The sequence below is a fragment of the Thermobia domestica genome, chromosome 5 (genome assembly GCF_964235325.1).
Source record: "Thermobia domestica chromosome 5, izTheDome1.hap1.1, whole genome shotgun sequence".
Lineage (NCBI taxonomy): Eukaryota > Metazoa > Arthropoda > Insecta > Zygentoma > Lepismatidae > Thermobia > Thermobia domestica.
In genome coordinates this window covers 316673531-316745619 of record NC_137458.1, presented here as the reverse complement: position 1 = coordinate 316745619, position 72089 = coordinate 316673531, and the positions used below count along the sequence as shown (strand labels likewise).

The 72089-nt window shown below is 35.6% G+C and overlaps 1 protein-coding gene across 3 annotated transcripts; it reads right to left on the bottom strand.

Annotated features, from left to right (window-relative positions):
- Window positions 1-16562: 16562 nt before the first annotated feature.
- bug (thioredoxin domain-containing protein bug) lies at window positions 16563-63666 on the bottom strand. Of its 3 annotated transcripts, none has more exons than XM_081760458.1 (7): window positions 63395-63666; window positions 57333-57426; window positions 53570-53706; window positions 44285-44527; window positions 38921-39123; window positions 23026-23156; window positions 16563-17063 (listed from the first exon to the last, which is right to left on the bottom strand). In XM_081760458.1, the coding sequence occupies exons 2-7, from the start codon at window positions 57379-57381 to the stop codon at window positions 16840-16842; spliced, it is 987 nt and encodes a 328-aa protein (XP_081616584.1). In that variant the 5' UTR covers window positions 57382-57426; window positions 63395-63666; the 3' UTR covers window positions 16563-16839. The 3 variants fall into 3 exon arrangements, with proteins under 3 accessions (XP_081616584.1, XP_081616583.1, XP_081616585.1); XM_081760457.1 differs by having other exon boundaries at window positions 63447-63666; XM_081760459.1 differs by having other exon boundaries at window positions 63494-63666.
- Between the last annotated feature and the right edge of the window lie 8423 nt (window positions 63667-72089).

Below are 72089 nucleotides of genomic sequence, written 5' to 3'. Positions count from 1 at the left end.
TTCACTTCTCCCCCTCTCTCCCTCTCACACACACCATCACTTCATGTTCCATAGTTAAAACAGAGCAAGAGCCTGATATACCTGGTCTGAAGAATCTAACTAACTGGGAACTTCGGCATTGTGTTTTTCGTGCTCTGGGGATAACACCTCCAGTCCTGGTCATCTCTGACAGAAATGCTGTTTAAACGCAAGGGAATAAGTAAATTCTCATTTTTTATCCTCTGGGTTATCGACTCTCAGTCGAATTACCGGGTCTCTATGGATTTGAATCCTGGACCCAGTGGTGGTCTCTAACCTAACCAACATTATCCGACTGACACGATGATCCATTTGAGCTCTTAGCGTGTTCATTCTACCTGTGCAAATTACGTTATATCCTAAAGAGATTAAATCAATGTTGGATGTTCAGAAGAGATAAATCTTCGAAAAAGACTAGAAAATGGTAATCTCTTTGGTTATTTGAAAAAAAAATTATTTATACTAGTTCGACACAAAATTTGTTTCCATCCTATAATGCAATGTGTTTTATACATGCTACATCTATGAGAGCATAAACTTTTCCTTTCGAACACTTGTAACTTTTCATTACGATATAGTTTGGACTTTTAATATAGGGTTTTTCTGATAGAAATTCAGCAGTAAAATAGCACTCTTCAATTTTGTTTTTCTTTCTTTTTCTAGCACTCTTCAATTTTCTGTTTCTTTCTTTTTCTTTTCTTTTCGTTTTTTGTTCAGTTTGCATTAGTAGTCTGAAATGAAGGATACGGCCAACGCTATCTACTGGGTATATTAAAATGTATTTTGGATCAGTACATCCAATGAACACTACCGAATTTGCAATCGAACCACGCGGAAACAAAGCATGTGTGTTAAACTTTTCACATCCTAGATGTGACTCGGAGATCTACAGTTCTACTTGAAATTGAGTATGCTACCCATTATGAAAGTGACATAATAAATGTTTAAAGTATGAATGTGACTATATATTCGAATAGTTCTGAAAATTTGTGTAAAAACAAACGTTATTACTATATTACTGTTGGATTTTTGGAAACGGAACTTTATAATGTTAGATTCTATTTTACTACGCTTGAATTCCACAGTTTTATCTGTTCTACCTTTTATTTTTTCTTTCTTCTTCTTCTTCTTTCTCTCTCTCTCTCTCTCTCTCTGCCTCATTTCTGAATCTCTGTGTAATAGACATCTATTAGTTACAATTATTCTTTGTGTGTTTCAGTTTCTCCCTACATCAACCTATGAACCTTGTTTCGTCTCGGTTTTGTTATTTCATTTGGGATAATGGATGAGGGGTTACCTATTTTTGGGAACTTGAATAAATTGAAGAAAAATACATCTCGGTATCTCTTACCGTTTTTCCTCTAGGGAAATTATTACTAAAACCGGAAGTATTAGTAAATTTTAGTCACATCCCTTTTTGGTAGAATGTTGCGGGTTGTCATGGTATGTTCTCTTGACATTGTAAACCGTATCCAGAAAAATACTTGTCGCTATATATTACCAGTTTTATTCTATGGTGATAAATCTTAAAACAGCAAATAGTTAATTTGAACTACAGCCGGTTTGAAAAGAGAGTAATGGAAAAGGAGGAACCTATTCTTCGGAACCTGAATAAATTGCAGAAAAACACATCTCCGTATCCCTTATTGTTTTTCCTTTAGGGAAATCAGTACTAAAACCGGAAGTAGTAGTAAATTTCAACCACTTCCTGTTTTGATAAAGTTCTCGGGATAGTCATAGTACGTTACCTTGAGACGCTGAATTGAAAAGAAAAACAGTTTCTCGCTATCTGTTACTATTTTCATTCTATAGCGATGAAAGTCAAAACCGGAAATGGTTAATGTGAATCACTTCCGGTGTGAAAAGAAGGCAATGGAAAAGGTTGAACCTATTCTTGGGAACCTGAATAAATTTCAGAAAAACACATCTCGGTATCTCTGATGGTTTTTACTCTACTGAAATCAGTATTGAAACCAGAAATAGTAGTAAATTTCAACCACTTCCGGTTTTGATATAGTGCTCGGGATAGTCATAGTGCGTACCTTGAGACGCTGAATTGTTTACAAAAACAGTTTCTCGCTATCTGTTACTGTTTTCATTCTATGGTGATGAAAGTCAAAACCGGAAATGGTTAATTTGAACCATTTCTGGTTTGAATAAAATGTTACTGGAGGAGAGAGAACCAATCCTTGGGACGTTGAATGGAGCGCAAAAACCGCATCTCGATATATTTTACTGGTTTTACTCTAATACCTGTCGACAGTCAGACAAACGGACGCACACACAGAGCCACAGACGCGTTAGTTGACAAAAAAAAAAAAAAAAAAAAAATGCATAACTTTTGTGATTTCAGCAAAACGTTTAGATACATAAATTTTAAACATGCAACTAAATGCATAATGAAAACTGTGTTAATTGATGCATTTGTGTGCATAAAGTTCCTTATGCAGGTAAACGTTTTGCTGAAATCACAAAATGTATTGGAATGCATTTTTTTTTCTCCTATTGAAGCATATGCATGCATTAATTGAAACAGTGGTTTGTATCGCTGGTTGCATATTCCTTAATATATACAGGATTTCCAAGGGTATGGAAACGATTAAATAAATTTAGAACACTACTAAAAATATGTAATCGAGGCTTTTTGGTATAATGCAGGACAGAGTGCAAGTATTCCATATTACATGAGAGCCTCTTTGGCTATTTTAGTTGTCATACTGGATTTTAGTTAATTCAGTGAAATTTGGACTTTACTATACGCTACTATTTTTTAAATAAAGTGTGATTTTTTGAAGACATTAATAAGATTGTTTTCTATATTCTTTGTTAACGAAATTTTGATTACATAAGTCTAGAACATATACAAAAACTTGTCATTGTAAATTCATGATCATAATTCCGTTCAAAATGCGAACAAGCAGAGAGAAAACTACCGTACTGTCATTACGAAATCACAGCCTATTTCAAAAATAGTATCGGATCGTAAATTTAAATTTCACTGAATTAATTAAAATCCAGTATGATACCTTCCAAAATGGTCGCAAAGTAAAGTAAAGTAAGGCTCTTATGTAAAGTGGAATATTTTCACCCTATCATGCATCACACCAATAAACCTTGATTTCATAGTTTTAGTAGTGTTCTAAATTTATTCCATCGTTTTCACACCCTTGACAACCCTGTATATCAGATGTCCAATATACAATTTAGGTCACTCAATTTATGACACCCATCTAAACTATGTCCCAACAATTATGAGAAAATATTTAATAGTTACAAACATAAGGCCTTTAAATAGTATATCTTAAAAGTCAAAAGAGGAAAAGGACTCAATTTATTATACATAGCTTTTACAGGTTGCTCTACAAGAGCAGTTTTTCCATTTTCACTAAAGCTAAAACTTCAAATTATCTTTGGTAAAATAAAACAGCTTCTGTCAATGTTAGAAAAATCTTACCGATAGCAAATCTAGCGATGGGAAAGAAAACAACTATACAGAGTAAAAAAAAATGAAGGTACCAACTCAGATTTTATTTTGTATTATAAATCAAAACTTTGTATTTCTATGTTCTCTGAATCTTTCTATCGCGTTTTATATGAATGTATTTTAGTATACTAATTTATGCCCGTTTGGCCTTTCCCATTTCGCCTTATGCCCCCAAAACATTTTGACATACAACCGATAAGGATGTTATCTTAAGGCGGAACGAGAATTTACAAGGGAATTTTCACTCCGTATCTGTAACAAAGAGGGATATATTTTATTCTAAATTGCAACCTCTCTTCTATTTCAGGCAAATTAAACTCAAATATCGTACAAGAACATAAACTTTATTATCACACCCCAAATAGCATATCAAGTTGCTATGTGGATATAATATGAAACAACATCAATATATAAAATTACAATTTCACTGTTCTTAAGTCTATCTTTTAGGCGGTGAATTCTGTCGTCAAACCGTCTCTACTTTAGCTTTCTAAGTGTTCCCTGATAACCCACTTGAAGAATACTCGCAGTCTTTCATTTTCACGTTGCTTGTCTTTCATTAATTCAATGAAAGAATATATGTCTAAGTGATCCCTTGATGTTTTTCTTCGTAATTTGGCGTGCCACTCTCCTGCATTGCTAGTTATTCGTTCTTGATCGTTTTCAAAGTGATTCCAGAAGTTACTGCAAATAGGTAAAAATACATCATTAGCACATTCAAAATTCAAAGGATTGCAGGAGAATCTACGTTGGAAAGTCGATAGCAAACTTTTGGGTGAATCTAATTTATTTATTTATTTATTTTCTGTAAATCAAAACAATGTATTCTTTTGATAATTTACAAATCAGTGAATGCAGAATCTTCAATACATGGACGTCGCAAGAAAATCTATATTTCACTTTACATGAGGTATTAATGGGGAAAAAATGCTTTACTGTAAAGTGTTCGGAATAGCTTAATTAATGATTTAATAATTAAAAATAAAACCTTGCACAAAACGCCAGCTATCTATGTACGTAGGAAAGAAAACATACTTACAGAGAAAATAACGTGTCACCATCATCCAGCCAAGTGTCTACAAGATAATCATGGAACTCCTCCTTACATAGAACATCAGGCGCATCTTCTTGCAAATGTACAAACACTTCATCTAAATGCGAAGTTGGTACCAGAGATAGTGCTGCTGCATGTCGAATCCATCTTTTCACTTCAGTGTTCTCTTTGTACAATTGAAAAAGTCCTAACTGATGAACCTTCCTCCATACAGACTGAGACAAGTGGAAGGAACACCCTCTGATTTTAACCAGGAAATACTTTATTTATAGGATTGATTGCTACTTTCTCAAGATCATTAGAAACTTCTTTCAATTTGAAACGCAGTCCAAATTTCTCAGCTTCTTCCCTGATTACCTCCAGTAATCTTATATATGTGTCTTGCTTTTTACTGGGAAATATGCAGAAGAGGAGAACAAATACCTGGCCGAAATATTTTCCGTGCACAGTGTACATTTGGGAGAAAAGGCGAGGTACAGTCTTAAGTGTCCCATCCATTACAATCCTGTCGCACTGACACAGAATCTCCAAAGTTCCAACAGTGCCGAAAACCTGTTGAAGATAGAAAGACTAGAATAAATAAAACAGACATTCTAAAGAAAATGCTTTAATGTTAATATTCTTACTTCTATTACAATTGTCATATCAGATTTTCACGATTTTAAAAAAACGCAAGAAGAAGGAGAAGGAACTAATAAACTATTTTCTTGACTACTAAAATACAACTTACAAGAATTCTGCTAGAGTCAACACCTTCATCCACCAATAAAAGTTTTTGCCGTCGTGCGTTTCCCCCCACGATCCTTCCACCTTCAATTTACTCATTACGGTAGTGGTGGCCGGTTCATGCTCGTACGTTATATAGTGTTTGACGGCACCAAAAATAGGGACAACAGATGCAGTTACACTACAGTAATTTCCTTTAGCAATCTTCTTCCTGGAGAGAAGAAAATAAATTAATTTTAAACATCAACAGAAAAAAAATGTCATACTTTCCCTCGAGAAAGTAAAGACAGGCGGAATATTGCTTAACCACGACCGGTTAATTGTATTACACTATAAATAAAAAAAATGGACTATGTGTTTGTGTGCTAGCTAGAATGCCATTTGAAAAAGTTCCACATCTGAAGTTCTAAAATAAGTTTTGGAGAAGTTGCAAAAATAAATATTAGCAGCATGCAGAGAAGCTTCAATGTCAAAATTACTTATACCTTATTACAACTATTACTATATACTTACCTATATATCTTAGTAATTGTTGATATTGGTTCTTCCGCCGCTCTCTTCTTCATATTTCAGGCACAAATACAAGACTACAAGAGCAATTTTTTGAACAGTGACGCAAATAACCAGGCAGGGAAGGAAATGTTGCTCTTTCGCAACTTCAAATTTCTCTTCAGTTTCGTTTCGTCCCTTCGTGTTCCATCTCCAAACTTTGTCCTTTTGTTTCGATTTTTTTCGTTTTTCGTTTTTCGAAAAATTTTTCGTTCGTCGTTTTTCGTTTTAGAAAAAGCCATTTTTCGAAAGAATGTGGCTATCCCTAGTCCGAACCCTCAGGATCCATTCCCTGCGTACGCCCCTGTACCACATATTTGTCCGTTTGCAAAATATATCTTTAATAATTAAACACAGAAAAATGTAAGTGAACAATTTTTTCAAATGATTTTAAAATGAAACTGAGTGTCTTCCCGTTTGGCCGTTTCCCGTTTCGTCTTGTGCCTGTTTTCATTACTTCAGACTATAATGCTAAGATAGCGTATGCTAATTTGATTGTAAGGCGAAACAGGAATTCCCGTTTGCCCTTTCCATTTTGCCTTACACCAGCGAAGGGAATTTTCAAATTATGATAGGGAAATTTAGTGTCATTTGGCAAAACATTTGAAAGGGTAGTAGTATTTACGTTTGAACAAATAGAACAGCGTATAATCAAAGTAAGTATTCAGAATACTGTTCAATATTCGTAAATGTAATTTGATTACTGTAATCAGTTTGAAGTTCTTTCTGTGTCAGTGTATCTTTTGCATTGCTATTTTCGCATGATTCTAGATTCTTCTTTCCTCTGTATCTCCTGTTTCTGGGTGTCGGCCCGTAAAACTTTAGATTTCTCACTTTTCTTCGCTCCTCTATTGATTGCACATTGTTTGATTGGGCAACGCCACTATCAATATAAGATGTTCCCTTGTGAGACGGAAAGTTTGAGGGGAAATAAGGCTTCTGGTGAAAAAAAAATTCTTTTTTTCTATTTTGGAACCCTCTGGAACACCCTGTGTTAACACACAGATCTCAAAATCAACTGAAAAATACTAAATGGTGTACGAAACATGTGTACAAAGTTTCAAGCTTCTATCTTGAATAGTAAGGGCGGGAGAAAATATTTACCAATGAGCCAAGAACATCCCAACAGTGGCCCAGATGACTCCAAAAGATTCGGTAATACAAAAATATAAAATTTTCTGAGGCATTCTATAGTCATGTTTTGTATCTCATTCTCTTCTGAATAGAGTAGTCTTTCAAACGGTACCATTCATATCTCCATCATGTATCTGAGGCGGGAAAATCACAAAAATGGGATTTTTGTTAAAGAATTTCCCTTTTTTCTTAGCATCTCTGGACCCCTCCCCTCAGTATTAACACAGATCTCAAAATCAACTGAAAAATATTAAGGGCATAGTGAATAGGTGTACAAAATTGCAAGCTTCTATTTAGAAAAGTAAGGTAAAAAATATTAACCTGTATGCTAAGAAAATCCCCACAATACCCAAAATTCCCACATAAAACGGGAAATTTTCTAAGACATCCCTATTTACCCTAGGATCATGGTTCGTACCTCATTCTCTTGCATGGAAAATACTTTCTAAAGATACATTCACATATCTTAATCATGTATTTGAGGCGGGAAAATCGCGAAAAAGGGATTTATTTTTAAAATCCTTCTTTTACCTTTTACCCCTTTGAACACCCCTTGTGGCAACTAGTGATGGGTAAATTCCCGGAATATATTTTTCGGGAAGATTCCCAAAAATGGTGATTTTCCGGGAATTTATGTACAATCACAAAGAAAATTGCATTCTATTACTATATTATGATTTCAAGTTAAATCCGTTTTTATCACAGTATATTATTACAGTTGTCTCCAGAGGATTCTTTAAAATGTATATTTTGAACGGTACTATGTTACTTTATTATTATTTTATTATATTTAGAGAGTATGCATAAATGTATATTTACTTACAATATGTTTTATGCAAGTAGATTTGTGGGAAAATTGGTATAGTAAGTCCACATACTTTTACACCGCTAAACAGTTTAAATTTATATGTAAGTGGATTTTCTAAACTTGACTCTACTACTGATATTATAAATATATTAAATACAATATGTTTTTCAATATTATAAACAAATTAGGTTGGGCCAACATGTCTCACCATTTTATCAACATTTGCGCATACATATTTATGTTCACAATATTTACAAGATATGGCTTATCTTTATAATTTTGCACGTTAAAATTGCCACACACGACATTTCTCTCTACCTATTTCTCGAAACTTCATGCATTAATGCACATATAAGAGAAGTCCGAGTACCTCTTTAAAAATTCGAGTCAGAGACAGCAGACAGACCGATATCTATTGCTAACGATGGTTCGAGTTGTATTAATAGTACTTCTTCTCTATTTCTACATAATTTCTACATTACTTTACAAACTGGTTCCTTTTCATCATTTGTAAATTGATAATTTCCTACTTTTTAGTGCGAGTGGAAATGAAACTTTAGAAAAAACATATTATTAGTTATATAAAGTACAGTCGACGAATTTTAATTTTTTTTTTAACCTCCAGATTATTTAAAACCTAGAAGTAAATCATAATAAGTGAAAATAAAGTAATTAGTCATATGGTTCTTATGATTTGGAGGATAAAGTAAAGAAATGGAAACAAATTCTTTCCCGGGAATTTATATGCCAGGGGAAAAAAACCGGGAATATTCCCATTTTTATTTTCTTTCCCAAAGGAAATATTCCCACTGCCCATCACTAGTGGCAACGCAGAGATCTGAAACATATCAGCAAAATACTAAGGAGTACACTGAATGTATGTGCAAAATATCAATCTTCTAGGTGCAAAAGTAAGCCCGCCAAAAAATAATATGCCCACAGTACCATAAATTCCCGTTTAAAACAGGATCTTAGGTAAAACTTTCCTGAGACATCCTTATTTATAGTAGGATCATGGTTCGTACCTCATTCTCTTCAGAAAAGAACAGCCTTTGAAACGGTACCATTCGCAAGTCTCCGTCGAGCATCTGAGCAGGAAAATCGAGAAAAAGGGGATTATTATTATTATTTTTATTATTACATTTTGCACCTCTATACTACCCCTGGTTAATGCAGAGATCTGAAAAATACTAAGGGGTGCGCTGAATGTGTGTGCAAATTTTCAATCTTAATAAGTGCAAAAGTAAGCCCCCCAAAAATAATAAAAATAGGCCTAACAAAAAATTCTTTTGTTTTAAGTTATGACGCCATCACACCCTATGTCTCTACCCAGAAAGGCGTGAAACCATACATAACGTGTTCTACAATGCTTTCACGATTGATAAAAAAGGAGGAGGAGGAGGAGGAAAAAAATCAGGATCCTGCCGCCTACAATCGGACAATTTGTCAATGCCGACCAGATGCCGAGGTCGGATTGCCGGCGCCGGACACCGGCGTCCTTCCGCGCGATTTTCGACCGCGACGAGCAAAAACAGATCGTTCACCAAAATAAAACAAAGAGAGTTAGACCGTAATTTGTTGCTTTAAAATACGAATTAGGGCTTATATTTCCCTCGTATAAAGCTTTCTCGAAAGTCGGACGACGACTGAAAAAAAAATCACTGCCTGCAATTTCTTGAAAAACGACGTAGGCGAAAGTATCAATATCGCGTACCAGCGGCAACGAGTGGAATTTTAGACAGTGAATAGAGCCTGTATCTTCTTTAATGATGAAGTAAAAATTGAAACTGTCCAAAGGTTTTTCTAGTGGGTGGACACTAATTCCATTAAGTATGTCTTGTGAAAACGGAGACGGCAGAAAGTCGGCATACAGCAGATGGAATGACCGCGACAAATGATGGCTGTAAAGACGTCGAAACGCTGACGGCGAGCGACAAGTAAAGGAGCTGAAACAAAGTCGGCAAACAGCGGACGGACCGAACTCGGCAAAGATGCTCGGACAGGCGCCGAAACGCTGGCGGTTCGCCGACTAGTAAGATAATATTTTGTACTATAGGATCTGCAAGCAGAACAGTATATGGAAAGTAAGTTTTGCAGCTAATGCAGTAAGCTGATGATCCTTTTAAAACGACTCGGAAAAGGGTAAGCAGACAGTGGACGAAACGACTGTGGCAGTTAATGCTCGTATATGCCTCCCCATTGACAATTTGCCGCCGTCGATAGCGGACCGCCTCCTACTTCAGCGGCCAGGTCGCCAACCCAGGCGGTGCCAAGGCGGGATGTGGGCATTTTGCAGCTCTTTCCCGATGGTGGCCCGCTAACGACGATAACACCTTTGCCGCTGAAGAGCCTGATTGGAGAACCCGTCGTCTGGTTGTGTTGCCTGTATGTTCCGTTCGCGTTCTTCATTTGTCACATGGTGATGCAGTGTGGGTGGACTGCTTCAAACAAAAAATGTTGTTGATTCTACGCCCGAACAAGACAAACAATAAGAAAAGTGGGCAAGACTACGACTCAAGGTACTAAATTTGAGTTAATTGCTGTATCGTCGGACCAATTTTAGGAAATTTACTGGGCCAATTGAAAATTTGTTTAAGTTTGTGAGGAAGAATGAGTGAAAGTCAGGCAATGGGAATAGTAAAAGTTAAGGAAGTGCTTTTTTCGATATAAGCTTCACTGTATGTGGATGCGGATAGACTATTTCGCGGAGATGTACACTTGTTACGATATAGTGGCGCGAAAGGCAGTGTGGAAATGGTGCGTGTATGTCAAGGGAATGACATATCATATGTAAATTATATAGAACTATTAAAAAATAGGAGGGCGCGGTGGCTCAGTGGTAGAGCGTTCACCTCCGGTGCTTGGTGTCCCAGGTTCGTCCCACCTTGCGCAATGTGGATTTTGTGGTGGACAAACACCGTGCTCGTAGGTTTTCTCGGGGTTCTCCCGTTTCCCCAACTTTCTTCATTCCAGCATTTCTCATCATCACCGTCTCCTTTAGCCTAACTGGCATAACCGTCGGACGTAAAACTTAGATTTCATTTATTTTTTTATTAAAAAATAACGAGCAACAGTTAAGAAACTGTAGTACACGATTTTCTTGAAATTGAAAAAGTTTACAAGCCTTAGTTTTGAAGGTAAATGGCTTCTAACTTAACGGCAATGTATTTGTGCACAGTGTACAAAAGCTGTATTTTATGTTTACAACTGAGGCATTACTAGTATGAAACCATAACAAGTGATATTGAAATATGTATGATTACCAAAGCCCATATGTTTTCACTACCCTCACTTACGCGTATACCCACCGTCGCTGACGCACTTGCTCCCTTCGGACACAGCCCCGCACTAACGCGCGGGCCCATCAGCATCGCCCTGTCCTGACTCAGTTATATAGCATTTGTGCTTTTTAGTGGTCAACTAGCACAAGTTGGTTTGTGTTTTGTGCACTGTAGTTTTTATGCCCCTAACTTAATGTAACATAATCGAACATAACTTAATCTAATCCAAACAAATATAACCGATTGGAGTATGTTTTGGTACATTTTTTTTCGATTTTCAAATCGGTTCTGCGACACAGCAGTAATTCCCTAAATTTAGATTAGATTAGTTTGGATAATTTTTAGATTAAGAACTCTGACTTACTGCTAGAGGTGATAACTTGATTTTGTCTTTTTGTGAATAGTTGTTGCATAATAGGAGTGAGAAAGTGACCCGCAACGTTTTATTATGGCAAAAATACTTAATAAAGCGAGGCGGTATACAGGCTGCACCCCTATAATAAAATCAAAAGAACGCTATTTCCAAGCAGAAATCCGTACTCCAGGGGAAAAACGTCAGCACGGTGAGTGGTAGGCCCGGTTGGAATCTCTTCGCCACCACATACCTTTTATTACAATATTTTTATTTATACTTTTTACTTCTTTAATTTTTATTTAAATCTTATTTTCCAGGGCTAGTGGGACCCTTGTACCTTAAAAAATTTAGAAAATGACTTTTCGCCACATTTTTCCTTTCTTCAATTTACATGTTAGAGCGCGCGAACAGTAATGCGTGTTCTCTGGCGAGACTATAAAATTAAAATTACGAAAATATCTTTAAAAAATAACGCTTTTTCCCAACTCTTTTAGTACAATTTTGCAGAAACTCTTTGCATCAAATAACAATAAATGCACAAGTTTGGTCATGTAAAGAATCAAACAGTTTTGTATTTTCTTATTTGGTTATTTAGATAAAGTTAATCAAATTTATTTTATTTCCTTTCCTTTTTTCAACCTAATGTTCAATAAGGTAACTCAGTTATTTTTTTTTTTTTTTTTAATCTTTAAGGCCTCTTGTACTTCGTCAATTGTTGTTGGGATCTTCCTACGGTCTCAGAGCTACAGAGATTGATTTACTTCTTTATATTGTGCCCCTTTACTGGTTTCTTCCCAATGACTATAGTTACCGTAACATATGTGTTGCTGTGTGTTAAGGGGCCTCATAAACCAAATTAAAGTACCACTAATTTTATCATTTTTCTGTAATCAAACTGAAAAATATGCGAAATATTGCTATGTGGGAAAAGCAGTGCGCATGAGACAGTTATCACGAGTCGGCTAACTGCTTTAGTTAATGCGAATTCCACAAATTTCTGCGTAACGAAAGCAGTTAACCGACTCGTGATAACTGTCTCATGCACATTACTATTCCTACAAAGCAATTTTTCGAGTTATTTTTTCAGTTTGATTACGGAAAAGCGGTACTTTAATATCGTTCCTCCGAAACCTGGTCCTTAAGACTCAGGCATTTATTCATCCGGCTGCCTGCGTACGGATTTGTGGTCGTAAAAAACGCAAATCGCTGACCAACCCGAATCCGACATTTTGGCGACAGCAGACACGTTACCGCTAAGCGGACCGACGGCGGAAAATGTGTAAAGTCGTTGGCGGGCCGCTGTCGATATTGGCTCGAGGGTTGCTGTTTGGCCGTTGTAGGTCCGCTTTCGGCCCGCCAGCGGATTGTCAACTTAGGGAACCCAAAAACTATGAATTCGACACTAGTATCGGTCATTTTCAATTACTTTTACGTGCCACCCTCCCCCTTTAGGAGTACTAGGGGAATGAGTTTGGATTTAAACGACCTCGAAAGACACTGTTGACCTCAGTAACCCCGAAAAGTATGGATTCGACACTAATATCGTCCACTTTCGATCATTTTTATATGTCCACCCCTTCTCCCTCCCTCTAGTTGCGGCGCTGAATTTGAATTTAAACGGCATCGGAAGTGTCACTGTTCATCTGAGCGACCCGGAAAACTATGGATTCGACACTAACATCGGTCATTTTCAATATACATCCCCTTAATTCCTTGAAGTCGCACCTTCAAAGTGAAATGATAAAAACCATACCAAGCCCGAATCCCATCTATGTGGAAAATTTTATCAAGATCGGTATGGTGGTTCAAGAGTTGTTAAGTTACAAAAATAGTCACTTTCATTTTTTATATATATAGATGATTTGTCGCACTAGAGAACAGGTATTTGTTTACACATAATATTTTGTACATAAAGTTTATATAGAAGTTTATATTAGAATATTAAGAGTAATTAAATGAAACGAAATCTTTGAGTTTTACGTCCCACGATTATGCCGGCTAGGCTAAAGGAGACGGTGATGATGAGAAATGAATGAAATGGTGGAATAAAGAAAGTGGGAGGAAACGGGAAAACCCCGAGGAAACCCACACACACGGTGTTTATCCACCCCAAAGTTCACATGGCTCGAGCTGGAATCGAACTAGGGATCCCATGCACCAGAGGTGAAGGCTCTACCACTGATCCATAGTAATTAAATGTTTTAGTTCATGAGTATTAGTGAAATTTGCCTACTGCTCTCTTTTTTAAGCAGTAATTTGGTTAAAATTAAGAAGATTTCACCAGATCAAAGAGCACATTAAGAATTCAGTTACATTCAAGAGCTCTACTAATTGCAATAGAAACGCTTCATGATAGTGGATGTGTATGCAACTGTAAAAATTTTGTATTTAATGCACAACCACAAATAAGCGACTAAAAAGCACATAAATGAAAGGAGTACACACTATCAAGTTTCAAGAATAATTACAACAGTTTTATTTTCGAATGTTTCTAATTTAAATATTCGCAATATTGAAATTTCTCAACTTACATTTTTCACACGTTCGAAACAAAACGGTTCCATTACTAGTAAAGTTAAATTAATACAAAGATTTTTGTTTATTTTCCCAATTTTTCCGGAAAGAAACCGAAAAATAAAAAACGGTCTTTTACCAACAGGTTCAAAATTTCCGGAAATTTTACAACACTAGTCTTGATACGTTGAGCAATTTAGACTTGGATATATGTCCAAAAATCATTCAACACGTGGCACAGTGGACGAAATGCACAATCTAGCTGTGCAAAAGTCCAAAATCAAGTTGCTTGGAATTGCACCCATTGTACCCGTAATGAGTCACAAAGAAATCACAGATGACAGGGACAACAGTGGAAAAACATAACGTTCTGCAGGGAAATCGGTTTGGAAGTATAAAAGACGGGTTGTGATACAGTAGCAAATATTACTAATGGTGGTCAGATTTAGAGGGTCAAAGTTAACCCATCGTGCTGAAAGTTTGGTCGACTATTAGAAATCGAGAACTGCTGCATTTGCTGCTGCAGGGATGTACTATGATTGAAATACAAATTGACTGAAAAATTAAATGCGTTTACCACAAGTAAAACGCATACAACATCGGAAGTTGCTGTTTGTACAAAATGGTATGTGATATTGCATTTTAAGGGAAAACGATATAGATATCCACCTATATCCACCTTGAAATTTGTTTATGTGCAATAAATGAATGTTCTCCTGTGCAATAATGGTGACATTAGTTGCAGAAAACTGCAACCTGATGAGTGTTTAATCATTTTAGATACGATACTTATATCCCGGAGAAAGCGGTTTGATATTTGGCGTGAGGAAAAAACCCTAACTCCCAAAAATTCTGCAGTTGCAACGTATGCCTAGAGCAGACAGGGACCGGAGAAGACAAACACAGATGAAAATTAGTACATTCAGCAGCAAGTAAACAATTTTAATAGCAAAGTGTATAAAAAATGGCAGAAATCGAATCGTGCACTGAAGGCATTTTTATCATGAGATGGGAAGTGGCTGGATAACAATATCCAACATTTTAATAAAAGTGGCAAAAAGCTTGGTGCGGAGGTCTGTCAAACAATCAGCAAGCTACATCTCTTCTCTCAGGCAAACATAAACTACCTTGGGCGACAAATGTTAACTCTTTTGTTGAGTGTGTTTTCACTAATGAGGAAATCTTTCTCTTCTTTGCCGGTACGGAAAGTTGTTCAAATTCCTTCGGTGGTTTTCCGAGTGTGCTTCAGGATGTTGCTTCTGGTTTTGGATCATATTGTTAGTGTTGAGGCACCATGCTGACATTATTATCCAGCCACACTATCTCATGATAAAAATGCCTTCAGTGCACGATTCGATTTCTGCCATTTTTTATACACTTTGCTATTAAAATTGTTTACTTGCTGCTGAATGTACTAATTTTCATCTGTGTTTGTCTTCTCCGGTCCCTGTCTGCTCTAGGCATACGTTGCAACTGCAGAATTTTTGGGAGTTAGGGTTTTTTCCTCACGCCAAATATCAAACCGCTTTCTCCGGGATATAAGTATCGTATCTAAAATGATAAAACACTCATCAGGTTGCAGTTTTCTGCAACTAATGTCACCATTATTGCACAGGAGAACATTCATTTATTGCACATAAACAAATTTCAAGGTGGATATAGGTGGATATCTATATCGTTTTCCCTTAAAATGCAATATCACATACCATTTTGTACAAACAGCAACTTCCGATGTTGTATGCGTTTTACTTGTGGTAAACGCATTTAATTTTTCAGTCAATTTGTATTTCAATCATAGTACATCCCTGCAGCAGCAAATGCAGCAGTTCTCGATTTCTAATAGTCGACCAAACTTTCAGCACGATGGGTTAACTTTGACCCTCTAAATCTGACCACCATTAGTAATATTTGCTACTGTATCACAACCCGTCTTTTATACTTCCAAACCGATTTCCCTGCAGAACGTTATGTTTTTCCACTGTTGTCCCTGTCATCTGTGATTTCTTTGTGACTCATTACGGGTACAATGGGTGCAATTCCAAGCAACTTGATTTTGGACTTTTGCACAGCTAGATTGTGCATTTCGTCCACTGTGCGTGGGGCTTACGAGCGAAAGTCCGTTAGAATCTTCAAGTCGATTTATTTTAATAACCACAAGATTCTTCATCCTATCGTCGCTTCAAAGTAAGAATAACACTAATGTTATTGAACAATGCGAATAAATGCTAATTCAAACAGTGGCTTTTATATTCACAATCTTGTACAGAAAGTCGTTTCAGATTTACGATAACGAAGTTTCTTACATTAAATTCAAGATGTAAATAATAATGAAATGAAAATAATAAGTGTCGCCTATATAACCAATTCGAGTTCTCAGTGTACACAAGGAAATAAAACGGCTTTCATGCAGGGTCTACCACGATTATACGCATACGCTATTTTTATTTTGGATATGCACGAACAGAATTCCCTTCATACAAATTGAGAGCTCGAGATTGAAGGCGAGAAATATTCGTACATAGAGTTAACCACTCCAATGGAGCAAACAGAAAAAGGAAGCAATTAAATTGGGCTTAATATTTATCACTGGACACTGGATGGTATGAAATCCTGAAAGGCGTCAATCAACATAAGCAGCATTTCAAGTTTGATTTAATATTTACTTACAAAATTTGAATTACATTTAATAATATTTGGACCAATTCAAAGTGAAATATCTTTATGTACATTTTCTATACATAACTGTTCACACAACAACGTCCAAAAGTGTATTTCTAACAGTCTTTATTTGCCTGAAACATTTAAAATATACCAGTAGACTCTCCAACACAGTTGGATCATTTAATAATGTTTCAGTAATGATTGAAAATGTTCCATCATTTGTGTTAAACAGCAAGCACTTTTATATCTATTCATTTATTCCACATGTTCATGGTGGGCCTCTGCATCTCTCCAGGTATTTTGAATGGTCTCCACAATCCACGTCCACCACGAAGACCTCATGAAATAATAAATACAACACAGCACAATGAACACCCATGACACAACCAACCAAATGTCCGTCTCATTTGATGGAACCGTAGGGATTGGTCCCGAGAAATCAGCAGAAGTAACGTTCAGAAGACCAACGGGTTCCAAACCTTTGAAAATTAAAATATAAAATAAGTTGAATAAATAATAAATGCATCTAAATCATATTTGGAACTGACATGAATTTACATAATAGAAACCATTTCTTTATAAACAACTGAACAAAAAGCCTTACTGAAACAGATACATTCCTATAGATATCAATCATCATACTCTACGGGTAAAAACTAGAGTAATGTTCATGATTTCATTTGAAGGAATTAAGATATATCATCTCAAATTATTATTTTTTTTCTTTCTTTTTTGCGCTAATTCTGTTAAAAGACAGAACGAGACAGAAAAAGAACTTACAATTGTCTTCGATACTCGCCCAAATAAGAACTAAAGCTCTGTCTGACCTTTCCATACCACATTTCCTAACAGTACTGCATTAATAACAATTTGTCCCAAATACAAAATCCAGTAGCTTTTATGTTATTTACACTTACTAAATATTTCGTAGATCTAAAGCTAAACTACTTGGCGTAACAGCCCCTCCACGCCATCTGTTAGCGATTGGTGGAACTACGTCCAGCCTAGCGACGAACGCGTGGTCATCGGGAGCTTTCTAGACTTAGTGGCCATCACGTCTTTTATTCACGTGACTCCCCAGTTTGCCTCACGACGCACAGTGGGGCGAAAACGCAAAAAGCTGGCCAAAATATGATAACTATATTCAAATTGAATGAAATTTAATATTAAGGGGTTATTGACGTTGCTGATTACGATTCTGCAAATAAAGTTGAAAAAAAAAATGGCGGATCCAAAATGGCGGAATAAAATTTGCAAAAGTCAAAAAAGTCGTAGAAATGTTCTCAAAAGTGGCGATAAAAGGGTTATTGAGGTTGCTGACTACGATTCTGCAACTAAAGTTAAAAAAAATAAATGGCGGATCCAGAATGGCGGAATAAAAAGAATGTCAACATACATCGTAATTTTCACAATATATATTTAACAGCATTCACTTTTTTCACATATTTTTATGAACAACTAGCAGCGTTCACCCCGCTTCGCTGCGGTCACCCCGGAACGCAATAAACTTTGTTACTTAGATAATTTTTACTTTTTCGCTTTCAAGTGATATGATAAAAACCATAGTAGATTGCAGTAAATGTTAACATTATATCGCCTGTCATTTATGTTAACCCGCCGAGTGACACGGTCATGCGGGTTGCATATAAATACGTTTATTTTTACCTATGATGAACTAACAAAGGATTTGTACGTTATGGACACTTGAATGGTCAATTATCTCAAGACACTGGTAATTGAAAATTAAAGTGATATGATAAAAACCATCTAGGGTCCAAATCCTAATAACCCCCCAAAAATGAAAGAAATTGGTTCAGCCGTATTAGCGTGATGAGGGAACAAAGGATTTGTGCGTTCTCTTTTATATATAAGATTATTTGTTACTTACGTTCTTATTTGTTAGAAATGTATTATTACTTAAATGACACAAATTATTGGTATTTGATTCCGTTATAATAACTGCAACGGCTTGTCACTGTAACATTAAATGAGCAATAATTAACAACACGCTTCGTGATTGGCACGTTTTGGCAGCTACGTTTTTGTCGACAGCATTAATTAATAATCAGACTACCATTCTACAAAATATGTACGTGGTGCACGAGGGTGCACATAATGTTTTCAACGCTTTAAGTTAATAAAATATATAAACAATGTGAAAATTATGCCTGACTTGCGATTCAAATTACAAATTATTGCATCATTATTATTAATTTTTCACTTCATACACTTATTCTACTTACCAGTAAGATATAGGATAACTTTACAGATTTAAAAACTATGAACGCGTTCGAAAGTTACAACCGTTTCAACGGACGCGTTACAATTCTTCTATTGTTCTCTACGCGTTTGACCTGCTGAAGGGTCTACTTAAGAGTGGCTCAGGTAGTCGGAATAAAGTAAAAACTCTATTCTATTTATGGATTTGGGCCCTTCAAACATCACTCTAGCCAACTACATAAAAAAATTCCTAAATTACGAACTTTTGTTTTTTTTTACTTTTGGCCAGCTTTTGGCGTTTTCGCCCCACTGTGCGACGCTGGGTGGACGCCGAAAATTAGGAAGCACCGGCCGGGAATCGAACCCGGGACCACGCGGACATTAATCTAACGCTCTAACCACTAGACTACGGGGTCCCCCAGTAGTAGATCTAAGATGTATATTTCTTCAAGTTTAACAAAAGCTACTACTACTACTATACTGCTTTCAGTTAGTTAACTGGAAAAAGGCGAGCAATGAATACGATAACTGTTAACAAAGAGTTTTGAATTAAATAGTTGAGCTGCACTTCGTGAGAAATATAAATTTTGTATTTAAATGAGTAGGTTTCACTTTCTATAAAGCGTCGTTATTTTACATGTAAAAAGAACGGAATGTGTCACTATATGCAATGAAAACTATATTTAAAGCTAAGCCGTAAAGACACTACACCAAACTCAAAAAGTTACATACAAAAAATGTCAATCAGAGAGGCAGCAGAACATATTGTGAAAACAAGGAGGCAACAAGTATTAATACATGATATACAGTTTGAGGTAAAAGTATGGCAGCATGCTTTTAATCTGAAAACGGTGCGATTGAGGAAGATGATGATACGTGGGATATGGACATTAAGCGTAGAGCACACCAAACAGGGATAGTGTACTTCACGGCATCTATCTTGAAAGCCATCATCTTGAATTTAGGTACAAAATTTCGAATGGGAAGTAGCATATGAAGCATGCCATTTGAGACGAGCGTTTACTACCATTTATTGAAGAGTTGACATGTGGCATTATAAGAGTCGTCCACTTCCAAAATGGCTCTCATCCATTTACAGGAGATTCTAAAAAAAGCTTTAAAAAAATTAATTAAAAAAAAAAAACATGTTTCGTACAACTAGGAATATTTCAGTGTGTTCATGTCACAAAACATTCTCAAATAACTTATTTCCAATTTTACAAAACGCATCGATCCTACAGTTTTTCTCGGTTTTCTGGGATTTCATATAAATGGACAAGAACCGTTTTGAAACTGGACGAGTCATATAATAGTTGTTCTTTTGTCGTTGCAGGTGATGTAACATGGCTCTAACTCTGCAAGAATGTATTGTTATTGCTCTAATAAATGGAAAGTGCACAAAAAAATCGCACATATCAGTTTTGCAGAAGTTTAAAGAGACGGGAATAGTGAAGGGCAGAAAAGGTTCTGACGGTCAAGGACCACAACTGATTAGGGAAAAGCAATAACAGTCGTGCCATTCATCTGTCAAGAGCTCTAAACGCAGTACCCAACGTTTGGCATCGGCGTTAGCAGTACGTAAATTACCAGGATTAGGAGTAGGTATATTACCACAGCACTATGACCGTGTTTACCTTGAGCTGATAGGAAGATGGTTCTAAGTAGGTCCGCCACTACCGTAGTGACAGCTTGGACCCTTCTAGTAAGATTATTTTCATGTTTGCTGCAGTCTTCGACAGGTATTGTCCTCCATCCTTCGCACAATATAATGAACAGTGCGGTGGTGATTACGCGGTATTGTAGTCGAGTCCTCAACTGGCGTCCCAATTCATCCAAAGATTTTATTAAGGGTTGAGATCGGGGCTTTGGGCCGACCAGTCGAGCACTGGCACTTACCTTTTCTCAAACCACTTTGTGATAGCGCGCTCTTTATGGATGTTGGCATTGTCATACTGAAACACAAACGGCCCACTACTGAACTATTGCGAGAGAGTAGAATTCTCTAGGGTTACTTGGTAGATGTTTGTATTCATAGTTTCAGGCATTAACATTACCGTTCCCAGTCCATAATAAGAAATAGGCCCACACTATGATTCTTCTACCGCGAAATTTCACACTGAAAACAACGCACTCTGTTAAGTAGTGCTCATCTGGCATGCGCCAGTCTACACGTGTCCGTCGAATTTCCATAACAAGTGGCGTGATTCGTTACTTCACTTGATGCTCTTCCACTATCCACTTGCACCGTGTCTTGAGCCACTCTAATCGACAGTACGCGTTCACCTGTGTGGTCCTGTGGTCCTTGGTTTATGAACTGTAGCTCGTTAACGGAACACCAGTGCAAACGAGGAAGGTACTATAATGATTTACATTTTCTTTTACCATTTCAAGTGCATTGGACCACTGAAGTTGGGAAGAGAGTCACAGACACCTAGGACCTTCAACTACAAATCGAGTGTCACTGCCAACGATGACGACAGCAGTACTCTGTACATTCCATTTCTTGAACCCTTGTGAGTGTTACTAACAGATAACATGGAAAGTGATTATGGAGGACAGCACTGGATGTTATGTTTCCTGTGGAAAGAGGACGTAGCCGCTCTGAAATCAACAGGCGATTTGTGGCAGTGTGTAAAAAAACATGAATCGTCGCGGAAAACAGCGTACATCTAGGTAGAAGGTTGGAAAGTGGGTAGCACCTTGACGAAAAAGAGCAACAGTTCTGGAAGGAAAGTAACAGTAACAACACCAGCCATCACCATCGTGGTAGAAAAGACCATTCAAGAGAACAATCTATCACTTTCTCTCAAATGGAGACGGACTCTGCTACAGGACTAACCAGAAACACCTTGTAGCGCATCGTGCATACCCACTTACAGTTGGAGAAGGTCAGTACAAGATGGATTCCAAGACCCTTGTCTACACAGCAAAAACAATGTCAACTGGAAGTGTGCAAGGAACTTTTGCAACGTCATGATCATGATACCAAAGATTTCATGTCTAGGCTTGTAACTTGTGATGAGACCTGGCTCTATTACCATAAGCCGACGAATACGCAGCAATCACTGCAGTGGAAACATTATGACAATCCACTGCCAAGGAAATTTCGAACAATACCTTCAGCTGAGAAACGTATGGATACAGCATTCTGGGACACAAAAGGCATTATCCTGATATACTGGCTGGAAGGTGGATACACGATTTATAGTGCAGCGTATGTGGAGACTCTCAGACGCTTACGTCATGCCATTCAAAGGAAGAGGAAAGAAAAATGGGCAAAAGGAGTGCTTCTGCAACAGGATGATGTACGTCCTCACACCAGCCGATAAACTACTGCTGCCATTGATCAACTAGGGTTTACAGTGCTGCTACACTCTCCCTACTCTCCGGACTTGGCTTTCAGCGATTACCACCTGTTCCAGGCAATGAAAAATCCTCTAGATGGTAGTCAGTTTGCAGGTACTCAGGAACTTAAACAAGCTGTCCAAACATAAGTGCGTGGGATTCCAAATAATTGGTTCCAAGGGAGTCTTCTGAAGCTGACAAGAATTTATAAAGCTAAAAAGAGATTATATTGAGAAGGTGGATACATCAGTTGCTGTATAACTTGTGTGAATATGTCTGAAAAATAAAAGTGGAAATCATTATAGTACGCTCCCGTAATACACGGAACAATTAGAGAGCTTTAAACATTTCCCGCAAATTTTTTTTACCCGATTTTTTTTTTTTTTTTTTTTTTTTTTTTTGAAGGATTTAATGCTCCTCTTTTTCTACACAAACTGAAGAGTTTTTATGCACATTTTTATCTAATCAACTAAATTCCAGTAACAGTGTAACAGAAAATAGTGTAATCGAAGTCTTTTACGTTGTTACACTAAGTTTACAAAAATTTGACTTCTTCCAAGCTGTCGTGATATACTAATTTATTCTGTGATTTGGCAAAGACATACTATTATAAATTAAATTTTCTCTTCTTTACTCCATAATTGTCATCGAAATAGTTTGCTGTGCAGGAGCGCCGCAGTCCCATGAAATGAATGCATGAAAGTTGCTGGTATACCCGTAACCTCAAGTCTTCAAATGTTAGTAAATACAATAAAGATCATAAGAAAGTCTGTTCACACACCACAGTGATTATTGTTTCATATGACATTAAACTAAATAAAGGTTTCGCTATTAGGTATGCTCATTTATATACAGATTGAAAGTGGTTTGTCTTACCAGTGTGCTTCGTGATGAACTTGGCTAACATACTTAAAGTGTAATCGGAGTCATTAAATTTAGCAGCAGGTCTTCCATTATGGAAAAGCATTACTGTTGGAACTCCAACCACTCCATATTGGGTGTTGAAGCTGAAAAAGAACAAACAATATTTATACTTGCCAAATAAGGACAGGTGTCAACTTACACTTTCTTCTACTGCTACTATTACTAACAACCAGTATGAAGGTCTAGAGACTTTGGTGAACGATGGGAACGCGGTGGGTTAGTGGTAGGTCACCCTTGGTGCATCGCTTTCCTAGTTGGATCGCCTCTTACTGTCTAAATAATAGCTTTAGTGCCTGAAATTGAATATTCTGTGCATTTTCTTCAAAATAAGACCTTATTAGGGAAAAATGTATGATTTAGTGTTTGAAGAAAAGATTTTGCTTCTTCCGAGAAATATAAGACTAAGAGAAACTAACTTATGGACAGGTCAAAGTCAAATTTCACTCCGCTACGCTACAATCAAAGAATATTGCCGAAAGCAATGACACATTCTCCCCTTCCACTTCCTCTTGTTTACAACAGGGTTGCATTCCACAGATGCACAAAAGAATTACTGGTAGTTCTTTAGGTCCTCATTTCAGCATAGTGTTCCGTCTTGGCCGTATGATTTCTGATATAGTTTTTTTTTTTTTCTCTCAAGATGCCTAAGGGTGTTTGGGTAGTAAACTGAATAATTATTTCTGAAGATGTGCTTACAATTGACGGATACAGTGAATTGTGCGGAAAAAAAAATCACGATACACAACACTTAGAAACTGCCAAGTATAAGTCTGCATCAAGTGAAAAACAAAAAATTAGCAAAACCTTCACTGATTACTTCGTACGCTGCTAGTAATCGGCAGCCTGTTTTCTGCAGATTTGCGTAAGGCATTCATAGAAGCAGGTATACTTCTGGAAATTACAAAATGACTCCTTGAAGCATTTCTTGTCAAAGTACACACGTGAACAGGTATTGAGCGAGTCAACATTACTCAAATATTACGTAGACAGCTGTTATTTGGGTATTATTGAAAGAATTAGGAAAGATGCGAGTGAAAAAATCAGTTTCGATTGACGAAACGCCTGATGCCGCGAAACAGTTCCTTACTAATGTTGTAATCGGTACAATGGAACATGATCAACAGCCTAAAATAGTTCTTCTAGCATGTGAGGAACTGCCAAAAACAAATAGTATAGCAATTGCTCAGTTGTTCACTTCCTCACTGAATTTATTTTAGCCAGATGGTGTTAAACTCCTGTGTGTACAAATCAAATGTTGTAAATTACAAAATACTGTTTATAGTGATAAAATGCCGTAAAACTTTGGACTGCTATGTGTACTGATAAAGTGTATAAAATTTGGACTGTTATGTGTAGTGATACTGTATAAAATATATTTACTAAATATACATGGAATAAATAAATAAATAAATAAAAGAAGAAATTAAAAAAAACATGTATATTTCGAAATTTTTCTAACATTATTTATGACTTGAATTAATTTTTTTTAATTATATTGAGTATTTGTTTCCGTTGCTTCGAGTTATATTTTAGTGCCTATTTTACTGCCTATTTTTTAAAATTTTAAGTGCTTATTTGCCTGCCTATTTTCTAGGTTTTTAGTGCCTAACATCCGGTTTCTAGTGATCATATTTTCAGTACGTAGGGTGAATTTCACAGTAAATGAAATTATTATGCCTGAACCCATCCAAAAGAGGGAGAGGAAAAAAATCAGCGTACTAATAGAGGTATCCCTTACCTCTTTCTCAATGCAAAAAAGGTGCGAGATGGTGTGTGAAATTTTCTGCTTCAATTGTTCATCTATTTTTAAATATTGAATTCTGGCCAGAGAATATGACAAGTGGACTTCTACAGATCACTAACAAACTGGTTCACATCTCTATTTACGATTTTATTACACAGCATATAGTTCTTTAGTATGTGTAAATGTTTTAAGCAAAAATAGTGAAATTTAAATAATAATAATAATAATAATAAAGAATCTTCCAAATATTACATAATCATCAGTTTGTTCATGAAAGTTTATTTAGATTAATTTTATTAATAATTTAAGATCTTTACTTGAGAGTTTGTTATTTGTGATCTTATGTAGAAATACATACAAAGACTTTTCATTACCCATAAATTTGGGAAAGTAAATCTTACTACCAAATTTCAAACTTATCCTATTATTTTTATTCTAAAGGTCAGACAAGCAGAGAATTTCATAATCGTATCTTTTATGTAGCAACAAGTCTTCTTCCAGGGTGGCCACTTTTTTGGGATTTTTAAATTTCCTGACTTTTCCCTGTTTTACAGACCTTTTCAGAGAAGATTCAAAATGGATATATTCACATATTTTTAAGCAAAATTCGTTACAAAGCTGTAAGTAAACTACAATGTAGAATTACTAACTAAAAAGAACACTACAGAACGTAACTGTAGTCTAATTTTAATCAAATTTCCTAATTTCTCATTTTCTAAGGTCTAATTTTAATTACTTACCTGCCAGTATTTCTCTACCATACCACTTTAGTAACTTTTAGTCTAAAGATTAACACTATTTACAAAAGACGACACACTGTAACTATTTCCAAAATCCAATCTCACATTACACTAACTGTTCACTAAAAACCCAAGTGTTCGGATTAATACAACATTCACTGAAATGTTCAAGACCTCTAATTCCTGATTTCCTCATCAACTACACACATCTTCTCCTTAACCTCAGCCAACAACTTCATTTTCTTTGCCCCGACTTCAGCAACCTTACCCTTAATGGCATTTCCCTTCTTCTGTTTCTTCTCTTCCTTTTTGTGGTTCTTCAGGAATTAACTTTTCTATACAACCAACAGTTGAAATTGTATCTGCACTGTCCTTAGTGCAATTAGACTGTTCACTTTGATTTTGAATCAAACATTCTTTGTTGATTCAAAATCTCCTCTTTACACTTGCATTCCCATGAGAAATTAGGAGAAATTTTACAAAATCAGCCATCGGCATTGAGCATGCGCAAAAATCTAATATTTCCATCCAATGGTCATCTAATATCTTATTTTTTTCTGTCGAAGTCTTCAATGCTTCCAACACCAGATGATTCTGAGAAAAAGTTTTAAATTACTTCACCTTCGATTTGATCAGCCAATGCTCCTGGAAGCCAATTTCTGGATACCACGATTTGCAGACAATTGGACACTCTCTTTGCATCTCTCTTGTTATCTACAAATATACTTGGATCCAGATACGAAATTGCTCTTGTCAGCTTGGATTTCAAAGGTGACTTCTCCATTATTTTCACTACAAATGTCTGACAATCTTTGAAAAATTCAAGAATCTCAGTTTGAGACATAGAAGCATCCTTTTGATGTATAGCCAAATTTTTACAAATTTAGCTTCTTACAGGTATTTATTCTTCTGAATATCAATGTTCACTAATGGCTGGTCTACCAAAGCTCTATCTTTCACAAACCGATCAGCTACAGACAACATAGCGGCATAGAGGAAATTGTAAAAGAAAGGAGCTAAGGGAGCCTCTCTCTGAAATTCACGTAAAAATGGTTCAACAGCCTTTGCTAATGTTGTGAAAAAGCCTAGTTTTGCACCAAGCAATTTATCATTTATGGAATTTCTTACAGTAGCAAAGTTCTTACATCCTGATACTTTCCTCTCGTCAGCAGCCTGCTGCACTTACTTCATTACTTCCATGGCTAGGAAAGCGATCTCTGCATTTTCCGTCCATCTAATGCTGCAACATTTTTCAGGAAACACAGAACATCCTTTGAATCTTATATAATCTGCTCGACGAACTGGAATTTCTTTGAATAAATTGTAAAAAGCTCGCAGCTATTTTTCAAATTTCCAGCCTGTTGCTTGCATGGCACCTTTGAAAGCGCAATTCATAGTATGCAGCACACACCCATCCTTTTTCATACTCAGGCCTCCCAGCAGGTCATTGAAAAATTATAGGACAGTTGGGTTTATCAGTATAAAAATAGGACAGTTTGGTTTATACAATAGAATATTATGCTCTGACGCACAGAAAAAAAAAAAAAAATATTGTAAGAAAAGGCCACCCTTAACCCCAATGAGCAACTGGAAACAAGATTTAGTTTAATACAGAATAACAGTATATTTAACCTTCTACTTTTTAAGCTTAGTAGACCTGCTGTATTGTTTAGGAAAAAAAAAACTGACTGAAATAAATGACTTGATTTACTGATTAAAAGGAAAATTATTGTGGACTGAGTTGCCCATGCCTTTCCCTCGATCCATTACTATTATACTTATACATTTTTACTTTTAAAGGTACATAAAACACTAGCGTACGTGTTACTTTTGCGACACCTTTGTTGTGGCATGTTTAAGTCATTTGGTTCCAGCCTCAATCAGGGCTTGTGCACCTGACAGCTCATCCATGAGCCGATGCTTTATTTCTTTCTGAAGCCGAATGTTTACCCCTGAAATTAATTTTTTAGTTTCACGAACTTCAAAACACACGTTTTCCTTTTTTGGCACTCATTTTTGTCTTTTTTGCTGTGATCTCATGCTCAATTTCTTGCTGTTCTAAGTTCTTCGTGTCCATATCTTTACGATAGTTTTTATGTGCTTCTTTGCTGTACATTAACATTTCTTTAGTGATATTAACTTCAATTGCATTTTTACCCACTGCTCTTTAATCATTCGTAGCCCATTAATGGTTTCTTCATTCTGTCCTTGTCTCTCGGATGGCATCATGTTATTTTTTGTGGAGAAACCACGTTCAACTGATGCCCGCCCGTCTGAAAGTGTTAACACTGCTTACATAAGTTCAATAATAGTTGGATACTTTGGTTTCCTTGTATTATTTTCCAGCAGCATTACTTCGTTCCAATAAACGCCAACATTACAATCAACAAAAAAGTCATCGTGTATACTCTGATCACTCATATAAATTCGCTACTTGTCTATAGCCTTGTCAATTTCCTGACTGATCAACACCTGAGGCGAAACAAGACTCTAACTGTTTCAAAAATGACAATATCTTATTTTGCTCTTCCTTTGCACGTCTAACAGCAGGATGTAAAATCTGGCTATGTTTCAAAATCCGGTTATTTAGCGGCAGCCTCTGTTGAAGCTAACTTGTTACTGTTATGAAAAATTTCTTTGCATTTAATGTGAATAACCTTTGTTGCACTTTATCGACTTCTTTCAATGCCAAACCGTGCGCCTTCACCGACATCAATTTTGTTATCTGGCAGTAGATTTTTTTCTCTCACTTTTATATTCAGAAGATCACATCCGGTTTTTTCATTGTACAGATCAAATACTGCAACTCTTGCCATTATTCTTTGAAATAGCTTAACTAATTCATCATATAAAATGTGTGTAAGTGGTTCCTGTTTTTGCATAATCACAAGGAATTTATCAAAGTGTGTACACTAATAAGAAAATGTAAGTATGCAAATGTAACAAGAGATCTCAAGTTCTGACGGATTCTCTTGTAGCGTTCTGACTGTAATGAAATTTGATTTTGCTTAGGAAGGAAATTAAAGAAATATTCTGTCGGTGCTGCCCACAGAGAGAGAATTCTAGAGCAACCAGGATTTTCACCATTTTACTGCTTTCCATGACTTCTCCAAGGCGCTTCTACGACAAACTTTTATTTCCAGGTTTTCCAGAACGCGTGGAAATCCTGCACATTATGTATAATACTGGAAGACATTGAAATAAGTTCGTGAATACCAACATACCTCAATGCCTAGCAAACATTGCTGCACAAACTGCTGAAAGAAAATGCTAACACAGCTTGCGTTATAAGAAACTAGAACATGGTAAGGTTCCTTAGTAAAGCTTAATTGAGGAAAAGAATAACCACATGGAAAACAAAGAAAGAAAAAAAAGAGTGGAAAAAGCAAATAAAAAAATAATAGTGAGAATTAGTGACTAAAATCCCTCAGAAAAAATGCTAAGGTTGCTAATATGTAGCATTTTAAATCATTATTGGAACGGTCCTTGGCTTGTACTTTTAATAATACAGTCACTGAAAAAATATAGAAAATAACGAACAAGATTAAACTATAGGACACATATACACAAATTTCCAAAATATAGGAAAAAATAGGAAATAGGACAGCTTGGAACCCTGCATACTATTTGAGTCTCGCACGGATTAAACGGGATTCGGAAATATATTGCTTCAGCAGAAAAATTTCATTACAACCATGTCTATATTTTTCCACATAATACGAATCTACAGGCTACTCGTTCCACAACGTTGGGATCGACCCAGGGTTGGCAAAAACCATTGTTTTTATTGTAAAAACAAACAAAAAACTTTTTTTTGGGTTTAAACCAGAATTTTTTTATTTAAATAATTTGCTCTATGCATTTATATTACATATGGACAGAAATAAGTTTGCTTCGCCTTGGTATTATTATGCAACAACCGGGTTATGCTGGAAGGGGCCACATAAGCTTAAAGCGGAATCCAAACCGTTTCTCGGTTTATATCCGAGAGAAATTGTCCTCCATTTGAACTCGAAACCAGGACTTATTGACCACAAATTCGATAAGTCTGCCGACTCACTTACGAAGGACTCCTGATAAAAATACGTTGCACTGATCCTTACATACTTGTTAATATGTAATCTTGTCAAGAGTCATTTCAGAAGGACAAAAAGATAAACACATGCACAAGTGAAACTATTATACAGAATTACAAACGTACATTCCGATGTACATCCCCTCTCAAAACGTACAACATTCCGATGTATTTTATCAATAGTAAACTTATTAAAACGAAAAAAAAATATTTAGAATTTTTCTTTGATTGAAATTGCATAAGAATAATAACAAACTATAACAAAATCACAAATGAAACATTCATAAACTTGTAAAAAATATATTAAAAAAGTTGCTTTTGTAGTATAATCTCTTTGAGTAATGAATAGGGAATTTAAGTCTGAATATAATACAAATAATAAACGGGAGTGAAACGTGATAACCCACAAATGTGTGTTCATCAATATTTTACGAACACTTACACTTTTACAAACATTTTTCCTTTTTTGGTTTAAACCACTTGATTTTTTGGAAACAACAACAACAACTTGTTTAAACCAGCCAACCTTGGATCGATCTATCGAACGGATTGATTGTACAATTTTTTTCTCTCCTCTATTAAGCAGTTAAATGTTGGATTAAATATATTCCTAAACATTGTGAACATAGAAAAAAATCCACTATTTAGCTGCAACTGTAATCCTCTTGAATCTACAAACGAGATTGATTAGACTGGTCAATGGTCACTTCAATTCCAAACAATATACTTCTTCTCTTCCTTTTCTTTGCACCTTTAGTGGTGTAATTACAAAGCCACAAAACACGCCCCCTGATTCCCGTCCGGCTTGCTCCAACGAAACGCAAAATCTGCATATTAATTTGCAGTACATGGCATAGCACATTAGTATGCAAATTTTGCGTTGTGCTGACGCAAACCGGATGGGAATATGTTTCACGAAACACACATTGACTTCCGTGATCGAAACGCAAAATTTGCGACCTCTTTGCCCCTCCCCTAGGCTGCCATCTAGTTACGCCTATCGGATATCACCAACAGTAATACGAAAATCTCGAATTTGACACAAAATATTTTATTAAGGCTGAATATGGTATTCTTCCTTGTACAATTTTCCTTTGTCCTAACAGTGGTGGCTCTTGAAGGTATCATATCGATAAAAAAATACAATTTTATCGGTACAAGTTAAAGGAAGAAAACTTACCTGATGAGCTAATTCCTTTATTCAGCTTTATGATACTGTATGAAGCTTCCTGCAATTAGCTTCTAACGATAAAATTTCAACTTCTACAAATGTGACTTCCCTCAAAAGCCGCCACTGCGTCCAAGGCCCGGCAAATTGACGATATGAAATGGTAATGTATCACTTACATATTTATCTGTGACTGCATGCATGTAATAGCAATTAACTTTGTAGTATCTATTACAGGGCATTTTAGACACAAACTAATTTAAAATTTAATTATAATTCCATATAATTATATTATACGCACGATAAAACACAAACAGTGCACTTCCTTTAAGCGCATGATAGTCGACTTGTTTTGGCACAGCAGAATACAGGCCATGTTTGCAACATGGTACTGGCTAGATGAAGGTTACGCGAACATGGGGTCTCCGCTAGCACCGAAGTATTGTTGCCTGATTCATAATTGTTGTGAGTCCCCAGAGACCGAGAGGATTTTGAATGAAAACAGAGATTAAATGGGGTGGAAGATAATAAATACTTATATTTTCATGGAAGTAGAAATTCCCGGTTTATTTTTAAAATCCTCTGACTTTTCCCGGTGTTTGTAAATTTCCTGAATTTTCCATGTTTTCCCGGTATTCCAGGTGGGTGGTCACCCTGTCTTAAGATACGATGATGAAAAGGTGAAGAATGCCTTGAAACAGTTCATTTTGACTTTTGGATGTTTTCAGGCATAAGACTTTTCATTTACCGTAATAGATATGCATTTCGTGGTATCAAATCAGTAATTATGGTCAATTTTAGTGTTGTAAATAGAAAAAGAATCGTTCGTATTTTTTTCAGAAATGTACGTTTTTTTTTTTTAGAAAAAAACATTGCCCCTCGTTTTTTTTCTAAATTTCGTTTTTTTTCAAATAGTCATTTGTAATGCATCTTACGTCTATTTAAGTATTAAATATTTTTATGTAGGTATAATCACCGTAAAATGCAACATAAATTAAACGCTAGATACTGATACGCTACAAATATTTTACAATTCACATGAATACCATACCTATTAACAATTCGGGTTACAGCAGTTTTCATCAATATCAACTAAGAAATAAAAGTAGAAATGAAATTTTGTTTTTTCGTGAAAACAGGCCTTTAATAAGTACGAAAATAATGTCACGAACAGTATAAAATTCAAATAACTTGTCTAAAGGTAAAAACTAATACTAATTTGCCTAATAGTATTTTTCTAAATGTCATATATAAATAATTTGTCGACTATATATATATATATATATATGATATGCAGAGCCGGCTCCACCATATATGCAACACGTGCATTTGCGTGGAGCGGCAAGTTTGGATGGTCCGGTAAAATCTGTCATAAGTATATTATTTAAATTAAATATTTTTTGTTGGAAACAGACTTCATGATGATGGTAGTTACATTTACTAAGCTGACCTTTTATTTGGATACTACATTCATAAATTATGTTTAGGTTGCATTAGTTTAAGGCCACATGTACAATGCTAAAGCAAATGGTCGAATAAATCCGAGCACAAATTGCTTGATTGTTGCCAAATGCAAGAATTCAGTTCTCGAATAGTAGTGAATATCTGTTCCATTTAGTAAGTTATCACAGTTTTGATATGACAACTAGTCTTGCTTTTGGCAGAAACAAGTTCCTTATCATTGAAGATAGAAACTAGTTTTTTTTTTTTTTTTTTTTTTTTTTTTTTTTTTTTTTTTTTAATGTTAACAGATATTGAAGAGAAATCAAGAAATAAAGATAAAAGAACTAATTGCACTGTAATTGCAAACTGATACATTGAGATTGAAGCTCGATAGTGAATTTTATAAAAAGGATTACCATCTTTCCTCTGCAGGTATGTTCTCTTTATCTTTCACTAACGTAATAGATTAAAACTAAAAAAAAAAAAAAAAGACAACGGGATTGCATTTTTAGTAAGTATTTAAGCCTTTCTGAGTGCAACTGCACTTACCCTCACCTTTGTTGTTCATGCTGGAGTAGCATACTTAAAATCATGACTTTTAAGATTTGTTCTTTCTGGAGAAAGGGGGAGGCGGCAAATTATGCCATTGCATGGGGCGACAAATTGACTAGGACCGGCCCTGATGACATGTATATAAAAGACATGAATATAGGATGACTCAATTTGAAGTAATGCAGGGTGTTTCAAAATTAATATTAGGGGTTTGAAACTTTGTAGTATCTATTACAATTAACTTACAATTATAAATATTATATCAAATGAAAGAGCAACTCAAACAGTTTTGTACGCACGCATGTACATGCATTGTATCTTCTGTCTGCCGTTAGAAAGAGCAAGCAGCAAAGACGTAGACTAAAGAGCAGAACGTTTTTTGTGTTTTAATAAAGACTGAATCTGTACAGTGCAACGGTCTGTGTAAAGAATATTAAGGAGACGCTTGCAACTACGTCCTTATCCTTTGCAGTTGCTACAGGTCTAAAGCCTACAGACTACGGTTTACGTGCCAATTTCGCAAGTGAAATATTGCTGCATAACAATGAAGATTTTTTGGATCATGTCGTCTTCAGCGATAAATCGACATTTCACCTAAGAGCTAATGTGAACACTCATAATGTTTGTATCTGGCCGTCAGCAAATCCTCAGGCGGTACACTTGAAACGAGACTCCCCTAAATTGCATGTGTTTTGTGCCATATGGCAGAAAGTTTATGGGCCTTTCTCGCCTATCGACTAGATGTGTGCCGTGTGACAAATGAATCTCACATTGAACACTTGTAGTAAAGACTGTTTGAGGTACTCTTTTATTTGATGTATTGCTTATAATTGTACGTAAAATGTAGTAAGTACTACGAAGACTTAAAACCCCAAAATTCATTTTGAAACACCCTGTATTTCTCACCAACAGTGTTGGAACTAATATGTGAAAAGGAGAGAAAATTTTCCTTATAAAGTTATTGTTTACAACAACGATATAATTATTAGTCGAGACTATAACTACAACGACAACATGAGTTAGTAGTCAAAAAAATGTAATCAAATGTATTCTCGGTGGCTCAGGTAGCCAAAGTGGCACACACGGGTGTGTCATTTGTTTAATCCGCTCCTGTGTGGACACTAATTAAGATATCGGAATATTATTCTTGCAAAATATGGTTGGACTATAGTTTATCATAAAATATTTTTCTTCTGGTGTGGAATTTCCTTCTCAAATTTCACCCCATTCAAAAATTCGAGAATTTTCTAATTTCGAATTTCCTTTATTTCTTTTTTCCCTGTAGCTTCCTTCGTTGTAGAAAAACCTCCTTATACTTGCCAGGTAGATACCTCGGATGGATACCTAACTGTTGACATCAATTGGACGGGCCTGCACGCAGTGTTGCCAATAAGGGAAATTAAAATTTTCCTAAATTTGGACAAAAAATTAGAAATTTTTGTTTATAAATCCGTAGTACCTATAAGTCCGAGTGCAAGTAAACTTACGCCAATCGAACATTTGTCCTTACTTAACAAACGCAAGTACAGATCGTTACAATGGGGTAATTAGGGAACGCACGAAAAATTCGTATTTAGGTTCTAACCCTTGATTTTTCTAGTTTTTCCCTACTTTTCTGTTTACAGTAATATATTTTTGGTAATTATAAGTTTTGTTCCTTAAATATCGTCATAATACTTGTAGGATATATTAGTGGTGTACCAATATTTAATTTAAGATAGTTTGCGTCTGTCTGGTAGCAGTGTTACCAGCTACATAAAATTTTAATTCCAGATTTTAGGGGAAAATTTTGGAAAAATTATCTGTTTTGTCTCTATTATTTCCCTCTTGTTGGCTATATCGGACCAAACGTATCAGTATCTGGAAGTCTCGTCTTTGCTCTACACAACGCACTATAGAAAGTTTCAATAGGATAATTAGGGGAAGTACAGTAGACCTTGTTCTCTAATTGGGAAGATAACTGTGGTTTTTTTTTAAAGGTAGAATGAGATATTTTTTATTGACATGCTTACTTTATTAGATATCGTCACAATACTTGTAGGATATATTAGAGGGATACCAAAGCTTATTTTAAGATAGTTTGTGTGCGACTGACAGTAGTGTTGCCAGCTACAGAAAATTTTAATTCCAGATTTTAGGGTAAATTTAAAAAAAAAAAAAAAAAAAAAAACCTTTTTATTTCTATTATTTCCTTCTTGTTTGCTACATTCGAACCAACGTACCAGTGTCTAACAGAAATTCGGAAAATTTCCCTTTCCCCCTCTATTATTACCCTCTTACTGGCTATATTGAAACAAATGTACCACTATCTGAAAGCTTCCTCTTTGCCCTAAAGAACGCAGCATAACAAGTTTCAATAGGATAATTAGAGAAGTGTAGCCCCGGCATATTTGATTTTTGGTTGTGAGGCGTAAAAAGTGTCAAAATTTCATGTGTATGACAGAATTTTTTCTTTTCCTCTTTGGATGGAAGCAAGCGACTTTAGGATTTCACTGTACCTTGTCAACACACCAAAGATTATTTTAGGCGACTTGAACCCATATAGCAGCAGTGGTACTAGATACAAAAAATTTTGAAATTCGGTTAGGGAATTTTTAAAAAATTTTCACCCCTACATTTGCCTCAATAATTTCCCACCCATTGGCAACACTGCAATGCAACTTACACCAAAAAATAGCCACATCCATTTTCTAAAAAACAAGGCCTTAACCATATCAATAGAATGAATGGTTTTTGAGCAATAAGTCACTAACTGGAAATGCAGGAAAACGCCAAAAATGACCTGGGGCCGAAAGGAATAATCACACAATTTTGCTAGTATATAGGTGCAAAGAAACAAAAGATTTGTAAGTTACGAGGGCTTCGACTCAAGTTCTGTTGATTATTTCAATAATCTGCGACGTAAATCAATAAATAATAGCTGTCAGAAAAAAAACAGACATTTGAAAAAAAAACATGAAAAAGAACGATGTTTTTTATTGAAAAAAAAAACTTCACAGAAAAAAAAAACGTTTTTTTTACAACACTAGTCAATTTTAATATTTTTGTTTCAATTACGGTATTGTACTCTTTAATTTAAGTGAGCCATGTATTTCCGTTTCTCTAGCGCATCGTTTGCAAAACTTTCGAGTGCAGTTATCTTTCGGAGGATGTAACATTTACGCAGAGGTAATACGAAAAAAAAAAAAAAAAAAAAAAAAAAAAATGATTTCCATATAGATGCTATGCACTAAGTTTCTTAGAAAAGCTATTTTTTTTATTCATTCACCCCCTTCTCTATTTCTCCCATCTGATAAAGCATTTAGCGAAAGCTGTTATATTTTAGGAAACGAAATAAAATTTTAGTTTGACGTCCCACGATTATGTCCTTTAGGTTGAAAGAGACGGATGATTAATGAAAGTGAATCATTGTAAAGGCGCACGCTTTATCTTTCTTAATGTAGGCTATGTCATTATGTTTCCACTATTTTCAGGAAATTCATTTTGTATTCCCACTTGCGATGTCTTTGTTCCAAAATTCATTTCCTTCCTCTTTCTTTTATTACTAAAAATATCTGAAGGTACAATTAACTGTATTCTGGCCGTCTAGTGTTGTTAGTTTTACTCGAAAGGTATAACTATATTCAGAAACTTGATATTTGTAATTAGACTAGCTGAAGTTCACTGTTCGCCTGGGAATATAGATTTATGAGAAATATTTCAAAGAAAAATAAATCCTCTTTCTCCCGTTTAGGACGCGTATTTCAATCGAGACGAATGATAAGAACTAAGTGCTAAATATGATTACTCGTTTCCCTCGTAGTCTAACCGCTTCTTTATCATTTCTTCTTCCTCTGCTGTTGGACATAGCACCCATCTTTTGCTTCCTAACTGTGTCGTTCAGTTTCCTCACTGTGATTGTATGGTTAATGCTTAAAGGCTACATTAGAAACAACAAAAGATATTTTATGATGTATACCATATACAATCGAATCCAAGACGCACCCCACCATTTCTGAACTTCAAAAGTTTCGCCAATTTCTTTATTCAGTTCTAAGATCTATCCTGAATATTCAATGAAGCAATTCAGAATTTGACAGTACAAATTAAATCATACGGGTTTATTTGTTCAAACTAAACATTTCAATGTGAAGACTAAATATAGAACAAAGGTACAATTTTACATAACCACACAGGCATGCTGTGTGTGTTCTGGGAGAAATGACCGGCAGCACACACTTTAGTTAACTCCATTGCCGGAGCGGTTGTGTATGCGATTTCAAGACGCATCTCCCATTTTATACCTGAAATTTTGGCAGAAAAAGTGCTTCTTAGATTCGAGTATAAACGATAACCACGAAAAATGCATAATATTTATTTAATGTAATAATTACTCCATTGCTGAACTCCCACTAACTCTCATTACGCGCATTTTAATGAAAAACCAGTTTGAGGTACGTGCTAACTCATGTCAACCGTCTCAAGTTCCATCCAATCAATCGAACGAAATTATTTTCTTTTAACATCAGTTGTTTCTCACAAGCCTTCGCTTCATCTGCAAATTGCCTGCATGCTAGCGACATCTCTTGGCGTCAGGTAGAAGGTAGCGCAGCTAGCGACACCTATTAATCTGACTGTGAACTATTATGAGCTGACAGAGACTGCGACGTTTCGCTATTATAATAAGAATAGATGCAAAGATGAAAGTATAAGGTTAGTCAAATGGAAATATCCGGACAACGTGCTGAGCGGGATATTAGTCCTGTTTGCTGTTTACATCCACATATGCGTAGACCATAATAAATGTTACATTTGTTGTGCATGGGCGTAGCGTGGCACGCTAGCAGAAGTTGATTACTTATCAATGTTCCTTTTTCTGCCCAGGTAAGACGCGGCGCCGTGTGCCAGTGACCAACGTTACCAAGGAAAAACAGCGGGCTGTGATATGCTTTCTTTGTGCGGGAGGTGTCCATCCAGCGGACATACACAGGAGAAGGCGAAGTGTGTTTCAGACAATACAGTGCGAAAGTGGTGTCGGTGTTTTCATGGTGGCAGGGAGACACTAACTGATGATGTGCAACCCGGGCAGGTGACGAATCGTATTCCTGATGAGACAGTTGCTGCTATTGACAATTGCATTTAAACTGATAGACGGGTCTCCTTGGATGCCATTACTGCTCAAGTACAGGTATCCCATGGCAGTGTGCATGACATGTGCGCAATAGACTTGGTTACCGGAAGGTTTGTGCTCAATGGGTCCGCAAGTGTTTGTCCAAGAAACAGCGACACAACAGAATAGGAATATCACTGAACCATTTGAAGCGATATCAGAACAAAGACAACGATTTCTTTGGAAAGATCACTGCCGGAGATGAATCCATGCCCACTTTATCAACAGGAATCCAAACGTGAGAGTATGCAGTGGAAGCATGCAGGGTCGCCTAAACCAAAGAAAAACCGTTCCATAATATCAGCTGCTAAGGGCACGGTGACTGTGTTCTTCGACGAGCAGCGACCTCTGCTAGTGGAGTTCCTCCCCAAAGAAGAAACAATAAACGCCAACAAATACTGCGACATTCTCAGTCGGCTGCGGCTAGTAATCAAGAATAAACGCCGGTGTAACCTCACAAAAGATCATTTTATTGTCCGGCCTCATGTTGCCAAATAAACACAGGATCTTCTGGCGTCGTGGAAGTGGGAAGTGCTAGATCACCCCCACGTATAGTCCTGACTTGAGTCCCTTTGATTTCCACGTTTTTGGGCCACTCAAGAAATACCTATGGGGCCACCACTATGGATCGGATGAAGAAGTGCAGCAAGCTGTGACAAAGTGGTTCCGAACTCAATCCAAGAAGTTCTTCTTCCAGGGCATTCATAATCTCGTGTCAAGATGGGATAAGTTCCTCAACAGCAATGGTCATTATATTTAGCTCTAACCAGTAATAAAGTCTGTACATGGAAATGAACCTTTTCATTTGATTGCACCTTATACATTAGTGAACAAAGTTTATAACTTGATTACATGTTTTATTTCTGGTGCACACTAAAATAGTTATGAAGCAGAAACAATTAGTGAGTAAACATCTTCCTATAAAATGAACATTAGAAGACAATAACAGAAACTTCCAATCATTTTAGACTCTTACCTGTGGTGCTTCATTGCATCCACTGCCACCATTTTGATGTCAGGAAACGCACGAGGCAACGCACTGAAATGCGGAGCTGCAAGTGCACTGAACTGACACCAACGCGCAAAGAACAACAGGACGACACAATCTGCTGGGGAACTACGACTCGTGATGTTGGCATCTGTTATCAAGAGGCTGGTCAACGCAGACGAGTTCATCACCTAAAATAAGGAGAAACTTTTTGGTTAACACACGAGGAAGAGTGAATAGCATGGCGTTGACTAGGCTAGAATCACCCCAGTAACGGGTTATTTTAAATTATAGATTTAGTGAAGGATAGGAAAGATCAACTGTACCGCGCAACGAATAAACTTCTGGAATATGTACACAACACATACACACATTATTGTATATATACATACATATATAAGGAGAAATGATTGCTGAAATGCTTGTTCTTCCCATGAGGAGAATAGATTTATGGAAAAAATATTTGTAGCCCTTTTCCTCTTTAGGAAACGCAACTCAGTTTTGGACATAAATTTTGAAGTTCACAATCCACTTTGGATAGTCCTGTTGACGAATGAGAAATAATGAAAGCCCCTAAGGTAGGTATTATGTTCCCAACTGATTTCAAAGGGAACACAGCTTTCCATGATGCGATCATAAACAAGACACAACGTCGCTTTGAATGCGGAGAAAAATAAAAATTTCCCTTTCGCAAAGTGTCTTTCTATTCATAGCTCTCATAATAGGATTGTCTATCCAAATCTCACGATTCTAGTTATATTAGAATAGCCTGGGCGTCTATGAGTAAGCCACATTCACTGTTTCAAATATTAGAATATATTCCTTTCCCCTTTGTAGACCCGAATTTTCGAAAACGATATGTGTTTCCTTATATTCAATTAAATTTTTATATACTGATTTTAACATCTTCAGTTTAAGTGAATCGTCACATTGGGCAATTACTCAATAAAAAAAAGGGAAATTTGGATATTATAGAAGTTACCCGTCTTCTCCATCCTTAGGAGCGGAATTTTACAAAAGACTAAAACACATGTTCTATTACTTTCATTTAAGACTTTATAAAATAAAATTCACATCTCCAACTAAGGCGAATTGCCACATTCAGCATCTTCCTCACCTTAAAGAACTCTCCTCTGCCTTTTTCCCTCCTTAGGAGCGAAATTTTCGAAAACTGAAACATATTTTCTTATTTTTATTTAAGAGCATATACCGAATTTCACATTTTCAACTTAAGCGAATCCCTACATTCGGCACTATCTGATTAAACAAAGGAGAATTTGCGTATTTTAAAAATGTTACCATTTTTCTTCTTACAAATGGAAATTTTAAAAATATTGAAATACGATCACAATATTGCGAGCGGTGATGAGAAAAAGCGGAAACGCTATTACTCACCGCAAAAAATATGTAGCAGAACTTTCTTTTACATGCAACAGGTAGCGCTTTCGGAAGATGCAACTTCCTTCATCAAAAAAATATGAAGGATGGTTAAAAAATGGTTAAAAGGTTAGGATATGTAAAAAACAAATCTTCTGTCAAACATTAAAACACACGGGAATAGAAACTCACTGACATTGTACACTGCTGTTCATTGTTTTCTGTTCTTGCTTTCCAAATGGTGAAAGTATGTAGTAAAAAGATTACTCCAAATAATCTTTATTTCTCCTCTATCCAGGTTAAGTGAGGGTCTTTATTTGTGAATAAAATATGATTCTTTTAATTTTTCGTTCCATTGCTATCTTTGCTTTTTTAATTAAACATGATTTCACGATATGATGGTTATAATCTCTAAGATGCGTTGCTAGACCGGTATACCAACTTTCTTGACATTACCATTAAAAGACATAACAATAAATTTGTTACTTCAGTATACCGCAAATCTTCTGCTGGTACAAAATATATCAACTTCAAATCATCACATTCATGGCTACAGAAATTAAATGTTTGGAAGAACTTTTTTTTAGGAGAGCTTTTACTTTCAGACCTCTCTGAGGATCTCAACAAGGAAATACAGTATTTATTACTAATTGGACAGGAAAATGGTTTCCAAACATCTTTATTGTTAAAATGGTACACAGGAGATCGTCGGCACCCACCACCAACCAACAACAGATGCCGTAATTGACAAATGGATTGGTGTCCTTTTGATTCAACATTTTTCAACAAAAATCAAGATGATTCTGCAAAGACACAACATCAAAATTTCAGAAGTTCCTCCAAAATCTATAGATAAATACATAACCAACTTTAAAGAATTTTTTTACTGACCCTTTACAAAGCAGTGGCGTCTATCGGGTGAAATGTCAGTGTGATAAAGTGTATATAGGTCAAACAAAAAGGAACATTTGTACTAGAATAACTGAGCATGTTCGCACCTCGAAATCTCAGAATCCGCAACAGTTATCTGGTCTAGCAACGCATCTTAAAGATTATAACCATCATATCGTGAAATCATGTTTAATTAAAAAAGCAAAAACAGCAACGGAACGAAAGATTAAAGAATCGTAATATATTCGCAAAGAAAGGCTCTCACTTAACCTGGATAGAGGAGAAATAAATATTATTTGGAGTAATCTTTTCACTACATACTTTCACCATTTGGAAAGCAAGAACAGAAAACAGTGAACAGCAGTGTACAATGTCAGTGAGTTTCTATTCCCGTGTGTTTTAATGTTTGACAGAAGATTTGTTTTTCACATATCCTAACCTTTTAACCATTTTTTAACCATCCTTCATATTTTTTTTAAAATCCTTTTTGAAGTCTACCACAGGCTGATGAAGGAAGTTGCATCTTCCGAAAGCGCTACCTGTTGCATGTAAAAGAAAGTTCTGCTACATATTTTTTGCGGTGAGTAATAGCCTTTCCGCTTTTTCTCACTGAAATACGTTTTCCCTTACTTTTAATGAAGAGTTTGTATTACTAGTTTCACCTCTCTAACCTTAGGATTCGTGAGATACATTATTCTGAAAAACTAACCGGAATTGGGACCCATACACAGAGAATGACTCGAAGATCTGTGGAACCAGCGGGCTACCCACCTAATGTCGTACCTGTACCTCCCAGTGGTGAACACTGGAAACTTCCTGTTTACGGTGAAGCTTAAAAATTCCACTAATGATAGGAGGGCGGATAGGGAAAGCTATCACTAATATGCATGGCCAGCACGGTGACTTTGGCCAAAAACTTCCAATTTCTTTTACCACACATGATAGGACATAGTAAGCCAAGGCCCTCATTCTCTGGAAACTGAACTATATCTAAGCATGGCAAGTTCACAATCACATGCACGCAAAGGGTGCTAAGAATCATCGAAGTTATACGCTAGGTTGCCATTTAAAACTCACTACGACTACGAATAATGCAAGATGTCTCACATCAGAAGCAAGATTCCAGGAGTTGGAGGAAGAGATACAGTGTGTGTATTCACGTTTTGATCCACGATTGTTCGATAAGTGCGATTAATTTTTCTCGTCAAAGTTCCATTATTATAAGCTGTTCTTATACGTTGTATTCGCATTATTTCCAGTTAATGTAGGTAAACCTCAACATGAGTGAGCTTACTTGACTTTGTTAATACATTATATAATTTTAGACCTGGCGAACTATCCTGATAAAGCATATACATTGTGTATTCCCAACTATATTCGACTTAATGCTTTTAAAGCAATTTAACCCTTATCCGGGCAACCGGGGCCTCCCAGGCCCAGTAGCTTCATTTTTCTAAAATTTCTCAATAACCATACATATTTCGAAGACATAAAGTACTGAATTCTTCTATCTTTCGTCGAAGTTAAAATCATGAACATATCGAGTTGGTAAAGGTGTTTTTTTTTTTTTTTTTTTTTTTTTTTAATTTGAAAATCTTTTCCTGACGTAACCGGGCAACCGGGGCCTAGGAGGCCCCGTATAACTTTAGTGAAATTCCTGTCAAATATTAGATCAAATTGTCACATAATTATATATTGAACACGTGACTATTGTAACCTTCAGTCGGAACAGTATGCGGGAACAGACATTGAATTTTAAGTATTCTGCACTTAAAATATATACTGGGCCTCACAGGCCCTGGTTGCCCGTTTACGTTACAAAAATGCCTTGCCCGGATAAGGGTTAATACATACGAAGTAAAAATGTCTGTCAATTGAGTAGAATTAATTATGGCAGACCAACTGTTTACGACCTCCTTCATAAAGTTTTTCTCAACTGTGAAATTTAAAATAATCGAATCATGTGATATGTAATTCAACCGTCATAGGTTTTCAATAACATAGATAGTCGGTCATTTGAGTAAACATTTGTGATATAATCCATGTGGTCTAAATAGTTAAGCCCCGACCTCAAGAATGTAATTATATGAATAAGTAACAAGCGGACTGAATGTTTACTGATTAATATATCAGACCGATTCGACTTTCGGTACAGTCACCCTTTTTCACACTGAACTTTCATCGATTTAAAAAGTTTCATTCCTTTGTTCGCGCTTTCCAGCGAACGCGGTGAATGTATCATTCTTAGAAGCGAGAAAGTGATTAAGATTGTTCTTGGCTTTACGAAAAGCCATTTAAGAGCGACGCTGGGGGTGGAGATAAGAGAGGTCAGAGTGAGCCAGTGTTGAATATGTTTAAATGGTTTCCATTTACCTTATGTATTACAATGTTGCCCAGAGAAATCTGGGTGCCTATATTTTATAATGTGGCACGTCTATAACGCACTTCAAATAATGTTAGGCGTGTAAATCCACTTCACAGACTGAGGAGGATGGGTCACGAGTGAACTTAATATTTCAGAAACTATGAAATTGTCATCAGTTCTCGTTGACATAGATCATATTATATATATCAAAACATGTTTAAAAATAAAAGAGGGAGAGAGAGTTAAATCCAATCTTACAGATAAGCATAACTGTAAATACAGTTTCAGTTTTATTTCTCTTTAGTTTTGTTCTTTTGTTATTCACATTTACCTTCAGTAAGCCTTTCCATCCAGAAGATGCTAACAGGTCATTTTCTAACCCCCCCCCTCTTTTTTTTTTTTTTGTCTGGTTTGAAAATCATTCGAGATACGTATTTTTTATAATTTGTATTGGTGCCGTCGCTAAAACATGTTCCTCAAAGTTAATTAATATATAAACGACCTACACTCCACATAATGAAAACCCCTTGTGGTTATGACTCAGGTTCGATTCCCGGAGGGACCTCATGTGGTTGATTGGTACTCGTATTACACTGTAGGTCTATGTCTCATATAGCCTCGAACACTGAAAGGGACACTAAACTCCAAATCAACCAACCAATCACATAATAGAACAAAACAGGAGGTTCTATTACAACATTTACATATATTTTAGTTACCTCTACGGAGGGAATTCCGGTTTCGTTCCTTAGATTGCAAGAAACCACATTTGCAGTGGCATTCGTAGTTTCATTGTTGCCCTGTGTTGCATTAAGAGTCGCGTTGACGTTGGCTGTGTCGTTCTCTTGCATAGTTTCAACTTCTCCGCCTCGAGGGGTCTCCAAACCTTCCTCGTCTGCGATCACTAATTCCGCCGACAGCTCCTTTACCTGCTCAACACTTCCTTGTTCCGCTTTCAATTTCTGAAACAAATATTATAAGAAAGTCATATATCACAATACTCTGAAAGAGGTACATAAAAAAATTAAAAAACTAATATTTAAGGCAGATTAATTATGTGAAAACCTGTCATATGATTTCTAAAATTGTTACGGAAATGCATCACTTATTTGAAACATATTCTAAATTAGCCGTAGTTTTAAAATTCGCAAGCTATATATGCGAACTTCAATAAGACTGGGTGGAGTCTTTTTTTTTTTTTTTCTATACTTTTAACTTTTGGCTAATCTTTGCATTTCACACTTTGGTCTATCCCTGTAACGTTGCTCACGAAAACTAGTATTTGGAGAAAAAGCAATACCAATGGAAATTTATATATATATATATATATATATATATATATATATATATATATATATAAATCTATGGCTGAACGGAAAACTAAGGAGTATTTTACATTCATAAATAAATCCTTTCACTAAATTTTAAGAAAGGGAAAATTAACTCGGTTTCGAAAGACCTTTTGACTTCATAGTTCCGCCGAATGGAAAGAAATAAGAATAAAAACAGTAAACATAAAACTGAATACCTTCATAGTATGTTACGTTAGTTTATTTGCCACAGTATTATCTGACGTGAAGTGTGAATTTACTTAAAGTTATTTTTATCCCTTCCTACCTTCTCACACGGTTTTACCTTTTTAATCTTTTTCAAAAGATGCTATTTAATGATTGTGGGTTGAAGCTTTTTATTTTACTTGCACACTGATTATTATTATCGCTTGTAGTTTGTTTTTCTATTGTCGAACATGTTGAGTACAGTGTGTGAGTGGTGTTCGGAAAGTGACTGTCAAGTAGGTACCAAACAACCTCACAGATATTTATAAGGGACAGCGAATGATCACACCCTTGGATCACCTGGCATAGTACCTGAAGAATGACATGTTTTTCTGGAAGATATCATTACAAGTGAGGACGCCTGAAACAAGGTGGGCATGGCATGGAAACATAACGATTCGCCATCAAAGAAGAAGTTCAAGCTGACTAATTCTGCGAAAAATGTGCTGTAGTGAAGTATTCTGGGATATGTAAGGGATTCTACTGGTGGCTTTTCTAACATGTGTGATCATTGTGAATGTTCATTGTATGAAACATCGCCAAATTGCGTCGTGCGCTTCATAAAAAACACCCTAACAGTAATGTCAAACTGCTTCGTGACAAAGCACGTCCTCATGTAGCGCTTCTGTTCATGAGAAACTCGAGACGTTTGGCTGAAAGGTGCTCAAGCATGCGCCGTACACCACTGATCTCGCACCTTCACGCTATCTTCATTTTGGCCCGAAAAACAAATTCTTGGTCGGGTAACGTTTCTAACTTTGATTATGAAGTCAAATCAGTTGTACACAGGTGGCTCCACTTCTATCAACAGAGTATTTTGAAACTTGTGTTACAATAGAAGAAATTAATTGAGAGATCTACGGCTATGTTGAAAAGTAACTTTAATATGAGGCTTTACTTTGTATATATTCTTCATGTATTGCTACTACACTTTCTTCTACATGAATTGTTGTGCATTACTTATTGATCCACACTCGTATTTGTGATGTGAAAAAAGAGGCAATCCTAATTATTTCTCTTCCCCTTAGCTTTTGTTTGTTTCTTCCTCTTCAGTAAATACCTAATTTTGTTAAGTATTTACAGAAATTATTTATTTGACTAGCCATTTATTAGTCCTAGTTTTCCAAGTATTGAATTGTTTATCCTTGTGTTTGACATTATTATTATTATTATTATTATTATTATTATTATTTATTTTAACAAGCTTTCTTCGTATTTCTTTGGTATATTCAATACGTTATAAACTACATACAAATACGTACGTTATTTCATTTTTGTTGTATTTTGGAACACATTGGTTTAAATTATCTAAAAAAATAATCCCTGATTTTCCATTTCTTACTACCGGTAATTCTCTCTTAGCGTTTGGTCGTCTTCGGCCAAAACAAAATTTTTGGCGTTCTCTTTTAGGAAATGATACGAAATGTGATCAGCCTTTCTTTAATTTATTAGTGACAGATACAGATAAATAATTTTTCGAAATTGACCATACTGATAAAACTGAGAAGGTACTCAGCGTGTAATGGATTTATAGATGGTTCATTAATCAACAAATTTTTATTACCTTCTCTGGCAGTATTATCACGATACAAGTATGAGAAAAGGAAAGGATGAATGGCAAATGATTATACAGGTAGCTATGGAAACTCACACATTGTAATTTATAAAGTAAACACAAGTATTTTAATAAGAAAAGCAAAAAGGCTAATACCGCAAAAGGTAGACTTTTCTTCTACATGTAACAAATAGAAGAAAACTCTACTATATATCTTTTGCGGTGAATATTAGCCTTTATGCTTTTCTCGTTGAATATCATCACCGCTCGCAACACTTTGATACAAGTATTTTAAGCTTCGGAGTGCAGAGTCTTTCACATGAAAATATCTTAAATCGTTGTGTTTCTTGTTTTGGGCTGGTGACGGAGAAGAAGATATCAATATTTCAACTTCTGTCCAGCATAATAAGTAAAAAGACTTCAAAAGCACTTTAATTGCATTAAACTATTTAATTGCACTACACTAGCAATATCTATTGCATTCATCAGTATGTCTGAGAAATGTCATGATTTAATATTTCATTTGTCAAAATTTTACTTTGCACTATTTTCATGTGCCTGGTGCACAGCTGATTAGGTTTGAACTCTGGTTAAGTAAATCCCTTCTACTCTAACAATTCTTCAATGATCTATTAATATAAACACTTCTCTATAACTTCTTCTGTAACGACATATGTAATGTAGAACTAGTTTTGTGGAATTGTGTTTCACTATTGAAAAACACATGTAAAATAAATAACTACAGAACTACTCAGCAAGTACCAACCTCTCTATCTTTTTAAGTCTGGTTAAGATTTTTCGTAACATATACTTGGAGTTGATGTTGAAACTTCGTTATAGTAACAACTAGGACAGCTGTGTCATTTCCACCAGAATGGAAATGTGTTGTTTTGCTCCCTCATTGCAAACGTTACACATGACGTGCTCTTAACATTGAAGTAATTGATGCAGGCGTGTTCTGAAGATAGCCCCACCTCATTTTTCAAGTGGTTTGAGGCATAACTTCGTCTTACGGAGGACCCTTCAATTAGTAGCATCACTTTAATTGATAAAGTTATCAGAATTAAGACATTTTGTTTGCTTTAGTATTCACAGTGAATAAAACACAAGTTAACTGAAAGCAAATATTCTAAGACAAGTACGAACACAATGCTTTTCTTTCTTTTTTTTTCTTTCTTTGAGTTCAAAGAGTTTTTTTTTTTTTTTTTTTTTTTTTAAATATAGTACCAACGAAGCACGGTTCATATTCATTCATTCATTGTTTATTCATCCATGTCGTACATTATTGGTCAGAGACCAGTACATAGGACTTGTCAAATAATAATAAGACATTTCAATATAATTGACTAGCAGCGTTCACCCCGCTTCGCTGCGGTCACCCCGGAACGCAATAAACTTTGTTACTTAGATAATTTTTACTTTTTCGCTTTCAAGTGATATGATAAAAACCATAGAAGATTGCAGTAAATGTTAACATTATATCGCCTGTCATTTATGTTAACCCGCCCCGCTTCGCTGCGGTCACCCCCGAACGCAATAAACTTTGTTACTTAGATAATTTTTACTTTTTCGCTTTCAAGTGATATGATAAAAACCATTATAACGCCTGTCATTTATGTTAACCCGCCGAGTGACACGGTCATGCGGGTTGCATATAAATACGTTTATTTTTATACCTATGATGAACTAACAAAGGATTTGTACGTAATGGACACCTGAATGGTCAATTATCTCAAGACACTGGTAATTGAAAATTAAAGTGATATGATAAAAACCATCTAGGGTCCAAATCCTAATAACCCCCCAAAAATAAAAGAAATTGGTTCAGCCGTATTAGCGTGATGAGCGGACAAAGGATTTGTACGTTCTCTTTTATATATATAGATTTACATTATTTTACAAACTATCACCCAAGTATTCATTAATATGATAATACATTTTGTTACACAAAAAATTAAATAGTTCATTTTTGAAATTTCGTATGTTTTTGATATTCTTCAAATAACTTGGGAGCTTATTAAACAACTTAGTGGACATAGGAAGAACACTTCTTTTGGTGCACGCATAGTTTTGGTATGCTGTGAATATGTTATTCTTTTGTCGTGTGTTGTATGAATGTACATCGTCAACATGAAGAAAACTACTTTCATTTCTCTTTACATATATGATACTTTTGTATATGTACAGACAAGGCACAGTTAAAATTTTATTTGACTGAAAGACCCTTTTGCATGAGGACCTTGGTGATAGATTAAAAATAGATCTTATTGCCTTTTTCTGTAGACGAAAAGTAGTAACACTGGAATAGGAGGCTCCCCAGAAAATTATTCCGTAATTTAACAATGATTGAAACTTACCATAGTACAATAACAGCAAAGTTTCTTTTGACACTGAACCACGTAGTCTATAAATGACAAAACAGATACGACTTAATTTGCTGTTTAGCTCAGTAATATGTGCATCCCATGTAAGCCTATTGCTTATTGTTACACCTAAAAATTTAGTGGATTTTGAATAGTCTACATCAGTTGAATTTATCACAATGGGTGGTACTGTTCGAGGTGTACATGAGTAATAAAAATTTAGTGCTTTTGTTTTCTTTGCATTTATCAGCAGTTGATTCTGAGATGTCCATTTTATCAAACGCTCCACAGTTTGTTTTAATTTACTTTCTAGTTCAACTGTATTGTCCGCTGTTACTATGACATTTACATCGTCAGCATATAGTACAATATGTTGGGGATACATATATTGAACAAGATCATTTATGTAAAATAAAAAAAGAATTGGCCCAAGAATTGAGCCTTGAGGAACACCAGCAGAGATAGTAGCAGTTGTGGATGAAAATGTGACTTGTTTATTGTTAATTATTTTTTGTATTTTTACTACTTGTTTTCTGTTTGTCAGGTACGAGCGAAACCATTCATGTACTACACCCCTAATACCATATTTCTGGAGTTTTGCCAGTAGAAGAGAATGTTGAACACTGTCGAATGCCTTGGAGAGATCAACAAATAAACCTACTGCATATTTTCCCTTATTAAGTACTGTAGAAACCTCTTTAATAAAGTTAAACAACGCTGTATCAATTGATTTGTTTTTTTGGAAACCATGTTGAGAAGACGAGATTAGGTTATGACAGGATATAAAATTTCTCAAGCGCGATAACATTAGTGATTCAAAAATCTTCGAGAAAACAGACAAAATAGAAACAGGAATATAGTTTTGAACATCATAAGTATTTCCTTTTTTGTGCAAAGGTATAACTTTTGCAGTCTTCAATCTATCGGGGAAAACGCCTGATTCAAATGATACATTTACAAGAAAGCATAGTTGTTTCACTATTAAATGCGCACTCTTTTTTATAATTAGGGATGGGACTTCATCTATACCTGCAGAACGGGTACTAGAAAGCCTTTTGATACAGTCCAACAATTCTTCTTCAGTTACCGGAGTTACATACATACTATGTTTGTTGCATGGAATATTTGACTCTACAGCGAGATCCAACTTTCCAGGGGGTAAATTCGTATTAAGAAAATACTGATTAAAGACTTCAGTAATGGCAGCAGGATCAGCAAAAGAATTATTTCTATAATTAACTTGTGATATTTCGCGCATTGGAACAGTCTTTGATGAATTGTTTATTACGTTCCACGCACCTTTCATTTTGTTTTTGTATCCGTGTATTATAGTGTCATTGTGGATTCTTTTGGCTGTTCGAATAACATTCTGATATATTCTTTTGTATGTTTTTATATGGGAAATAACTTTAGCTGGTAAATTAACACAGGTTTTCTGAAGTTTATGATAATATATAAGCTTTTGCTTTGAAACTTTTATTCCTTGCGTGACCCACTTTTTCATGTTAAGATCTTTCCGTAACTGTAATGGAAATGCTATGTTAAAATTATGTAAGAAAACATCAACAAAATAATTGAATTTGTCATTAGCACTAGGTAAGTCGTACAAGGGATTCCAAGGGATTACAAGGGATTCATAATTTCACACATGATCCAAACCGCTAGAACACTAATCTCTTGCTCCGCTAGAACGCTAATAGTTTATACAGTAAAGAGTTCGAAATATTATCAAGAAGGAAACATACTACTTGTACTCAAATTTCAGAGCATGGAACAAATGTCCATTGACCGATCTGTGTTTATATCCTTCATCAGCAGACGAGACTACATAGAAAAAACTTCGTTAGATGCTCTCCATCGGAAAACAGATTCCAGATCTCGTACACTGAAGACAACTTTGGAAAAGTAATAAAAATAAAGATCTTATTAATGAACTCGTGAGAAAAAAACCGAAGCAGTGTCCCGCCATCAAGTTAATGCTCTAGGCTTATTGCATGCACAGAGATAATGAGTTAAAACAAATGTATTTCAGATGAATGCGATTCACGCCTTATGTCCTTACGATGAAAGATGGATGATTAATAAAAATAAATAAAATTATTGGTAAAATGAGATATATATAGGAACAAAGGGGAGAACTCCGAGAGAACTCTACAGACACGATATCGTTCATCACAAATTTACATGGCCTGAGATCGATCCAAGGACTGCTATACCAGAGGTCACAGCCCTACCACTCAGCCCTCTTGGACTCTTATATTTTGAAATGTGTATATATTTTTTCTTTAAGCAGAAAAACTTAACTTAAAATGTCTATAAAACAGCAGAGTAGTACCTCCAGATATAATTGCTTGAAGGTCAAAGGAATAAAACTGAAAATGAAATGTTGAGTTGAATGTCTTAATACGTCGTGTACGCCATGCAGGGTAACAGGGACAGATGCAAATTCATAAAGATGGGATAAAGAACAAAAATAACAGCCCTTGTTCTGTGGGAGGAAGTAGCAAGGTAATGAACGACTGCATAGAAATTCATTTCTCTCCATTTTCTGGAAAACTATGCATAAGAATTTAGTCGTAAGCATTTCATTTTGTTCGGCTCGATGCCATTTATCGTTTGATTATGTATTTGGATAATATGAAACAGAAATTATAGTATTAGACGTAATCGTAACTTTACGCTCTATCTCATTTTAACCCTACGGTGCACTGTGTCATAATAAAATGTTAGATTAAGGCCCTAAACGTCATTTTCTGTTTTATCTTGATCTTAATAAGTGGCAGCATCAATTTTTAGGATGACCAAAAAAGTCATGAACTATCCATGCACTCATTTATGTCATTTTATTTAACTCCTTTTGTATATGCCTCACTTATTTATTCATTTTTTCATTAAACGCTAGCAAGACTATTCATGGCTTTGGATTGATTATTTCAACAAAAGAAACACTGACCAAAGCTTCAAACCCATTATATTTTAAACTATAATATGTAACGGTTTCGGATATCTAACATATCCTTCCTCAGACCCTATAGAACATAAATGAAGATACAGACATATATATATATAGTCATTGTTATGAAAAAGTTTAATTTTTATTTGCTGAGGCATTCATCCAATCCCTTAAGCCTCCTTGCTCACTTTCCAACCAATCAAGTTCCGTACAGCAGGAAGGAGATAGAGAAGGAAGAAGAACGCAGGAGGAGGAAGAGAGGAAGAAAAAAGAATGAAGAGGATGAGAGTAGAAAATGGCATGGTATAGAAAGTATGGGAGAAGAAACGGAAAAACTGAAGAATTTATTAAAGAAAGGAGAGGTCAGGATTTATAGAAAGAGTGGAGAAAGTTTATTAACATCAATAAAGAAAAAGAATAGAAAAGGCACCAAAAAGATTAATGAAGAGGAATAAGGAGTCATCTACAGGGACTGCGATGTCATATATAGAAGAGACAGGAACGAGAATGAAAGAAAGGATAAAACAACGTAAAGATGATATGAGGAGGAAGAAAGATACCAACGTCATATACAAACATGTTAAGGAGACTAAACACAGAATTAATTGGGATAAGACGGAAATATTGGAGATCGAGAAAAGAATGCTAATAAGGAAGTGGAAAGAAGCAGATTGGATAAAGAAAGTAGGAAGAGATAAACTGATGAACTGGACAGGGGGCTTACCTATAAATGAATTATAGCAAGGAAGTTTGGATAGCGTAGACAAGAAGAAAATAAAAAAGGCCTTTATAAGAACTAAAAATGGCGGAACGTGATTAGTTGGAAAGTGAAAAAGGAGATTTACAGGATTGGCTGAAGGCTTCAGCAAATAGATTTTTTTTTTTTGTTTATATATATATATAACAATGACTATATATATGACTGTTAAAAGAATTTTAAAAATTGTTCATAACACTCACTATTTTGAACCTTTGCTCAGTGTTTCTTTTTTTAAAATTAAACACTAATAAAACATTACAATTTTTCTACAGTTCTTTATTACATCCTGTTGTTATCAGAAATTAGATAAAAAACCTTTCACAAGTTTCCACTCTCATGATGATCCCGACTGTATTTCTCTCTCTTCTGATGCAAGATTTTCAAACTATGCATCAAACCACCTTATCTATGACTCTTAAGTGGATGTGTTCCAGCTGACACGCCTTTAGGCACGGGGCTCCGGGTTCGATTCTGGTGGGGAAGCATTCAACTTGTAACAGTGGTTCAGATTCCACCTTATACTGTAGTCTTGGTGTTGAAATGGGTCACGAAACTTCAATGAATAAACGAAGGAATGTTAGGTGGAAAGTTGCCAGCCACAAGACACAACATTCATGGGTTCGAGTCCAGCCTAGGCTACATAAATATTTGTTTGTATTTCATTGTGAATTTCACTATCATTCTCGTCCCTTGTGATTGATAGATATTATGATATTACAATGGAAAACACAGACTTAGAAGGTGCCATATTTTAAAATCAATGACACAATAACATTCATTACTTGAATTCAAAGCTCATATTATGAAGGTCTCTCACCTGAAATTCCCGGATGTATTCGCTGACTGAGTCAATGTCCGAGACGTCTGGTTCGTCGATCACTTTTGCGTCATCAACGACGTTGAGCTCTGCCAACGTCCCACTTTCAACCATTGGCTCAATTTCTTCTCCATGCGCTGCAAAATACAAACGAAACGACAGTGAAATCCTCTGCCTCTGCATTTTTCAGGCGAGGAACTTATAAAAAATGAAACAATTGAAACGGATAATACATAAATTGTGATAGTAAATTTAATGTTTACTACAATCATACAATAACTTTCCCATTCTTATTACCTACCGATTTCAAGAAATGCTAACAATTAATTTCCCTTAAAAAGGAAGAAAAATGAGCTTGCACAAAAAATCATTTTTAAAACCCTGGTATTTATTAATGTTTATTCTTCATTTAATTTTTCTACAATACATTCAGAATACACACAAATATCAATGCTGTCTTTAATGTACATAAGTTGTATTGACGAAAAGTTTAAAAAATCATTTTGTGATCGGTTGCCTAGTCTCCATCTTCTACGGATTCTATTACTATTCAACTGAAGGAAATATATGATAATGGGCATGAAGGTATCACAAATTCTAATGTTTCTGCCATTCCACAAACATTGTTCTGAATTTGTCAAAATTATTTTCTAAAAAGTAAAACATTTTATGTAGACTAGAGGAGGAAGAAGCTGTCAGTGAATAATTGAGTCGAGGCGAAAAAAAAAAGAAAGAAAAAAAGACGTAAATGCAATTGACTCCTGGCTAACAATAGAAGACAGAATAATATAATAGAAGATTTAAGATAAATGGATTAGATTAGAACAGGAAAAGATCTACTGTGGGTTTTCGCTTCTACAGCAACCAACTTTTTTCTTTTAATTAACTTAATATATATTTAGTTGGAAAAATCCTAAAATACAGTATAAGAAAGTAATTCAAGCCGTGCCTGAATTTTAGACGTTTTTATTTCTGTTATGCCTAGTGTACTTAAAATTACCAACACAAAAAACACATTCCGTCACGTTTTGTGTTGTACACGAGCAGTAAAAGATAACGCTATTAATTTTCCGTTTCAACAAATACCCAAAATTACTCACCCTGAAAACGAAAAATTCCTAGTTAAGTATACACATCCTATAGAATTATTCCCAGGTGAAAAGCACAGACTGTTAGGTTGTTTCTAAGTGATAATCACTAGGTACATTCATGTCCAAAATTATTGTCGCATACCTATAACTGTCTTCTTGTAAGAATATAATTTGATAATGATTTTACAAGGTACTTTTAATACTGATACTATGTGTATAATTAAGAAATGTATATTTGTGGTAAATTTCATAGAAAAAGAATTATAAATACGAAAATTATAATGAGTAAAATAAAATGTTGCTAAATGGACAATAAAACTTTATTTTCATTTTATTATTTTTATTTATTGCTCTTTTGGGATGAAATTTGCGACATACACGTCTTTGCCGATTATTTACATACTAACATTATAAGAAATACCGGGCGAATAAGTTGTCAAATTATGTCCGTACAACAACATATTTATAGACATGCGACAATAATTTTGGACATGAGTGTGCATTAGCCTATACTCTGCACACATTACAAAGATTGTATGTAGAGCGAAAAATGTGTATTTATATTTTTGTTCGGAGAAGTGAATCAAACCCGGTGTGAAGGTTCCTGGTTCTATCCCAGATTACGTGGAATTTCCATATTTCCTCCTGCATTCTCATTCCACTAAATCTTTCAGTAATCATCAGTCTCCTTTGGTATAAAGGGACGCAAATTAAAAGAAATAAATATATAGAAATATACACATATATGTCACAATTCATTGCTTGATGCAATGTAGATTCTTAACTAAGAGTTTCTTCCTCTTGCGGGTGGATATCTCTTAAAATGAAAACAATACACACACATTCTGTAGTAGAAGCTCTTTTACAATACAAAATATGGTTGAATGTAGTATTTTGTTGAAACTTTCAACATTTCATCACTCAATCATTTTCAGACTGGTAAAGAACATTACTTATCTTGACTTTATAAAGTATACGATGTACTATTTTTTCCGTTTACGTGAAGATGATGATAATAATGATAATTGAAGCGAGCTTAGCGACTCTACCATTTGACTCAACCTCATTTATATGGTGTGTGTCTGTTCCACGATAACTCTCATAAAATTCCATTTCAAAAAAAAATTGGTATATGTCTTTCTCCAATCTTTGAAAATAGTTTTATTGTTTACGGTTGCAATCCTCCAAGAATAAGGAAGTAAACGGAATAAGATCCACTATCTTGCAAAATAATTTTCTGTTATACATTATATAAAAATTATTCGAGTTTAGAAAAACTTAACCCCATTAAGGTCTCAACCACCCCTATTTGTTGCGGTTGAAATTAGTCAAAGATAAGCTGGCAAAAGGGGGTAAGTTTTCCCAAATTTCGAACTTTACCTACCTACCTAACTAACTAACTCTATGCCTATGGAACCCGCAGGTTCAATGCCGAGTTCACAAAGCTCTCCACTGACTTCTATCCTTAGCCAACTGAATCCAGTTTCTACTTTGTATTCCTATTTCTACGAGATCCATCGAACTTTCCCTACTTCAATAATAATATTTTTTGATAAAATTTTGGTGAAATGTGGCATTTCCTTTCTTTTAGGCTTCCTAATCATCTCAATGCGATTTCAACTGTCAAGAATATACGGGAAAGTCCCCTACAATTAATATATATCGTATATATAGGGTAAACGTCGGGAGATGATTCCTGACACCGAAATAAGGGAAAAAAGCTCTTCGTCGGATGCACCATGAACAGTAATGTATCCATGACAACGCCAAATTGGCGAACCCGTACTGTTGACAGGGGTCGCATACATCACATTTTTAATGTGTACCAAATATAAAGATGCAGTGCATTCAGATTCGGAGACCGCGCACGCCCGATCCAACATCTTCGGAAGTTATTGTTCAGCAACCGGCAGATATTCACACTGAATTGCGCGGGAGCCCCATCATGCATGTACCACATGTAATGGCGAATAGCTAGGAGACCACTTTCCAGTAATTCGAGCAGTGTATCCTGCAAGAGGGTTAAATAGTGTGCTCCATCCAGTCTTTCACGGTAATTCTGGTAAATATACATATCATTTTCTAGTAATATGAAGCTTATTTCCTTTGAGGCTTTCCAATGATTTCCTCTGGATAGGGTTAAAATGAGTAAAGAATAAAAAGGAGTTGATTTCCCTTATCACTTAAAACACGCGGCTTTCGAGTCATCCCATGTATATGGGTTTATAGTCAATAGAGAATGAGCAATTTAACCCCTCTGCGATTTAAAACATATGTCCGACAAAAGTTTTCGTAAAAATTATTCGATCTTGATGGAATACAGCATGGTGTTCAATGTTCTGGTGTATGCTCAATCAAGCCATCCTACAATTATATTGCTTGGAGTTGAAAATAATCAATAATGGAAAATTGAATTAACTTCCTCTAATTTAAAAACTATGCTTGCCGAGAACTTTTAAAAAAAATCTCTGATTATTATGAAATAGTGGAACTGATACAAAATAAGGCCATGAAAATCTTAAATAGAAAAAGAAGTACATACACTAAAATTTAAAAAAAAAAAAAATCCTTTCACTTACTTTTACAACACATAGCACCACTCGCAATAACAGTAAAAGGATAACACTTACAATCATACAATTTAAAAGAAATTGTGATTTCAGTCAACTTACCCAAGAAAACGCAGGAAAGAAATATATACAGTATATGCTGATGAATCATTCTTACATCAGCTACTTTTTAATTCAGTACAGTCTTTCATAAGATCTAAAGAGAAAGAAAATACAAATTGAAAAACTAATACATTGCTATTATATGTAAGAACTACTTTCTTTTAATGTTAATCTAAATTACAGACTACTTTACATTCCGATTTTAAGTTAGAAAATTTTCCCTTCGTTCATTCGGTGTGCTACATTCAATTATTTAAGTTATGGTTCATATGATTTTATTTTTATTATTAAATTCGACATTGTGATGTTATAGCCCATAAAGGAGTAAGGTGGCAGCTCGAGCGTTTTAAGGGATTAGCCTGGCGATTGGAAAAATTTACTGCTACGAGTTCGAATTCCACTCATGGTATGGCTGTTATATTTTCACTATTTCTCATCATTTCCTTTAGCGTGAAGGGACTAATTATGACGAATAAAACTCAAAAATTAAAATACAAATGAAGGACTGAAAGACAGCTCCATTTCATACTACAGAACACGATAGCCTTCTGATTGTGTTTCGTTCTTGGATCAACATTGAAAAATAAAGATCATTCCCAACAGAATCTGGGATTAGAGATGAGCAATGTTGTGTTTTATTTACCACCAAGCATATTTCCCTTATCGCACTGGAAAAATGTAGAAACGAACTAGCCAGTGTTCAAGCTGATTTCTTTCCTACAACGACAACTTTCTGTTGAGTATATTAAAAAGAATGGTCAACATACTAGTCTGAAACCGCACGTACAGCTACGTAGTGGATTTATTATGCTTTGTCCCATTACATAATTCCAAGTAAAAGATTATTTAGAGTACATATGCACAAAAGATAATAAAATAGACACGTTCAAAGATTGATAGCTTTTCAATGAAATGGGTAGTTAAAATACAACTTTCACTGTGATGGATAAATGCACGCAGTGCCTAAATCCTGAAAACCTACTTCAACAACTGTTTCACGAAGAGTACACAGATGACATTCTTGACAATATTATTTACAAGCGATGGGTAACAATAGATCGTACTGAGTTGATCATGTTAGTGAAACCAAGAGAAGACTTTCTTGAGGACTTTGCAGCAAAACTCGGAAATCTCAAGTCACATCACTGTGTGTCCAAAGTATAATGTAGTTTTCTTGCTGATAGAAAATGGAGTCTTTCACACTATAAACGCATTGTTTCGGCTGGTTTTTAAGAAAACTTCTCATTCGTCATTTAAGCCGAGATTCAAAGCTTTTATTGAGTGAACAAACAGGCAACGCTTCACCGATTTATTTACTATTGTAAACTAAGTGATGGAGGTGATGTAAAAGCTAAAAGTCTGTGTATTATCAGTGATTCATACTTCCAAAGCAGTTCACACCTTCGAACGTCTTCTAATTGAAGATGTTAAGGCACATGTCCCGTCAGTGACACATACCATATACTTCACGGATGGGGCTGTAACTCACTAATAATAAGAAAGACACCACAGTTTGGGTAATTACAAAGCCATTTTGGTCTTGACGCAGAGTGGAACTTCTTTGCGTCCTGTCATGGAAAAATGCTTGTAATGGGATAAGAGGAACAACAAAGCGAATAATAACCAAAAGGAGTTTACAGATGATAAGCAATGATCACATTTTGGCCCACAGGATCTGTTTATTGTGTAAAAAACATGCCTGGTATACAGTACACTTATGCCAGCAGTGAAGAGGTAGTCAACCATGAAGCTGAACTGCACGAGAGATTTGTTACTTATTTACCTGTTCCTAAAACAAGCTAATAGCAGCGTATGTAAATCTCAGTGAAGCAAAATTTGTTTTCGCACTTTAGTTTCTACCGACTTAATGGAAGTAAATGTAAGAAAAGTATCCTTGCAATGCGTCGAAACAGGTGACATAGTTGGTGTATTTACGACGAAAACCGGTTTATTGGAATTGTTGAAGATGTCACCATCGAACATGATAACGTCAAAGTTCATTCTTACGAACTACCAGCATCACAAACTTCATTCAAACTTCCAAGAAACGACAAGACATGGGTACCTTTCAAGAATATTTTAAGGAAGCTTACACCCACTGAGCTTAAAACAGCGATTGGTCGGTGTCACACTATCACTCCTCAATTGTGTGATGCAATATTCAAACTTTTTGAGGAACACACTGTTTAAATGGAATGTAAATCAGCATAGTTCTTGTATGTTCCCTTTAATAACCTCTCTGTGAGTTATTCATCCAATGCCTATTGATTTATGATCTGTACTTCTGCCTATGCTTATTTGTAGGTAGGTTAATAATAAAGGTCCTTATAGTCAAATCTGAAACTTCTAACTTTTGGTATACAATAATATCATACAGACTTGTTATGGGAAGGAATTGTATATTTTTATCAGGTCCCCCACTACGCACTTGTTTTTCACTTTTCTGAATGTTTAATTATTTCTATATAAAAAAAAAAGGGGGGGGACACGTCTAAGAGTTGAAACTTGCTCAATAAGCACTTCTATATCAGACCTCTTTAACCAGAAAAACTCACTTTCCTGATCATTTGCCTTCTTACAAAATTCGTCTGCTCAACTCGGAACTTCTAAAGTCAATGACTTACTTTTCACCCCGTTATACTTCATAGACGACAATTGCTAATACATAGTCTTGTAGCTTGCAATTTGAGACCATTTTAGTTTTTGTTCCACATCGATAGAACAACCAAGAGCTGAAATACTTCAGATTCAGTAACCTCTTACAACACCACGAAATGGTGCATCTTCGAAAACAAATACTGCTGTAACTTGAAACTTAGTCACTAAACTTAATTTTTTTTTTTTTTTGAAATAATGACATGGTAAGGTAACTGACACATCAAATATCAGATTTTTTAAAAACTGTCAAGCAACAATTTATTCATTTCCTGGACCACTGGACTCGGATTTATCCGTAAGAGGAAGTGTTGAATAGAATTGAAAGGACTGTACCAGTGCTGATTTTTTTCTATTTACAGGTTTTGAAGTGATGTAATAACGTAATAAAAAAAATATTCCTGTTTGCATCACAGTTGCGCTTAAGGATGACTCCAGAAAGAATTGAAACATTGTATATAGAATAATGTCCTAAACACGAAAGGGGTTAGAGGTACAAGGTAAGATTTTGAGTTTCGAACTATGTACTCAAGAGCACAATTTGGTAAATAGTCTTAATGTATTTCAAAGTAAGATAAGTTTACAGGAAAGAGATTTTTGAAACCTACTACATTGTATTCACTATTCTACTCTAGTTCACGGAGTACTCAGTTCTACTCTATTCTACTCTAGACTCAGGGTTTACATTTCCTGCTCTACGCGCCAACTACATGTTACTTGCATCGTTCGCGGCGCTCAAGCAAGCACCCAGAAATTTTTGATCGAAGGGGTCCAAAGTTGGGGGGAAGGTGTTCAATATGACAAGATCCTACATCTTTAGAGTATGAAGTGCGTCCGCAGGTAGCAGGCGCGTCAGCGATGGTGGATATACGCCTATATGAGGATTGTGCAAAACCACTGCTTTCACGATACAAAGATATATTTTCGTTAAAGTCATTTGCTCGTTACATTCGTCGCACGTCACACTGTCCTTCATTAATATACCACTGCTTACCTTATAGGCGAACACGTGCATACCAGCTTCGACTTTCATTAATATGCACCTGACACGTACGAGCACATCATATTTTGATTACTTACACATACTCTATCACTTACACATGCTTCCTACCAAACATTTCGCAACAATTTTGATATTTTTTAGCATTAATTATCACAATTTTCGCATTTATTTTTTTAAATGTAGCACCTTTTTTTACAATATAGTACTTGTAAACAGTACAGCTTTGGTACTAAGGTGTATCTAATACAAAAATGAGGATATATCTTAATTAGGTGCAAATTCTAATTAATGTATTCACTGAAATATAAAAATTAATGCAAAATTTTAAATGCTTCCTGTAACCTCATCCTTAGTTAAAGGATAACATGCAGCAAGACATTACCAATTCTTCTTTTAAGTTTGTTCTTCTGTCAGTAACAATCATATTATAGCCTACTTGGAAAAGAATTTCTCGGCTTCAACACTCCAAGACTCGCAACCATATTGAACGTAACGAGCTGACAGCAAAAGACCTGTGGTTAACTTTTAAACTCTTTAACAATGATATAATTTCAACTTCCTTATTCTCACTGTTGAGAACTTCAAATAACCTCACTTTTAAATTCACGGTAGGCAACCAATGTGATCATGAACATTTTCACCACAAAACACAGTCAAAATTTTAAACAACAGTTTTGTTCATGTCTACATCTTTATGAAGTGAAGCAGTTTCTCGATCAAATAACTTGCAGAGGTTTTCATACTTTCCACACAGAATTGTCGTCACTTGCTTGCGTGTAATTTTGCAGCTTCATTAATATTTTTGACACACAACTTTACTTCAACTTCAGCCTGGTGAGAAGCACTACCTATTTTAATTAACGTTACAGTAGCAGAATCAAATTTTCCTGCTTGACCTAACTCTTAATTTATTTTGCAAGTTTTCATTTTCCCCACAATAAGGTGAATTTTAAAATTAAATAATATTGAAAATGCGCTTTTTAGTTATTATTAGCAATAATTAGCAAGAATTTCACTTTTTCGCTTTTATCGCAAGGCCGAATTTCTCAAAAATTTGCGATAATATAAACGTGATTTCTGGCTCTGAAACGAAAAGTTTGGGGTTTCCTGAAACATATCCACGTTTTTAACGTTTCGCACATATCGCATTTGCGAAAAAGTTTCGTCTCCATTAAAAAATGAAATCTCTAAGTTTTACGTCCCTTGATTATGCTAGCTAGGTCACAGAAGACGATGATGATGAGAAATGAATGAAATGGTGGAATGAAGACAGTGGGAAGAAACGGGAGGTCCCCGAGAAAACCACGCACACGGTGTTTATCCATCATAAAGCTCACTTGGCGCAAGCTGGGATCGAACCAAGAACCCCATGCACCAGAGATGAATGCTCTACCACTGAGCAATCGCAGTCCCCTACTCTATTAAAATATTATTGCAAATTTCTTCTGTAAATTTTACAAATATGTAGATCTATATAATCAAGCTGTACCATACCAAGAAAAATGCAACACGGGTTATTCTTGGTAAGATATTATAGGAATAAAATTGCTGTATAGCAATGTAACATGGGAAACTGTTATTTCCTCTTATTTTCCTACCACCTTTAGAGCCTTAGCCAAATTTATTTGTCGCCTGTAAGAGCGTAACAGACACATTTAAATGCCGAGTAACCAATTTTCCTGCAAATTTTTAAATTGTGGTGTCCTTAAACTTAACCTGTACAATTTTAGTAATTACCTGCGAAAAATTTCTGCATTTCATAATTTTCGTTACCAATTAACAACCTGGATATTATTCTGTTTTTCTATACTTATTTAGAAATTTATTCCGTTAACTCCCGCCAGCTTTTCAACATCACAATAAAAACTCATGAACAGGTTAGTTAAATTAAATTAGGTCTACTTTCATTTTCCTACTTAAATATATGGAACAAAAGCAGTGGGGCTTATCGGAACCGTTTATTTACCACTTACGGAACTTATTCCGGGGTATGTTTAGTACAAGGGGTCCAGAAGCACGTAAAAAACACAAAATTTACAGGAGAAATGAGTGATGCAAGTACTTACACGTAACATAACGTAACCAAATATAACCTAACCTAACATAAACTAACGTAAGCTAACCTGAACTAACCTAAACTAACGTAATATTAGTAGAAATAAGCGAAATTCTATCATTTTTTAGAAAATTATGCGGAACTCCTACACTATACTAAACTAACCTAACGTAACCTAAACTAGCCTAACCTAACTTAAACTAACCAACCCTATCCCAAAGTAACCGAATGTGAACAAAAATTACCAAAATTGTAACATTTTTTAGAGAAAAGAGCTAGACCCCTTCTGCTAAACATAGGCCCTTATTCCTTATAAATATATATTTCTGTGACAAGTATTAAATTTACCTGTGAATCTTCCAAATTTTCATATTCTTAATCTTATTGGAATTTAACTTACTTAAATCAGCTACACTATTTTCAAAATGCTTTCATACATGGACATACTTGTACTTGTAATACTAAGTTCTATATATCATTTTCACAAGACTTTTCCATAATCAACGATCTGATATCACTTTCCATTTTTTCTTTCAAGTTAAAACCGAACAAAACTGCAAGAAATGAAATTCCACTACCACTTCTGCTAACGTTCTAGCCCATTTTGCTCTTCATTTGTTTCATAACTTGCAAGTTCTGTCCACAAGTTTCCCCCGTTAGGAACTACATGCGATTAACACCCTGCTCGTTTAAGGACAATAATTTAGGATTATTTGACGATTTTTTTCCTAGCACATTCGAACTTAGTTGGACCATAAGCGACAGAATGGGTCATATGCTAGAGATCTGCACGGGCTCGGACCTAGAGAGCACTTCGGGCCCGGGCCGGGCTCGGGTCGTAAATTTTTAAATATACAACCATATTTCTCGGACCTAACTTTGTAAATATACTCTACAACGATATATATTGCACCGTTCTTTCTGGAAAACTTTAAAGCACAACTGCAACATTAAATCTCTAATTGCTGTGAATAAAAATACAATTTTGTGTTAATTATTAAGTTTCTGTAATTCGGGATTATTTCGGATTCATTTGACTATCACACAAGTTCGGGCCGGGCTCGTGTCTAAATGCTAAAACATATTTCGAACTCGGGTCGGGTCTCACATTGTAAATTCACGGGCCGGGCCCGGGCTCAAGATTTCGGCCCTTGCAGACCTCTATCATATGCAGAGTCGTTATGACGTATGGTTAGCATCATACTAAAGGCCAGACTACTACAGGAAACATATATTAGTCGAACTATTTAGTATGGCACTAATCACGCATCAAAACGACTCTGCTACAAGGCAACATAACTTTTTTATACGTTGTAGCAGTGGCGGCTAATGTTAGTGTTGCAGCATTGCGCAACGACCAAAGTATTAAAAAAAAATATTATTATCAATAGTAGTAAAGAACAGAAAAATACTTTTTAATACTCGCATAAATACACTTTAAATAACATATTTTTTACTTCTGCAACTGTCCGTTCCGTTAATCAGTTTTAAAAAGCGAAAAATAATCCATCACAGAGTCTCTAATTTATATTGTGTTGCAGCGAGCATACAATGACCAGATTCCTTCAGCGCGGCAATTGGAGCGAATGTTAGGTCTCCTTTCCCCTATCTCAGAAGTTAAAGGGACTGGTCGTTGCAGTGCTTCGGGCCCGGGCAGTGCTTCCAGTGAACGAGAAGGTTTTTCGCGCTAAATAAGATTTCTGATGTTTTTTCACTAGCAATTAACAAATGGAATTTGTTTTTATGCATTCATATTTTTAAGTTACAGGACCATACTGAAGCAAATCAATATAATGACAATTAAAACAAGTGATTGAAGAATTACAAAATAAGAAAGAAAATATCTAGTAGAGCAGAAAACAAATGAAAGTAGACCCGCATTTACAAGTTAATTCTTAGCTTATATTGATAATTTAGGCTTCTTCCACGGTAATTTGTGATTCAAATATTAATAAGTCAGTATGTAGAATCGCCCCCTCCCTCTGTGGATAGCCTAGTATTTTAGTATATACATATTTTTTTTCTATTTCTTTAATAAAATAAGTATAATTTGATAATTTCCACATAAAACTTTATGATGGGGAACGCCACATTGAATTTGGGACTAGCTAGCAATGCTCAGGGGCGTAGTCACAAGGGGGGTCCACCGGGTCCGGACCTCCCAAAAATTTCGAAACTTGACTAACATTTGTAGACTTTCCTAAAGAACTATAGTTGTTTAACAGAGAAACGATTTATGTGGGCTAAATATTTTATTTTACGCCTCATCATGTACTCTCTCTTTTCTTGAAAACAATCGTTCTATCATTTTTCTGCAAAGAATATAGGTGACAATTATTACTTATCGTCTTTTCGGATGCAGAACAGGTCCGTATCCAGGGGGGTCTAGGGGGGCCGGCTCCCCTTCCTAAATTTTGCTGGCCCCCTTAAATTTTTACAGTAGTCTTGCAAAAGAACTATAATACGGTGATGAACTATCATATGGTTGGATCGGGTCCCCCATAACTTCAGCCGGGCCCCCTACATTTTGGGGCTGGCTACGGGCCTGATGCAGAATAAGAAAGGTATATATTGCATAGACGTATCGAACCGCTCCCAACACACATTTCTGGGTGTAGAACTAGCAGTGCTCTTTGTTTTGATGTTCTTCGACTTTTACCTTCTGTTAGGTATAGATGCTAATCCTACATCTGGCGGGTTTCGAGGTTTGCTTTCGAGAACATATGACATTGATAAGCATTGTTTCGCCTCATGTGGAAGTATATTGTGTTCATCGTGCATTGCGTAACAACCAAGACGGATGATTTGAAATGTAGTTTTTTCTTTTACGCACATGTATGTGTGTTGATGTATGAATATGTGACATTCGGAATTCATATACCAGTACCTCTTTTGTATCACTGTTTTGGTTTTTATTTATTAGATTTAATTTTATTGTGTGTGCTTTAATTCTGTAAATAACCTACAAATTCTGAATGAATTGTATACCGTGACTTCTGTAAATAACTTACAAAAAACATTGCGCAGCTTTCAACGGAAAAACTTGCAATTAAGACTTAGACAAAACAAGCAAAGTACAATTCATGAGTGTTCAAAAAAAAATCCAGTCTAAATTTACAGAATGTTTTATGATAGAAAAATAGTAATGTTGTTTGCACTAGGGATGGTACCGAGACCGAGACGGACTTTTATATATCGAGACGAGACCGAGACCGAGACGGACTTTTACATACCGAGACGAGACCGAGACTGAGACCGAGACGGACCTCTATAAATCGAGACGAGACCGAGACGAGACCATGGTCAGTCTCGAAAGTCTCGGTCTCGTCTCGAATATTGATAGTTATTTTGCCTTTACTCAAAATTTGTTTCGTTCCTGTATTCTATGAGATAATATGGCAACGGTTGACTGATGTACAGTGTCGTATTTAGGGGGTGGGTATCGGGCTCAAGCCCCTCCCGAAATAAATTTGTAATCATTTTTTTTTCGCATTGTACGTACAACACAAATGTTTGTTGCCCGTTCCTCAAGCCTCTCCCGAAACAAAATCCACTGCTGTTGTATATAATCTTCTCTCTCTCTCTCTCTCTCGCTATATATATAGCCTATACATATATATATGATAAATTGAACGGTTGTTAGATAGGTAGACAGATAGACGTAATATATATATAGGGTGGCCCATTTTAATCTTTCCACGGAAATATCTCGAAAACGGTTGAACATAAATGAACTGAACAAAAACTAAAATAAGAAATACCATGAGGCAGATCTAATGGCGATGTCATGGTGCCCCCCAGGGAAGCTCTTCAAGGGGGCCCGGGTCCCAACTTTAAAATCTTAAATGGAAACATGGGTCGAGTGACACCTCGTTCGATAGGTCTTGAAAAACTAAAAAGCGATGTAGCAAAAGATTTTTCATATCGGTCACCGTATTCAAAGTAGCCCGCAAGATGTGTTACCTGCATCAGATGAACGTCCAGTAGCACTAATATGAAAACGGTTGAAGATAATAACGGATGAACAGAATAAAACTCCTATAGGAAATCACAGACGGTATTTATCATTCCAGGACTCGAAAATGTTGCAACAGAGGAGAAGATGCTTAGAGTAAAAGTGCCATAATGTAAATAAGGAAATCTATTTCCTAGAAAATCATTGTTCCAACGTCCTCCGTTAGTGGGTGAAGCGGGACGGGAAGAACCGGTGTATATATATCAGGCCTATATTATATATACAGGCGCGAATCCAGGATATGATCAAGGGAGGGGTTAAACCATACTTTGCCTCTTTATCCAGTGTAAAGCAGGATTGAAGCTCATTTTATTCAGTGTATACCTGAGCGTTAAGGGGGGATATAGCCCTTATAGCACTTCTCTTGGATCCGCGCCTATATATAAACAAGCAGTGTTACCAACGGAAAATAAACTTGTATTTTCTCAAATTGCATTGGATATTAAATAAAACCATAACACCACATAGTAGTAGTCCCCCCCGTATGGCGAACTGAGTCAGGAAAAATTTTTGTGACGTCATAGGTCAAAGGTCAATGACCTTGGCCTGGGGTCAATGACCTAGGGGTACATAGGACCACCCCCTCTAAATTTTGGCAGGGGTACCTTGGCCCACCCCCTAAATTTTGGCAGGGGTACATAGGACCACCCCCCTTAAATTTTGGAAATTGCCAAATCTAAAAATTGGGTGTGGTAGCCTAGGACCATAGTATGTACCTCTATCAGTATTAGGTGTCTATGTCGTTCCCTTTCATGGGTAAAAAATTGCCAAAAATTCAAATTTCGGGGTTTTTTGACCTAATTTATCCCCTTTGATGAGGTGTTATTACCCTATATAGTTATATGGGCGTATACAGGGGTCCATTACCTTTCATAAGACATGGGTATATTAATGCACCCCTTGAAAAATTTGGGAGGGGTACCATGGCCCACCCCTTAAATTTTGGAAATTGACCAATTTCAACATTGGGTATTATAGTACAGGACCCTAATATGTATCATGATAAATTTGGGTGGTCCACCTCATTCCCTTCTAGGGGTACAAAATTGCCAAAAATATAAACGTAAGCAATACGTAGTACCACGTGCTTGGTTTTTTGGTCGATTTTATCCCCTTTGATGACGTGTTATTATCCTATATGGTCATGTATAGGGGTTCATTACCTTTCACAAGATATGGATATATTTGTGCACTCCTTTAAAAATTTGGGAGGGGTACCTTGGCCCACCCCTTAAATTTTGGAAATTGCCCAATTTAAACATTTGGTATTATAGTACCGGACCCTAACATGTATTATGATAAATTTGGGTGGTCCACCTCATTTTCTTCTAGGGGTACCAAATTGTCAAAATATAAACGTAAGCAATACGTTGTACCACGTGTTTGGTCTTTTGGCCCAATTTATCCTCTTGGATGAGGTGTTATTACCTTATATGGTTATATGGTTATGTATAGGAGTCTATTACCTTTCATAAGACATGGGTATATTGATGCACTCCTTTAAATTTTTGGGAGGGGTACCTTGGCCCACCCCTTAAATTTTAGAAATTGCTCATTTTATATATTTGGTATTATAGTACTGGACCCTAACATGTATTATGATAAATTTGGGTGGTCCACCTCGTTCCCTTTTAGGGGTACAAAATTGCCAAAATATAAACGTAAGCAATACGTTATACCACGTGTTTGGTTTTTGGTCGATTTTATTCCATTTGATGAGGTGTTATTACCTTATATGTTTACATGAGCGTATACAGGAGTCTATTACCTTTCATAAGACATGGGTATAGTGGTGCACCCACAGGAGGGGTACCTTGGCCCACCCCTTTAATTTTGGAAATTGCTTAATTTCAACATGTGGTGTCATAGTACTGGATTCTAATATGTATCATGATAAATTTGGGTGGTCCACCTCGTTCCCTTTTAGGGGTACAAAATTGCCAAATTTTAGTACAACCACGGGTTTGATTTTGACCTAATTTATTTCCTTGATCAGGTCCTATTACATCGTATAGTTATATGGTCACGTATGGGGATTCATTTCCTATCATAAGACATAGGTACATTTGTGCACCCCTTTAATTTTGGAAATTGTCCCTTTTATATGTTTGGTATTATAGTATAGGACCCTAATATAAATTACTATAAATTTTGGTGGTTCACCTCGTTTCCTTTCATGGGTACGAAATTGCCAAATTTTAGTACAACCACGTGTTTGGTTTTGGCTCAATTTATCCCCTTGGATGAGGTCCTATTACCTTATATGGTTATATGGTCATGTATATATTGGTCCATTTCCTATTATAAGACATGGGTACATTGATGCACCTTTTAAATTTTTGGAAGGGGTACCATGGCCAACCCCCTTAAATTTTGGAAATTTTCCAATTTGAGCATTTGGTATCATAGTAAATGCCTCAACATGTATCATGATAAATTTGGGTGGTCCATCTTGTTCCCTTTCATGGGTAAAAATTGCCAAAATATAAACATAAGCAATATGTTGTACCATGTGTTTGGTTTTTGGCCCAATTTCTTCCCTTTGATGAGGTTCTATTACCTTATATGGTTATATGGTAATGTATATGGGTTCATTTCCTATCATAAGACATGCGTACATTGACGCACCCTTTAAAAATTTGGGAGGGGTATCTTGGCTCATTCACTCGGTTTTAGAAATTGTTTAATATAAGCATTTGGTATTATAGTACAGGACTCCAATATGTACCACTATAAAATTGGATGGTCCACATCGTTACCTTTTCATAGGTAAAGAACTACCAAAAAATCAAATTTTGGAGGTTATTGACCCCTATTTAGCATGTTATATGGGTATGTACAGAGGTTTATTACCTTTATATGTTTATGTTCCCTTTTAAATTTGGGAATTATCAAATAACAAAATTCGGTAAACGTTTTCTAGGACCCATTGGTGTTCCTCTTATGGCCAAATATTCAAAATTTAAAGGTTATTGACCGGCTTTATTATTGAATAAGTACAGGATTTATTACTTTTTCATAAGACACATGCGTATTTGTGTACCAATCTTAAATTTTGGGAGGGGTACATTTCTTATTGTCATATCAATAATTGGTAATTGGATAGTATCTCATTCATTGGGTAAATCATTATGATCACGTGATCAGTTATTAACCTATGATGGGATTAGGAGTCCAGGACATTGGTACATTGAAACTTTGTAGGATAATTTGAGAATGTGTCATTGGTTTTGATTATTCCCGCCAAATATAAACGTAAGCAAGACGTTGTACCACGTGATTGTCCTTGATGAGGTAGTGTACAGGGATTCATTTCCTTTGTTGTGGTACTTCTTAAGTTTGAGTACACACTTAAACAGTTGGTTCTACTCAGGTAAACAATTGACGGACATTATTGACCTTATTGAACATATAATGATATGATTAACTCTAAGACTTAGGTATATCAAGAGAAGTATTCTTTCAATTTGGGAATGGTGATAAACAGAATTTTAACATAAGGTGCGAAATTTGAAACAATACATTGAACTTTAGTCACAGCTCATAGTCTAAGATCATTGGTGGTGATTGATTTGAAATCTGATAGCTAACCTTATTGAATCTTATGACTCATAGACGAAAGGCAATACATGCTACAACAGTTTGAAATTTAATCATAAGGTGATGTAATCTGACACTAGCAAAGTTATTGTTAATGCAATTTGATTGGATGATCACTATCTTTCCTGCAATCTGATTGGTTGATCACTATCTTTCGTGCAATCTGATTGGTTGATGATTTTCAAATCTTTGCTGTATTCAGTTTTAAGTTTTGTTTAACATTTAAAAATCTTGGTTTCGTTCAACATTTTGCACTCACTGAAACCGTTTATTTGTTAATCGAATAGTTAAAAACCGGATAAAGTTTGACGGTTAACCGTGAAACGTAAAATTTTTTTAGTTTGAAATTTTTTTGTTTGAAACTTTTTGTTTCGAAATTTTGTTTGAAATTTTTTTTGACAACTTTTGTTTCAAAATTTTTTTTGTTTAAAAATTTTTGGTTTCAAAATTTTGTTTAAAATTTTTGTTTGAAATTTTTCGTTTCCAAATTTTTTTGTTTGAAATTTTTTTTCGTTTCAAAATTTTGTTTGAAATTTTTTTTCGTTTCAAAATTTTGTTTGAATTTTTTCGTTTGAAATTTTTTGTTTGAATTTTTTTCGTTTCAAAATTTTGTTTCAAAGATTTTTGTTTGAAATGTTTGTTTCAAAATTTTGGTTTGACATTTTTAAAAGTTTGTGCACTCATTGGTAAAGAACCGAAACTGTTTAGAACTAAAACCTCTGGCAACATTGTGGTGCAATAGTACACGTCAGAGCATGGGGTTGTACTTGAAATGAAAAAACACAAATCATTGAAATGGATCATTTTATTACACTCCACATACATCCATACCAGATATATGATCTGGATATTGTCGATACAATGTATTTTGAGCTTCTTGTACTAGTTTGTCTTTAGCATATAATTTTAATTCCAGTTGAAGTCTTTTAAGGTCTAATGCAATATCAATTGGTGGAAACTCAATGTCCATTTGATCACAAATAAACTGTTTATCAATACAGGTATGCACCCACGAACGATGTTGACAACCATCACAATATCTAGATACATGTTGTACAATATGCATGACACATTTTTCAAAATAGTACTTTTTCAGGAATATACTAGTTTTGTTGCACACTTCCACTGCATGTTTCACACACTGAAATACGCTGATGAATTTGTTCCATTCTGTTTCCGTTAGATACACCATGTTGCGAGGGGCATGAAATGTACTCTTTTTACGTAACAACACCATCTTCTCTTCGAGGACTGGACGCAGCACCACTTCATGATTTGAGCCTAATGATTTGACTATGGTCACATTTAGCTCATCATGAAAATAATCGTTCATTTGGTCGATTCGTGAACATAATATTTGCCATTCTTCACAGGTCAGTTGTACACCAAATTGTTCTGCTTTGCCGAATCGAATCACAGGTTCAAATG

What these genes read in the sequence shown, in the direction of transcription:
- bug (XM_081760458.1), bottom strand. Translation starts at nt 57,381, where the DNA reads ATGATTCATCAGCATATACTGTATATATTTCTTTCCTGCGTTTTCTTG. An exon ending in TCTTTCCTGCGTTTTCTTGG is followed by an intron (nt 53,707 to 57,332) that starts GTAAGTTGACTG and finishes TGTATTTTGCAG; the next exon opens with CGCATGGAGAAGAAATTGAG. An exon ending in GATGCAATGAAGCACCACAG is followed by an intron (nt 23,157 to 38,920) that starts GTAAGAGTCTAA and finishes GTTCTTTTTCAG; the next exon opens with CTTCAACACCCAATATGGAG.